General features: G+C 40.0%; 1 protein-coding gene across 1 annotated transcript; it reads right to left on the bottom strand.

Moving 5' to 3' along the window:
* Positions 1 to 41,249: 41,249 nt before the first annotated feature.
* On the bottom strand, positions 41,250 to 69,497 carry TBX18 (T-box transcription factor 18). The gene is made up of 8 exons (XM_056109926.1): positions 69,229 to 69,497; positions 67,871 to 68,072; positions 65,531 to 65,632; positions 62,168 to 62,339; positions 53,664 to 53,831; positions 50,982 to 51,046; positions 43,689 to 43,783; positions 41,250 to 41,984 (listed from the first exon to the last, which is right to left on the bottom strand). The coding sequence occupies exons 1-8, from the start codon at positions 69,491 to 69,493 to the stop codon at positions 41,260 to 41,262; spliced, it is 1,794 nt and encodes a 597-aa protein (XP_055965901.1). The 5' UTR covers positions 69,494 to 69,497; the 3' UTR covers positions 41,250 to 41,259.
* Between the last annotated feature and the right edge of the window lie 2,592 nt (positions 69,498 to 72,089).

The following is a 72,089-nucleotide window of genomic DNA, read 5'->3' as shown; positions in this document are numbered from 1 at the left end:
TTTGCTATTATTATCAGTGATCTCATTTTTAAAAAATAAGAAGCAACCATTACTTTTGAAATCAAAATTTACACTCCTAGTTTGTGTACTAATGACAAAACAATGCTGAAAAGGTAAAAATGACAGAACATTAAACTACAAATATACCTGGGAAGCAGTCACCAAATATTTTTAATGAATTGATTTTTCTATTTGCACAGATACTACAACAAATTCTAATGCAGTGTAGTGATGAGCAGAATGATAAGAGATGATAGAAATCTAATAAAATGTAATGGATATGTCACCTACCCAAGGATTCTCAACTGGAGTCAAAGGAAATAAGTGGGAGATAATGAGGGAGGAGCCTACTAAATTAATCTATGGGGAATCTTCATTTATTTCACAGTATTGCTGCTGGGCCCTAAGAAATATATGACCATGGGGAATGCAAGAAAAATTCATCGCAATGTGTACAACTCCACCTCCAGTGCATTAAAATGGCATGCTTTCTAAGCTATGTTTCATAACATATAACATATTTCAAAAGTCCAAATGAAAATTAATAAACAAATGAGTACCTATTTAGAATGAAGATACCAGTGGTCTCAAATGTAACAGTTTCCATATTGCTTAATGTATAGTTGGAATGATGGCACTATCTCCCTCAACTCTATTTAGTCAAAAGTAGCTTGAGGGTGCTGGAGAGGTAGGAAAGGGATTTGAAGCCATTATCATGCACATGTCCAACCCCAGTTTAATCTCCAAATTGCCTATGTTTTCTCTAGCACATCCAGGAATAATCCCTGAGCACAAAGCCAGGATTTAGCCCAGAGCACGACTGGGTGTGGTCTCTCCTTCCCTCCCTCCCAAAAGAGTATCTTAATAAAGCTAATAGCCATTCTAGAGGTGGCTATTGGCTCGTTTAAGAAATTGTTTATAGAAATTCCATTATTCTCTACATCGCATTACTAAAATCAGTGACACTGTGTTTACATAGTACTAATTCTAAATCAGGTACTATCCTAACAGCCTTACATTTATGAGATTATTTAATGATTTAACCTAATAACATGTCAGTGAGCAGGTACTATTACTATAATTTTATACTGATAAAAGGTCTCAGGCCCAGAGGAGTTATGGTACCTACCCAAGGTCTCAAAGCTAGAAAACTTTAAGAATCCAGACATACACCTGAAAATTTAGGGTAAAGTTCTTTTCAAAAGAATGTTATCTAGAAACCAAAAGTTTTTTTTGTAATTACAAAAAGCTATCTGAGACTATCAGATAAAAACCACTCTATCAAAGTCATTTTTTTTTTTTTGAGTCACAGGAGCGATAGCACAGCGGGTAGGGCGACTGCCTTGCACGCAGCCAACATGGCCGACCCGAGTTCGATTCTTCCGCCCCTCTCTGAGAGCCCGGCAAGCTATCGAGAGTATTCGATATGCCAGACACAGTAACAACAAAGTCTCCAATGGAGACGTTACTGGGCCCGCTCGAGCAAATCGATGATCAACGGGAGGGCCTTTACTTACTTACTTACTTACCCGGCAATGCACAGGGGTTCCTCCTGGCTCTGAGCTCAGGAATTACCCCTGGCGGTGCTTAGGGGACCATATGGAATGCTGGGAATCGAACCCAGATTGGCCGCGTGCAAGGCAAATGCCCTACACGCTGTGCTATTGCTCCAGCCCCTCAAAGTCATTTTTTAAAGGAAGATTAATGTCAAACTAAAGACTATCAAATTTCCTTGGTTTTCTTCCTTCACAGATTCTTCTCTTCTCTTTTCAAAAAAGGTGGGGAGAGCTAAAAGAATCTGTGCAAAGTTAAAAACAAAAAACAGGGTCTCCGTTGAAATTCAGAGTGAAATCAAATTATTATATAATTGCAGTTCTTCCCACAGAGCCTTTTCAGAATAAATTCTCAGTGATTGTATAGTGAAGAGCACATTGTCTTCCATGGTGGTTTATGAGTTGAACAACCAGTCGTAACACACAATGCCCAAGATCTTTCTCAGCACAAGACATGTGCTGGGCATGTCCAGTTTGGGTTTGCCTGGGACTTATCTAGATTCTAGGGCAGCTAATCTCACTAGCTTCCTGATCTTAGCATTTTTATTGCAAAAATGACAGTATTATTGTACTAAGCTTAAGAACTATTGACATCACTTAATCACTTAATCACTTAACTTCCCCTTAGTCCTCGATTTTCTCGAGCGGGCGCCAGTAACGTCTCCATTTGTCCCTGTCGCGTGCAAGTGTAGCCCAATGGCATCTCTTCGCTCCAGGAACATGAAGGGCCTCAAACCGATCGTTCATGATCTTGATGAAGAAGTCTGACCATCTGGTAGGGGGGCTGCCACGGGGTCTTTTGACATCCCGTGGAATCCAGTCGGTAACAGCTCTTGTCCAGTGGTCCTCTTTAAATCTCATTACGTGACCAGCCCATCTGATTTTTGACGCCTTGGCAAATGAGACAGCGTCCCTGATCCTTGATCGTCGACGGATGTCAGAACTCCGGATTCGTTCTCTCATTTGAGTGAAACGTGATATTCCAAGCATAGCTCTTTCTATTCTTCTTTGGGAGACCTGAATGGCGTTCTCATCCTGTTTGCGTAGGGCCCAGGTCTCTGAGGCATATGTTAATGCAGGAAGAACAGTGGAATCAAAGAGATGTGCCCGGAGCCGGAGGTTCTTCGTACTCTTAGCTATTTCTTCGACATTCTTGAAGGCGTTCCAAGCTGCTCTCTTCCTCCTGCGCAGCTCGGGTGTCAGGTCATTTGTCATGTTGACCTCTCGACCTAGGTAGACATAGCTGTTGCATTCGGAGATGGTCTTTCCGTTGAGAGCGAATGAGGAACGAGGCTGTTTCTCATAAACATTGTCTTCGTAAGATTCAGCTGTAGTCCTACCTTTCCACACTCACGGTCAAAGTCGGCCAGCATTTGTGCCACTTGGCTGATGTTTGGTGTTATTAAAACAATGTCATCAGCAAAGCGGAGGTGGTGTAGTTTCGACCATCTATCCATCTATCTTCACTCCCATTCCTTCCCATTCCAGTCGTCGCATGATATTCTCGAGGGTGGCACTGAAGAGTTTCGGTGAAATGGTATCACCCTGCCGCACCCCTCTCTTGACATCAATGATCACTTCTTTGTAGAATGGTGAGATCCTGGTAGTGAATCCACAATACAGCTCACAGAGGATCCTGATGTATTGGGCTTGAATGCTCTGATTGGCTAGGGCTTCAATGACTGCTTCCGTCTCCACAGAATCAAAGGCCTTCTTTAAATCAATGAATGTTAAACAGAGCGGCATCTTGAACTCCTGAGAAACCTCAATGAGCTTGGTTATCATGTGGCTATGGTCGATGGTGCTGAATCCTTTGCGTAACCCGGCTTGCTCTCATGGTTGTCCTTCATCTAGTGTTCTGCCAATCCTATTTAGGATGACTCGAGTGAACAACTTGTAGATGACAGACAATAGGCAGATCGGGCGATAGTTGCCAATGTCATGGATGTCTCCCTTCTTGAACAGTAGTACATTCCTGCTGGTTTTCCATTGGGACGGAACCTTGCATTCAGACAGGTAGCGAGTGAAGAGCCGAGCCAGTGTATTGATGAGTACTGACGGCAGGTTTTTCAGGTGTTCAGGTCTGACCTTGTCTGGGCCGGGTGCTGTTTGTTTCTTTATCAATGAAATGGCGTGTCGGATTTCGGAAGGGAGAACTTTGGGAACGACATATCCATCCTGTGGAATTTGGTATGTCGGCAAGTGGACATGGCTATCAAAGAGATTTGAGTAGAAGTCATGGATAATCTTCTCCATTGCCGTTCTGGAGGATGTGATGGATCCCTCAGGACGTCGGAGGGCAGTCATCTTGGTCTTATAGTTGGCAAAGGACAGGCAGGCGTTATGAATACTTTTCCCGGCTTCTGCTGCATCTACCAGTACTTCTGCTCTTCTCTCTTTTCTTTGAAGTCTTCCTTGATCGCATCTCTGCACTGCTTTGCGAGCTCGGATGTTAGCTTGTGGTTGCCTGAGGCATGCACCAGACCACGCTGGCGAATTAGCTCAAGAGTTTTCGAAGATAGGCGATTTTTTGTGGCTATCTCTCTCTTGGCGTTCCTCACACATTCATGGAGGTGCTGAACCAGTCGATCGTATTCCTCGTCAATGTTGTCAACAATGGCATCTTCCCATGTTGCCGCAATAGTACCAAAGAGTTCCCCGTTGGTGGTCGTTCTGGGAGTTCTCTTTTTGAACTTTGCAGCCCTTTCTCCCCGCTCTGTGAAGTAGAATTTTGCACGAAGGAGACAGTGGTCCGATCCCGTTCGAAATTTTGGGACAACAGCGACATCGGTCAGGGAAAACCGGCGATTGAATATGATGTGATCTATTTTGTTGTGGAATCGTCCACTGGGAGACTCCCATGTCCATCGTTTAGATTCTGCCTTCTGGAACTGTGAGTTACCATGGATGGTCTTGGTCGACATGATGAACTCAGACAGTCTCTCACCCTGTTCGTTCCAATCTAGGCCATGGGTCCCGATGTGAAGTTTTTCAGCTGATCTTTTTGGTCCTATCTTGGTATTAAAGTCACCCACAATGATCTTGTAGAAGGTGTGGTCTTCTTTATAGAACTTCTCCAGCTCCATGTAGAACTTCTCGATTTCTCTTTCATCATAATGAGATGTTGGTGCCTAGACAACGAAGATAGAAACTGCAGGCAGTGAGCCACATCTATTCAAATGTAAACGTCCGATTCGGGTTGTTAGGCATTCGAATGAATCAATGCTCTTGGCCAAGTTTGTGTTGACAAGGACACCGACGCCTCCAACACCTCTTTTATCACATGTTCCGAGGAACAATTCTTCTCCAGTGTCGAAAACGGCATGGTGAGATTCGTGCCTTCTTGTCTTGGTCAGACCAATGATGTCATACTTGATCATTCGCGCTTGTACCATCAAGTCCTCGATGGATGCATCTGATGCTAGTGTACGTGCATTGAAAGTACAGACGAATATTTTTGTCTTCCTTCGTTGTGGCAGCCTAGGTCGGCTTTGAGATTTTGTCAGCCTCTCCTTTCTCATCCTTCTCAGTGCTGCCATGTCGGTGAAGCCTTCAGGGTCAGGTGAATGAGACCAGTTGTAGTTACTGGTTTTGGCATATCGAATACACAACGGATAGCTTGCCAGGCTCTTCCATGCGGGCAGAATACTCTCGGTAGCTTGCCAGTCTTTCCGAGAGGGATAGAGGCTTTTGGGGCGACCTCTAATTACCCTTGTAGGTGTTACCATATTTGAACCCTATCAAATATGGTGCGACAATTCCGGAAGATGGGTATTTAGTGTCTTATGATGTGTCCGGGTCCGGAAAATGTCCTGAAGTGTGGCGACGGCTGGGTAGTGGAAGTCGTGTCGAGAGTGGAAGTCTGCCAGTGGGGTATTTATCTGGGTAGGGTGGGTCTCCTGTGCACAATTCGATCCCTGGGTGGTTGATGGAAGCAGACAGGGCAGGGTAGGGTGGGGCTCCTGATTAGAATCCCTTTGTCACCTGTGGTTGGTGGGAGCAAGCAGAAAAGCTCTGTCCCTGGGTCTGCCGAGCCTGGAGTCCAAGGTCTCAGAGAGTTCCGCTTATCTTGTTCTGTGGGTCTTCAGTCGTGCGTGAGTCTCGGCCGGAGCTGCCACGCAGGTCCAGAAAGCGTCCTGAAATGTGGCGATGGCTGGGTAGTGGAAGTAGTGTCCTATTGACATAATTACATAAATGCTTTTAAGTTTTGTTGTTGTTGCTATGCTGTCTTGAAGCCATACCCAGCCGTGCTCAGGACTTACTTCTGAGTCTTTGCAAAGGAGCCACTCCTGGTGGTGCTCAAGGAACAGAAACCCAAGCAAAAAAGTTTGTTAGTCTACAACTGTACCTCAAGGTGTTTCTCTAATAAAAATTAAATTAAAGTTTTTAAAAAAAGAACCGGAGAGAGAGTAGGGTATGGAACTTGAGTTAGCTTCACACAAGACAAGAGTACGACCCACTGCACTATCTCCCTTGCCCCATTACTGCCTGAAGATTTTTAGAAATGAGCCATTTTAGTTCCATGAAATTGAGCCAATAGCCTTCACACACCAGATTGTGTCACACAATAATTCTGTGAAGGAACAAAGAGCAGGATGGGGATTGCTAGCAGTAAGTCCAGTATATTTGAACACCATCAAGATATGGCACAAACACAATACAAGCATTGTTGTTGCCTTTGGTAAGTAATCTTACCATTATCTGTACTCACCCATTATAAACATGAAATACATGGTTTCCAACAGGGAAAAGAAGGGGACACTGATGATGTAAAAGTCATTCACTTTTTAAAATTTGGACTTGCTATATTAAGCAATCAATATTAAAAGAGTAGATTGCAAATATCACTATAGATGAAACAATTCTAAGAAAAATAAACATGAACATTATGTTTATTGTTTAATTATTATAGCATTAATGTTTAGAACGATAAACATTCTAAAAGGCCAAATTTCTATCTCAAAATTTATATTCATGTAATGATGATGAACATGTAAAAGAAAATATACTCGTGAATCTCAGTCACATACACATAATATAAGGAGATCAAAAGCAACTGGTCTTTAGATAATACAAAAAAGTAATAGAAATATATTTCCAACTCAACAGTATTTTCAGAGAGTTTAGAAAACAATTCTGATAGACCAGCCATGAGGTCAGCCAAGCAATCAACAAGAGATAATCTAGGGAAGCCATTTCATTCTTCATTCCACTGGAGGCAAAACCGTGTTGATGAATAAATGTACTTCTTGGTTTCCAATTGTTTTTCTCACTCAGCAATGATGCATGAAGCCTGGGAAACCACAGATTTTTGGATCTAAGAAGGTATTTAATTTCTTCTTTCCAGGACTATACTGTGGAAAAAACATGGGGGTACTTTATCTTAGTCTTGTGAGTCCTCATAGGCTTGCAAACTTTTAAACATCGAGTTCATTAATTTGTTCAATATAAAATTTTGATTATCAAAAAGGGCTCCCTGGCACACATACCCGTGATCAGGAAGAAGATGGGTACATTTCTTTCTTCCTCTAAAGCCACAAACTATATCCTTCTAATTTTCCAACTGCCAGAAACACATAATCTTTACCAAAAAAAATAAAACAACTTCTGTATAATTGTTTGTTAAGTTATTTAGTCTCTATATGATATTTTTGAGTAAATTCTTGCTGAAAATAAGAACAACATTCTTCATGCCCCCCCCCCCCACACACACACGGCTCTTCCCACTTGAAATCATATCATCTTAATTCCTTCAGGACTGAGTCAATCCCAATCTCTTCTATGAGGAAAAAAAAAAAAGAACAATGAATTCTGAGCTTCCCAACACGGTTTTTGCTTTCTTAATCCTTAGAGACCTCCCTCCACAACTTTTTTCCCAGCTGTACTTGGAAGCTGTAACAGATCCAGAGACTGTTTTAGAACCTCATTTGTATTGTCCTGACACTCAGGAATCCAGTTTCTGTTACAGGGATGTCATCAAAGTTGGTGGGCTCAAAACATGACCTACTTTTTAAAACCCATCTGTTAGGAGCCTATAGATTTTCGTGGTTTGTTTGTTTCTGACTGTCTACAGAAAGGGCAACAGCAATGTTCTCACTTTCCAAATCCACCTCCCAAATAGCTATCAACTGCATGCTTCCTACGCAGGGACTGAATACCTTCCAATATTCAACAACCAAAACACAACTACAACACCAAAAAAGAAATAACTGAAGGGGGATCCATATATCTTAAAATGACATATTATTCTGTTCATCTACATATAGCACATGTACACTATTTTCCAAAAGGAGCTCCAGACAAAAGAGCAACATTCGGAAGTAAAACACAAGATATATTAATACGCTGAACTGTCTCATTCTGAGTTTGAGGCTGTGGTTTGCCTGTTCCCTTGCATTTTATTTTAGTGAAGTCCCTAATACCACTGGGAAATTTGGGGCTGCAAACTAAGTTAAGAAACTCTTTCACATAAGGCATTCTTGCTTATCCTTGGATGGTAATTCTTCAAGGGTTTTACACTCTTCCAATAACAGCTCAATGTCTAAATGTGTGTATATGCCTACACACACACACACACACACACACACACACACACACACACACGCAGAGTGAAAATTCTAATTTACCCAAAATTGATCATTCCAGATTGGAATGAAGATACACATAGGGAAAGTAAAAAGAAAAAGAGTTTTAGAGAGGAAGCAAGAAAGGAAAGATGATAAGACAGGAAGGCTAAAGATGAGAAAAGGGGGAATCAGGAAATAAAAAACAGAACATTCATATATACTGATTATTCAGCTTACCCAGTATTTACTAAAAAGTCAGATTCCAGACGCTATTCATTTAATTATTAATCCAGACCCAATTTTGCTTACTAATTTTGGTGAGGTATTTTTCACATTTAAGTACAATTTGGCTACCTGTGATGTATTTGACATGCCAAACACAGTAACAAGTCTCACAGTGTTACTGGGACCGCTCCAGCAAATCGATGAACAGGGGGACAGTGACAGTGACAGTGATGTACAATTTATTTTTTATTATTTTTAATTGAGGTTATATAGTTTACAATAGTGTCAATATTTATTCTTTAGTGGTACAATATTACTGTACTACACTATTCACCAAAGTGCCAATATCCCTCCATCATTGTCCCTAGATCTCTTCTAATTCACCTTTTCCCTCCCTACCTCCTAAATTACCACCCTTCTTGGTTACTTTAGTTCTATTGTCAAGAATCTAATAGTTTTCAGTAGACACTGCCTGTTCCCTTGCATTTTATTTTTATATATAATATGCAATGAAATCATCCTGTGTTTTTCTTCATTTCGGACTTATTTTGTTTCTCACCCCATCCATGTTATAGTAAAGTGCAAGATTTCATTTTTTTCTTATTCTCACTTAAAAATAGAGATTCTCACTTAAAATAGAGATAAAACACTACAGATAGAAGAGCAACTTTATGGTACTCAAAAATACAGTTTCTTTATCTACTCTTCGGATACTAAGGTTGTTTTCATAATTTGCTATTGTAAGTAGTGTTGCAGTAAGTATAGGTTTGCATATTTTTTTAATTAATGCTTTTTTGTTCTTGAGATAGATGTTAAAGAGTGGAATTGAGTCTCCACACTGTTTTACACAGAAGCTACATTCCTTACAACAGTGAACAAAAGCTCCATTTTTTCTCATATTACCACCAGCACAAGTGGTTTCCAGTCCCTTTAATATAAGCCATTTTCACTGGTGTGAGGTGGTATCTCATTTTTTGTTGTTGTTAATTATTATTTTTAGCTCATTGTGGCATGACTCAGGGTCTTTTTTTTACTTTATTTAAAAAATTTGTATCGATTGAGATTCTGTGGTTTATAATACTATTATTAATAGTTTCTAATGCACATAATCAGGATGCTACTTTACAGCTTTCCAATTAAAGTTTAGCCTCCTCCATTACTGTCTCCAATCTCTGATGAGAACTTTCCTTCCTTACAACTATGCTCCATTTTGTTCTTGTAATTTATGCTTAAAAGCAATCAGCATCTCAGCCAGGTCCCCAGAAAAAATGTTCATAGATTACAGATTTACATGAAAGTCCCTCTGCCTCTAATTAAGTCTTCAATTTTGAATATACCTTTACTATGATGTTTTTGATGACCACAAAGTTCCCCATTCTATCTGTAGTTTTTATCTTGGTTTTAAGTGAGAATAAGAAGAAAAGAGGAAAATAATAAAGTAATAAGAAAGAAAAAGTAGCGCCTACACCATGAAAGCAAACACTGTCCTCCCATTGTTCATCGATTTTTTCGAGCGGGCCCAGTAACATCTCCATGGTGAGATTTGTTGTTACTGTGCTTGGCATATCGAATACGTCACGGGGAGCTTGCCAGGCTTTGCTGTGCGGGCGAGATACTCTTGGTAGCTTGCCGGACTGTCCAAGAGGGGCGGAGGAATCAAACCCAGCTCCGCCAGACCGGCCGCTTGCAAGGCAAATGCCCTACCACTGTGCTAAATATTTCAAGAAATTCTAAACTACGTCGATTAATATCTTAAAAGTCAGTTTATATCAATGCATGGCTTAAAGTATTCATATAAATGATCAAAAACTTCAAGGGAGTTTGTGAAGGTAAATGATTTCCAAAGGAAATGAGTTTGTTACCGTTATAAAGAAAAAGAAAATAATTATCAGGCAAGCAACTTTTAGTGTCTCCCAAGGAGTCAAAGCAAATAAAGAAATGAGGTTGCAAAATATTTTGGTCAAAGAAATTAGACAAACATATCAATGGCATGGAACTATGTATAAGCAGTCTATGTAGTTGCATAAGATAGTGTCATAACAGCCTACTCTAGACAGATAGGATATAAAGTATCCAATGCTACTCTACCCTGATAGAAATATATTTTACAAACCTTTGCTCTGTTTAAAGTTTTAACATCAATGACCAAAGAGTCAGTGTACTAAGTAGGGTGCTTGCCTTGCACATATCCAACCCAGGCTTGATCCCTAGCAGCACAAAGCATCCCAAGCAGTACCAGGAGTGATCCCTGAACGCAGAGTTAAAGGGTAGTCCCAAAACTCTACCAGGTGTGACCTAAAAAATCAATGAACAAAAAATTTGTTAAACCAAATAATTGATTACCAAGATATCTGTAGCACTGCATTGTCCTCCCGTTGTTCATCAATTTGCTCAAGCAGGCACCAGTAACGTCTCCATTGTGAGACTTGTTGTTACTGTTTTTGGCATATCGAATATGCCATGGGGGGTTTGCCAGGTAGCTTGCTGGTCTCTCTGAGATGGACGGAGGAATCGAACCCGAGTTGGCCACGTGCGATGCAAACACCCTACCCGTTGTGCTATCACTCTAGAAGGTCTATAGCAAGACTTTTACTTTACCACAAACTTGACAACTTACATTAAAAGAATCTGAGTTTAGGGATAAAAACATTATTTTTAATTCAACATTTTATCGAACAGCTTGAATGCAGGCTCATTAAGGGGACAGATAGCTCTGTTCTAACTCAAGAAAGAAAATGCATAAATATTTACTCAGCATCAGACTGAAAGGAAAGAATCATGGCTAAAATAAATCAAATCTGACATAAGAATTTGCATTAAATTATAAAATAAATGCAACTCTAGTAGTTTTAAAAATTATTTTCAATCACTTTCAAGACAGGTTAACTCCAAGGATGAAAACTCTAAGGATAGGTTCAGTTGTATTTATGTCCATCCTATGAGCCGCTAATGAGTCACATTCTCTAAAACTGGTTAAAATACTGTTAAATTGTTGGCCAGAAAGAGAAATGGAGGATTTTTTCCTCCTTTCACAACTACAGTCAACTATATGGAAGGATTCCTTGAAGAAAGTGAGATGTTTCTCCCACCTTTGGCCCTGGCAGGGAAATTGTCTTTCTTGTGTTTGATCACTAGTGTCTACTGATTTGGCCTGATCTCCGTTAGGTATTCTTACCTTTGGCTTCTGTAGCATTTTTAGAAGATAATCTCCCTAGGACGTGATTTTGTTTTTTCAATTTTAGCATTTTCTAAGTAAACGCTGAAGATGCCATAATATGAAGAAACTCAGTGATAGCCAAAAACTGAAGCTTTCAAACTGTTCTTTGCAACTGACTTGCCTTGTGGGCTTCGAACAATTCATCTCTCTTCTTTTCATTTATCTCTGAATGGGGATAAGAGCAGCCGTCTTCACTTACTGCTTCCTTTGTCATTAAATATTTATTAAGCATTCACGTGCATGACACAAAGTTGGAAATGGAAAGGCTAAAACAGATTCTGTCTCTGCCTTTGGAGCACTTCCATGATGCAAAAGACCTGTGGAGTGCAGTCTCATTAGTACAGGAATAAGAGTATACAAATGTATGTGTCTATGCTGAAAAAAAGAAGTTAGAAGTACATTCGATTTTCCATCTTTCTAAATATAATATTTGCCTTGATTTTTGGTTTTTGCCTTAATTTTTGGTTATCTTTGGTCACTAGAAAGTGGAAATATTCAAACATCATTAGATTTCTCACTGGAGTATAGCCATATTCAGTCTCCTTTACTATTTGTACAAAGGACACTCACTACCACGTGCCAGAAGGTAGTCATAAAGCAGAAACAGAAGATGATCCCACAGATAATTAAGGAGAAATCAAAGATTAGCAGCACCAAGGAGGAGCTCTTAGGTGGTGTGATCTCTGTTAACTACCTAATATCACTATGGATTATTGTATTATCACTAGGGCAGTGCTCTGTGCAGTAAAGGTCAGCATAACACTGAATTATATGAGCACACTGTGCAAATGACTCATCAGAGTTGGTGACATTATTAACAACTCTTTGTAGGCCAAGGCACATAAAAAGTCAACAATCGTCCTTATAAACAACCCTTGTGGGCAAAGAAAGTATTAACAGCCTCCAAGGTCTCTCAGCCACTAGCAAAGCCTGCAGCCTCTCAAGGACTTAGCTTATGTAAAATATGCCCAGAGCTACATAGCAAACCAATGAAATATCAGACAATCCTCTCCAAATCCTATCTGGAGATGTCAGAGTACCCTAAAAAAAATACTGGATTATAACAGCTCTTAATGCTAGGAAAACTTTTCCTCCTGAGCAGAAGAGGTCAGAGCAGAGAAGTGGCAATCCAAGATGTCAGAGGTCAGAGCAGAGAAGTAGCAATCCAACAGGTCAGAGCAGAGAAGTAGCAATCCAAGATGGGGAGAACAGAATTGTTTTGTACTAAAATGTCTCTAGGATTGAAGCACCACCCTTTCCCATGAACCCTTACGCTCATCCATATTAGGAAGAGACAGTCAATTGTATGAGGTAAACTATTAGTTCCTTCAGCAAGCAGTCATGGGAAGTTTTCATCTGGTCCCTAGCTCTGCTTCCCTTGTTTGCTTAATCTAGGTTGTCGGTCTTCCTGGAAGATGAAAGCCTGCCATTATAGTCTCAATGCCTCTTATTCTGCGTGTTAAACTCACCACTGCCTCATTATTTATTAATGTCAAGTTATTATAGTTAGTGTGGGAGGGGGCTGAAGTCACAACAGTGACAGATGGTCCAACAGATCAGCTTATATAATAAGAAGTTGGGCCAAATCTGCCGAAAGGAGTGTTTTTTCAAAAAACACTCTGACTTCAAAGAAATGAGTTGTGGCATGTGCAACATCTATAGCGCAGTGCCAGTGGAGGCAAACGGGCCTGCAGCTAAGCTGTGCGAGTCCTGCGATGATTGGACTTTGCAGTGCAGTGACTGGAACAACATCTGGGCTGCAGCAAGCCGGCCAGGACATTTTAAAAGAGCTCCTGCAGTGCCTCAAACTTTGATTTTACAGAGCTGTAGGGAAAGAAACAGGCTGCATTCAAAAGCTCGTGTGTTTTGGCTCACATTCTTTGTTCTCGGGTGACTATGGAGGGCCCCGCTCAGCTGGGAGCACGAGAGGTGCTCTCGGACACTGACTCTCTGTCCTCCCTCTGTGGGTCTGTGCTGGGGTCTGGACAGGTGATCTCTGAAAAAAGGTATTCAATCAGAAATGACCTCTCACCAATCCATGAACATTACCCTTCTTCTTCCTTGGCAAGAAACTCTCAAGGGATACATTTATATAAGAACTTATCACCTATCAGTTGGTTTTGGGTTGTATGCTAGTTGGAAACTAAATGGTGTATACATGTGGTCAGAGATAATAGACACATAGTGTGAGGAGACTATATTTCATAAGGAAATTAAGAATTATCTCAGTATCCCAATATCCATTCCCAGCATAGCCAATGCTCAAAAGTCTTTCGTTCCTGTCCTCTTGCTAGAATATTTAATAAATGGTGTTATGAAGCTGTCAACTTGGTGACAAATAGTAGAAAGAAGATATAAAAGGCCTAGGTCTGGATACCAGCCTTGCAGTGGCCAGTTCCATGAGCCTCACTTAATGCTCACATCCTTGGAGACCATTTATAAAGTTCTCTGGAAATCCCGAAGTTCTACAAAATATCGGGTTGCAGAACCACAGTAGAATGAAGGGCATAATTTCTGAAGCCAGAAATGTTGGGTACAAATCCTGACTTGGCCACTTCACAACCGTATGATCTTGAACAAATTACTTTACCTCTTTTTGACACTCTGTCTACATTTATAGAAGTAAGTAATAATTGTAATTTATAGAACAAAGTAATATCTATTTCAAAGATACTACTGTTGGTATGAGCAAAGTATTATTACATAAGATGAATTTATAATTTCATTTGCTGTATCGAAAGCATTACATATGAATTGTCTGCTTTCAAAGACATATGAGCACACACAAACACATACACATAAAAGGTGTTACTTCAGAACTGGCACCATCAGATATAAAAACTAAAATGTTTCTCTCTTGTTTCTGCAACACTTCTCTTTTTAGCCCTCACTTGGTCAAATTGTTCTGGACTTCCTTATCTCCTTATTTTCTGTCTCTCTCTCTTCCCCTCAATACCCCCCCCGTGTGTGTGTGTGTGTGTGTGTGTGTGTGTGTGTGTGTGTGTGTGCATTTCTTTTAATCAGTTTCAGCTTCCTAAGTTTTTATGTATTACATATTTTGGAATCTTTCCACTACCAAAACACAAGCAGGAGCAGAACCCAGAGGGTATTTTGTTCATATAAATTAGAAAAGGAAGCATGAAAATAAGCACTAGGATGAAGAAGGAGCTGGCATTGAGGAAACTCAAACTTTAATTCACTCACTACTGGTACCTGTTAAAATTTAAGAACCCTGATAGGTACGAGTAAGATAGATTATTAAAATGGATTGCATGCCTGACATGTTCTATGCTCTGCATTCCATCCCTCTTGCATTCATATTCTCACTAAGTGTGGCCATAGAGGCCCCCTCACTGTTTGGCAAGAAACACCATGTCACTAGACTTAGCACACAACAGTCGAGTCTTCTTCCCAGCAGAGTACTGCCAGGAGTGATTTGAGGCTCTTGAGCTCAGATAAGGAACCTCCAATTCTCCCAAGAGAACATTTGATCAAAAGCAGTTTAGCCTGAGACAAATCCTGGCTTGAGTATTTGCTTAAATATTTTACTTTGGAAATTATATAATCTTGCTTGGCTGTAATTTCTTTATATACATGTATAATATTACCCCCCTCCTAGCATAGCTACACAGATTGCATGTTAAAACTAGGTGATGAGCTTTATAATACATCTGAAACACAGCAAGATCAAAATAAAATGCAGTTGTGATTCTTATTGTTAACTGTTCAATGACACCATCATCCGTCTATGCTCCTCTTCCTTCTTTCTTCCCATCATCTTCCTTTCCCCTCTCACATTCTCCCCAGTGGCCACAGTGGCACACTACATGTGACAGCCTTTAATCCACTCACAACTTGAGATCACAGAACAGAATGTGAACAAGTAATGACCTGCACTAAGAAAAAGAATGAAAAAGGGAACATTCTCCGCTCTCTGCTGTACCTCATCTCAGGACATGGTGCTTCAGTCTTAAGAAACCTGTTCCTTACTGTGTGATACAAAAAAGAAAGTCTTCTATGAAAAAATGAGACTTTCTTACTTAGTAAAGAAGAGACTTACAATGGAATGAGCATGAAGACCAAATTTTATCTCTGATGAGAATATATCTCTCTAAAATATCTATGACTGAGGTACTTTGTGCTGGGAGGAAAATGCCAACAGAGCAAGAGGGATTAAAAACTAATTTTAGATGATCATAATCTCCATAAATAACTTAATTTGTTCTAATCCCTGAAAGTAACACTTATTCTGGTAAAGCAGTTCAACTTTTCGTACTTGAAGAATTAATAGATTTTTCCCAATTCTGGAGGCCTAAGAATGAGTCATTTTCAGCATATTTTTCTTTTATCTTATAAATTCAGTGACAAAAGAAACAGATAAATCAGTTGCAGTTTCTAGAAAGCATTCTGATTACCATCCTAATTTAACCTGTTTTCACTTCAAGAGGAAGGATGATGTTGGAAACGGCAGATTCTTGAAGTTTATGGTGGGTCAGCTAAATAGACAGAAACCCAGCTTCCTCTTTTTTTATTTTTTTTATTTATGTTTTAATGAATCACTGTGAGGTACAGTTACGGCCAGCTTCCTCTTGATAACTCCCTTTTCCCCTCATCTGATGCCAACCCAGCTCAAGTCTACTTTTTATTGGATTTCCACTACTTCAGTATTCTGTGTGGAGACCCAGTTCCTTTAACTGTTACAGATGATAGTAGTTTGGTACTTTGAACATCACTAATTAACATCCCGCATCACACAGGCTCCATTCCATCAAAATTTGCTATCTTATCCTTCATCTTGGAAAACTTGGCTCAATCTCATCTAAAAGGGCTGGATTAAATCTAAAACCATGTGGGAGAGAGAAAAGCCTAAGATAGGCCATCCTACCAAGACACAGACTGGAAAAAAGCTCTACTTGTGTGAGTAATAGCAACCACACTTGGAACTGACTATCCACAAATACCCACAGTTCTCTCAGAAATTTTACTGGCTTCCCTACCACTTTCCCTACCTTGACCCCATCTACTTCTATTATAATTAGAATTGAATCTAAAATCCAATTTTAACTAAGTCATCTTTCCAATACAAAGACAAAACTTTATTATACCAAATTTACCAAGCACTAATAAAAAATGATGATTTTATATGGCATATGAAAGATATTATTTTTTTTTCTAGCCATCATCTAGGGATTGTCTACATGAGAACCATTTTAGTCACAACTACTAGCAGAATGTACAGATAACTTAATCTTTTTATCCTTTTACTTACTAAGAACTAGATAGGTACTACAAAGGTTCTAAGAAAGGGGAGTAATGATATAAACATGTCCTTTATACATGATTCCTTTTATGTGTGAGAACTCAAGAAACATGTTTATTTCACAAATATAAGGCTGACAAACTTAAAATAATTCCTTGAAGCACTTACAGTTATTCTACAATCTATGACTTTTTCTGAAGGGAAGATGCCTGTTTAGGCACCAAGGCACAAAAACTTCTTCCTAGGAGAAATACAATTAGTCATTCTTCTAATTTTTCTAATAGTTCAGGAATAAGACTGCATATATGTAAGTGATTAGAAGGATAAAGTTACATTTCTGGGTCACAGAGCTCTTATTCCTAGTGATGCCTGACTATTTTGTTTACTGATATGCTAGAGGGTTTGTCTTGCATGACGACAGACCCAAGTTCACTGTCTAGCACTCCATGGCCTCCTGAGAACCACCAGATATGTCTCTGGACATCAGTGAGTATTTCTGAGCCTGAATAGTGCTGCATCACAGGGTCCCAGCATTGAAATATTAGGCCTGTTTGGGAATAACTGGGAGTGACCACTGACTTCTTGAGCTCTACGAGGAAGGGTGCTTCCCTACTAAAATCAATATTAAATATGTTACCCTCTACTACACTAAACTATACTAAAATGTAGCAACCAAATTAAACATGCTGCTTAGATAAAATAGACTCAGATTTAATAACTTAAATCCCTCTCAAGTGTAAAACATACCATAATCGTTTTATATTAATTGTATGTTGAAAATTATAATGTTTATAATCTACTCATTAAATAGAATACGTTACTCAACTATTCTTATCAGCTTCTTTACTGATGTGGTCACTAAATATCTACATATATGAATAATTTCATATTTTTATTAGGTAGCAATACTTTCGGAAATATAACAGAGGACAAAACTAGTGTCTAAGAAGGATTATTTGCAACGAAGTTTCATAACAGCATTGTCACAAGAGCTGAAATATGGAGTCAGAAATAAGTGCAAATTGAGAAATGACAGGACAAATAAGTTGCATATATAGTCAATGCCATTACAAAAATTTAAATTGCGTTTTGGAAGACAAAACGATAATGACACTAAGTGAAATAAGAAAGATGGAAAGTGACCATGGAGACAGCTCATCAGCTGAAGCACATGTTTTGTGTGCATATTGGTTCCTCATGTTCTAGCACTGGTACTGCATGGTCCCCTGGGCACCATTTTGAATGACACCTGAACACTAAACTGGGCATAGCATCTAAAGGTTGCAGTGTGGCCCCAAACCAAAACCAAAGACGTCAATATCAATTCCTTGATAGTTTCATTCTATGTGGAATATGAACAACTAAAGGAAACAAACTGTCAATGATAAATTAATTGCAAGACTTGACAAAACTATGGGAGAAGCATGCTGAAAGTAGACTCTAGACCAAACATGATTGTCACCCATTGCCTCTTTTGCAAACCACAACACCCAAAAGGAGAGAGAACAGAGGGGAATGCCCTGCCACAGAGGCAGGGTGGGGTGGGGGGGACTGGGGGCTGGTAGGGATACCGGGATCTGTGGTGGTGGGAAATGGGCACCGGTGGAGGGATGGGTATTTGATCATTGTATAACTGAAACCCAAGCACAAAATTTGTAAGTCTACAATTGTACCTAATGGTGTCTCGCTAATAAAAATTTTTTTAAAAAATTAGAAAGCAAAAAAAAAAAACTATGGTGATTAACAGAGGGAAAGAGGGAGATAGGTGAGTGAAGTGAGCAGAGGAATACTTAGGGTTTGAGACAGGTATGAAGCTAAACCCCTGGAATTGCATAATATTTTAAAACCCGTGCTAAATCAATGAAAAAATAATTTAAAATACTTTTAAAATAATGTCGGGGTGGGGATGTGGATCAGTGGGAAAGCACATGCCTGGCATGTGTGAGGCCCAGTGTTTGACCCTGGAAAATGTAAAAAGAAAAGAAAAATAGATCATAAAACAATTGACAGATGAAACAAAAAGAGTATTTTTCTAGGGAGACAGATAATAACAGAGGAAATCAAGAGAAAAAATAATAATTGAGCTCACATAATTATAATAGAATAAAATAATTTCATTTAAAACAAAATCACTGGTTCATAATTTCCTGTCGAGTTCCTTATCTTTTCTGTATTTCTAATTAAACTTCTAGGCTGGCTACTTTGGCTGATAAAATTACCCTCTGACACTGACTACCCAATGCCTGGATATAACAGACCCTCCTCTTGCCCTTATCAAAGTTCTTAAAATGGTATAATGAACGTGCAGCTCTCAGCATTAGCCTTAAACATCCCCCTGCATGGTTTGGGGAACTTAATTAGATGGAAGAGTTACAGGAAAAGTTTGTGTCACAATGATGCTTTAAAGTGAAACCATAGATCAAAGTTTACCACTGCCAAATATACAACTTGAGAACAAACTCAAGTGCTGCTATTAATCATGGTTTCTGGGGATTTGATGACACAGATTAAACTGCTGTAAAGAATACTGCTGTGCATCATGTTCTTGCAACTGTCATCAGTGTTTCTGCCAAGTGTTCACAGAGCAGGAAGAAAAGCTGTTCAGCATTTACTCGTAGGTTCCTCTCCCACGGAGCCCAGTTGAAAATCTGGACAACAGGTTTAAGTTCATGACAACACCTCAAAGGTATCTGCAAAGCCTCTGCTTTCTGAGGAGAGCAGAGTCTTAGAGAAACTGAGAAGCAAAGTGGAGGTGGAGAGTGAGAGGGGCAAGTCAATTGAGATCACACGCCACATTTCATTTCATTCCCATTGAACTTTCAATCACGTGCAAGACTTTCTATAAATATTCCGTAAAATATTTTAAGAAATGTATTATATGCCGTATTTCGAACATCAGAGGCTACGTAACTTTTCTGCTGCATGTTGAACATCTTGCCAAGAGTGTGCATCTTAGAGTTGATACGGCATCTTGCCATGACTCTTACCATCACTGTTGTACAAGCAGCAGTCACAATAAGACTGTGGTTGTCTGCACATTGTGAGAACTTTCAGTCAAGCTAATGCCATTTTCATCTCTTTGAGTTCTTCGCAGGGTTGCTACAATGAGGATAGAGTTTAACTGCTGACTTAAATGTATTCAGGAAGATCACATAAGCAATGAAGCAAAGGGCTAATGTGCACATAAAAAGGTGTAACAGAAGGTAGGCCGTAAACTTGACATTAGTAAAATCACAGCAGGGCTGACATCAAACCCACCTTTCCTTGCACAGCAATTACCAAGTGCTTTACAGAACCAAAGAGAAGTTGTCTTAGACTTTGTTGTAGACAAGTGCAAAAGGATAGACTGTTGCTTGCCAAACAAGACAATGGAAGCCAAAAGAACCGAGAAACTGGTGTAACTGATTCATAGACTGTGGACAAGACCTGCATCATTTAACATTATGTTTTATATTTGAGTGATCAAAAAATGACAACAGGGGCTGGAGTGATAGCCCAGCGTGTAGGGTGTTTGCCTTGCACGCGGCCAACCCAGGTTCAATTCCCAGCATCCACATGGTCCCCTCAGCACTGCCAGGAGTGATTCCTGAATGCAAAGCCAGTAGTAACCCCTGAGCATCACCAGGTGTGACCCAAAAAGCAAAAAAAAAAAAAAAAGACAACATATCTTAGATTTCCCAAAAGTCAATATGTAAATTAATGTATAAAAGGGGAGTATTTAAAAGAATTCTTTCTAAATTTTAGTCATTACGGCTCACAATTTTATAATATTAGAGCTGACGATAGAGTTTCATGCTTTCAATATTCCAGAACTACACCCCACACCAGCATGTCCGATTCCCCCTACTGTTGTTTTAAGTTACTTCCCTCATATCACCTCTCCTTCATCTTCTTCAACTTCCCTTTCTCCTTCCCCCTTCTCACGATCATGGTAAGCTCTTTTTCTTGCAGACCAGTTGTTAGACTGTTATTTTAGGCAGTTTGTTACACCCTCAATACGATCTTTTATATCTTGTCTATGAGAGAATTTATTCTCTGTCTCTTTCGTCTCAGTGTGGTACTTTCCAGTCTAGCCATAGAGCAGCAAATTACATGATCTCATTTTTTCTTGTGTATTATTGCAGTAATATTCCTTTCGTTTCTTCTTTAAATTGATTTTACTATGACACTGTGATTTACAAAGTTGTTCATAATAGTCTTTTCAGGCAACAATGTGACTGCACCAGTCCAGTGTGTCCCTCCCTCTACCAATGTCCCTCAGTTCCTTCCAATCCCCCATCCTGACACCTTGGCAGGTATATTACAGTTTTTCTCATATTGCTTTTTCCAACAAAATTTAAGTGAATGGCAAATGGAATTATTAGAAAATAAATCAGTAAAAGCCAATTTTTAGGTTGATTGCTATATGATTTTAACCCATGTAAGTAAAGAAATTTAAGTAATTTAATGCAATATAAGGCCTATTCTAATTTATATAAATAAGTTTTCAACTAGAGTATCAAAGTATATTGCATTAAATTTCATTTTATATTTGGATATTAGTGTAGTTACCATCATGTCTTCCTTGACATAAACAAAACTTTAAAAAAAAATTTTTGTTCCGTGGCTGGAGCAATATTACAGTTGGGTAGGACACTTTTCTTGCACACTTCCAACCAGGGTTCTATCCCTGGGGCCCTATATGGTCTTTCCTGCCAGAAGGAAGTGATCAGGAGTGATGCCTGAGTTAGGAGTAAGTCTGAACACCACTGGCAGTGGCCCAAAATAAAAAAAAAAAATTTACATATTGATTTTTGGGAAATCTAAGATATGTTGTCCTTTTTAATCACTCAAATATAAAACATCCATGTTAAAGAGAACTAAAAAAATTTAAAATCAAACGCACATTCCATAGCCATTGCCATATAAACGCATCAGTTCAGTCACAACTAATCTCCATTGAGATGCAAGACAAGCTGCGAAAATTCACAGGTACACCAGTCTTCCAGCTAAAAACCCTGGATCATCCTGGAGAGACTAGGTGGCCAAGTGGCAACCTGCTGAAATTCTGGCAGCTAGACCCACACCCCGCAGCTGCCACTAGGCCAATGACCCAACTCCATTGCTTCATCTTTGACTAAGCTTAGCAGATACACCAAACCAAGGAAAATTTCAGGTACACCAATTTTCAGACTGAAAACTCTGAGGTCTTCTTGGAGTGGGGGCGGGCAGCCTCCCCAACCCCATTCTTCTGGAAGTCCCCGCAGCCACACCTACATCCCATAACTGCAACCATCTAAACTTGTAGGTTCAGTTTTACAGATCCTGGTGTTCTTTCAGATTTCACAACACAGACAGCCCAGTAAGAGCACAGCAAATTAGATGGGAAAGTAACAGAGAAACTAAGCTCTATAAACAAAAACAGTAACAGGAGGCTCAACTAGCAACAAACAGCTCCTTGAACTGTCAGATAAGGACTTAATGACCCCATGGTGAGATATAATGATCACGATCACGACCATCCTGTTGTTCGTCTATTGCCTCCAGCAGGCCCCAGTAACGTCTCCTTCATCCTAGCCCTGAGATTTTTTTTAAAAAGTGACATATTCAAGGCTCTTTCGGGCTTAGGAGAATGAGACCCATCATTGTTACTGGTATTTGGCATGTTGGGTACGCCACGGGGAGTTTGCCAGACTCTGCCGTGTGGGCAGGTGACATTCGGTAGCCTGCCAGGTTGTCCAAAGTAAGAATGAGATAATAAGATGTCGCTTCCAGGAGCTGGGTTTTATAGTCTCTGAGTCTTGGCGGTTGATGGGATTACACGGCGCCAGGGGGCCAGTTGGTGGGTGTGAACCCCGCCTACTGGAATTTGGAGGATCTGGGTGGAGGATGCTCAGCCCCGATCTGAACAGGCTTGGAAATCTCAGCCCCAGGACCCGCATGCCTTTGTTCCTCTGCCGGTACCTTCATGCATGTGGAGAGTGGTCTCAGCATGGTTGTGGCTGGTTCTGGACATCTTCAGCTGCCGGACTTCTGGTCGGGGCGGGGAGGGAAACTCAACCTGCCCCCCTCCAAGGGGCCCCAGTTGAGATATAACAATTTTCACAAACTTTGTTTTACTAAAGTATTTTTTATAATCCCAGTAACCATTTAGTTATAACAAGCAATATAAACTAAATAATTTTGTGCATGCTAAGGGGGGGTAAGTTTGAGGGATGGGTGAAAAACTGGGGATAATGGGATAATGGTGGAGGGAAGGTCACACTGTTGGTGGGATTCGAGTTGAAATACCGAGTTCCTTTAATCCTGTATTATAAACAACTTTGTATTCCATGGTGTTTAAATAAAGTAAAATAATTAAAGAAAATTTAATATCAGAAAATATGAGGTCTATAAAAGTACACTGGGCTGGAGCGATAGCACAGAGTGTAAGGCATTCGCCTCACAAGCGGCCAAAATGGCTGACCCGAGTTTGATTCCTCCGCCCCTCCCGGAGAGCCTGGCAAGCTACCGAGAGTATTCAATATGCCAGACACAGTAACAACAAAGTCTCCAATGGAGACGTTACTGGGCCCGCTCGAGCAAATCGACGATCAATGGGAGGGCCTTTACCTTTACCTTTACCTTATAAAAGTACAAAGTTTTAAAGTTTTATTCTACAAATAAATAGTTTTATCTCAAAAAACTGTATTATATATGTTTCTTAAGTGTCTGCATTAATTATTGCAATAACAATTTCTATGGATGTAAAAATAATTGATCAAACATAGAACAGTCAATATGTAACAATAAATAAGATATTGATTCATTATTAAAAATGTATAAAATCTCTTAGCAAGCTAAGAGTAAGTATTATTTCTTAATCTAATAGAGGGCATTCATAAGCACCATGATAGAAGGCCTTACTCAACATCACATCCTGTACTTTAAAAAAGTGGGTGGTTACATTCGCCCTCTCTTCTCTGGAAAGAAGGATGGCGGCCGCATGGGAGCCTTGTGGACAGCAGGTATGAGCCGGGGGTGTGGGGGCGACTAAAACCTCATGGGAAGGGGGGCGTTCCGGTCCGTCCTTCACGCCCTACCGAGGTCACCAGTTACCCCCCACGAGCGGCTCTCCAGCACGGCCACAGCCCCAGAAGCACAAGGACTTCATGCAGAACCCAGCATCTTGGAGCAGAAAAGTGAAAGGACTATGCGTTAATGCAGGCCATCATGTCTGCCCAGAGGGGAAAGGGTGTTGGTCCCTTCCGCCCTCCTCCCTCTGGAAAGAAAGATGGCGGCCACATGGGAGCCTTGTGGACAGCAGGCATGAGCCGGGGGAGTGGGGGCGACTAAAACCTCATGGGAAGGGGGACGTTCCGGTCCGTCCTTCACGCCCTACCGAGGTCACCAGTCGCCCCCCGCGAGCGGCTCTCCAGCACAGCCACGGCCCCAGAAGCACAAGGACTTAATGCAGAACCCAGCATCTTGGAGCAGAAAAGTGAAAGGACTATGCGTTAATCCAGGCCATCAAGTCTGCCAGAGGGATAAGGGTGTTGCCCCATTCGCCCTCTCTTCTCTGGAAAGAAGGATGGCGGCCGCATGGGAGCCTTGTGGACAGCAGGTATGAGCCGGGGGTGTGGGGGCGACTAAAACCTCATGGGAAGGGGGGCGTTCCGGTCCGTCCTTCACGCCCTACCGAGGTCACCAGTTGCCCCCCACTAGCGGCTCTCCAGCACGGCCACATCTCCAGAGCACAGAAACCAATTTCTTAACTATCTGACTTTCAGTAGAAATACTTCCAGGGTCAATAAGTAAAATAGCAGAAATCCAAAACCAACATATAATTCTTGAACCCAGCTGTAGAAAGCAAATCACTTCACAATGCTTTTTCAGCATGTCTGATTTGGGGGGGGGGGGTAAACTCTAAATAATAGTGGTGAATCTTTTATTGAAACAATGAATCTAATCAAAGCAGATAGAGTGTTAACTAGAATTCATCTGCCCCACAGGGACTGGGAGGGGTGGAGGGTGGGGTTTTATTGGGGTTCTTCATGGTAAAAAATAAGTTTTGGTAAAGGGAAATGTGTTTGATATTTGCATGACTGAGACCTAAGCCTGAAAGCTTTGTAACCTTTCCCACGGTGATTCAATAAATAAAAAAAATAATAATAAAAAAATAAAGAAGTGGGTGGTTTAACTTTTAATGACAAATAGAGCTTTGCATCATTAGTCATGTTAAAGGAATATTATGTAACTACATCAGCCATCAGAAGATACAAATTTTAAATAAGCAAATTTTTTTGACCCAAAATCAATAGACTTTGACACGAGGTAAATTTTTACTTTACCTCTATTCTTTTCTTGATCCTCACTATCTCAACAAACTGTCTTCTCTTTTAATAGTTGTGGAATATTTTTCTCAGCTGGAGACCTCATTATTCGAATGTATTTTTCATAGCTATTTTATGTTTACATACCTATCTCCAGGGTAAGCATAAGAGAAAAAGCTTAGAGTTTCATTTCGTAAACTCTATTAAATTAAAAGAGGGGGCAATTCAAGTGAGGTGGCTCTAACGCTGTGGCTACCCTATATAAGGAAACCAAACATTTCAGTCTATAATTCCCTCAAGATACAAGGTCAAAGAACATCCAAACAATACCAGTTAATAGGAGGGATTGAGACAGTCCATAATCTGTTTACCTTGTCCACTTTCTCCATGAAAGTCTCTCCTAATGCTTCTAACCATTTCTGACTTGGTGCTTCTTAATATGAAAAATTTTTCGTTCAAGTAAACTATTGAATATCTTTTCAATTATTTTACAAACATTGAATATAACCAAGGCATTTCCACTGGTGGGCTATAACTCCAAATCCAATTTGTTACAGTGCTGTGCACTGGAAGTAGGTGGCAAGAGGGAAGTTACTGGAAAATATGGTGACTGTTTCTGCCAACTGACTGCTATTTCAGACAGCAATGAGGATCTTCTTTTCCTATTCTCTTTCATTACCTTATCTCTTCTTTCTCTTCACCCAGTTAGGACTCTTTCCCCAACAACTAGGATTGTCCCAATCTCCTTCCTTCTGTGCTCCTGGACCCAATCAGGCATCAGAAGACAGACTGATCTTCACCTTGTCTTTTGATGGCTATTAATTACAGGCAAGTCCTTAACCTTTTGGGTCCCATTTAGTCACCTATGAGGAAAAAGTCATTTCACATTAGTGAAATAAAGTGACAGTGAAATAAAGACAGTGAAATAAAGTTCTATGAACTACATGTGAACTCTGCAGGTAGGTTAGGTTTAGCTCTGCCTCATATGAAGAAAGGAGCACCATTTTCTCCCATCTTTCTTTGTTTCTGTCTTACTATGTTTAATATTATTTAACCGTGGTAAGGCAAGAGAAAATAATCACAGTTACCATGGTATCTGGGATTTAGTCTGGTATGATAAGAAATGAAAAAATTAAGTGTCATCAGACAAAAAAAAACTTTGGTGTTTGGGCCACATCCAAGGATGCTCAGTACTCACTCATAGCTTTGTGCTCAGGGTTCAGTCCTGGTGGTGCTGAGGGGCCATATGAGGTACCAGGGGCAAACTGGAGTTGGCCACATGCAAGGAAAGTGTCCTGTCTGGTGTATTATCTCGCTGAGCCCCAGACAACCTTTTATCCAGTAAGTCAACAGCAGGTACTACACAGAATGAATGAGAAGTAAGACAAGGAGATGGGAGACAGAGCAGATCAAAGACAGAGTTTCTTCAGCTAGGAGGGTACTCACTGGTACCACAAACATTCTTTCCTATTTTGGAATAGGAACTATTCTTCTCAAAACAACCTTGTCAGAGGGAATTACAGTGTGTAAATGTCCCTTAAAATGTGTTTGAGCCTCTAAGCACAGGAAAATTAAATTAAGGCCTGGGGCATCTCTAGATGGTTGTATAAGAAGAAAAACTGATGGAAGAGTGTGTAATTGCTAAATAAACTTATATATCCTGTATCACCTGGAAGAGTTATATAGCACTCATCAAATTTCAGTGACCACCAGTTCACTTATAATTATAATCCAAACAATGTGTAGGTTACCAGGTAAGAAAGCTATTCTCATGGCTTTTGTTATTCACAACTCTCTCAGTAGAGTCATTGTTTTAGCTTTACAAAAATTTCAAGAGCTTCACTGTCAAACATGGTAGTCACTAGCATACATGGGTATTAAATTTTAAATAACTGACACAATTAAATAGAATTTATAATTCAGTCCTTTGACTACATGTGTCCCATATGAAGAGTTCAATAGCCACATGTAGCCTCTATTGGATAGCAAAGACAGCGAATACTTATGTGGATGTAGAGGTTTTATCAGTTGCTGGAGAACTTGGTTCAAGTACAGGTCCTGCTCCTGCCTTTACCACCACCACCCCCATAATTGATTTCTTATCTTCATAACTTTCTTCCTCCAATATAATGTTCCCATCGCTCTTGGTACTATCTCTATTTTAACATTTATTACATTGGGCAATGACTATGTGTTTACACAGATGACCCTCTAATGTGCTTCTGAAAGCTGCTTTAAAAATCATCTCTACCTTCTCAGTAACAATCTATCATGTGGTTAGAGCTCAAAAAATGTTAAATGCAGAAATGACTGAATCATCGACTTTGTGTAAACAAGCAAACACACGCAATATCCGCTCTGATTATTATTAATACCATGGCTCTGGAGTTCTGACAAATGCTATCAAACACATATGGGAAATTATAAGAAATGAAGTAAATACCACTGAATTAATTGAAGCAGATACTTGGTACTGCTAAAGTAAAGTTATTGCAAAAGGTATACTTTGTACCATAATGCCCTGAACGGTTGGTGGGTGGGGAAGTGAGAGAGAGAGAGAGAGAGAGAGAGAAAGAAAGAAAGAGAAGCAGACAGACAGACAGAGAGACAGAGACAGAGACAGAGATAGAAGGAAGGAAAGGGCATAGAGACAAACTTGGAGGGTGGCAGGAAGGAAAATGGGACATTGATTTGGGAAATGTACACTGGTGAACAAAGAGGTGCTGGAAAACTATATGACTAAAATCTAGCCATGATCATCTTTGTAACTCTGTATCTCATGGTGATTCAAAATATTAATAATATTAATATTAAATATTAATAATAATAAATAAAATTATAAAATACACATATACTTTGTAAACTTGGTGGTTTCTTGCTTTCAATATATACTCTTTTATCCAGTCTGTCTCTATTTTAACCCAACCTGTGGAGTGGATTTTATCATTAGATTCCAAAGAAAATGTAGTCAAAGGACTCCCCCATATTCTATAAAAGAATGGATAGATACAAAATGGATCATATGTGCCAAATATGCATGCAAGCTTTATTCATATAAACTGCTCATCACTAACACGGCACCAACTTCATGGTCAATAACCAATGGTACATTTTTTCTTTCAAATAAGAATTATTGTAAATACTTTTGTCTCCACCAGAGAGAAAACAATTTGTTTTGGTAGAGAAATAATCATTCATGGAATTTAAAGAGATCTCTCAGTCCCCTTCTGAGAAGCAGTAACCTCATGCATCAATGCCATAAACTTTAACAGTTTTATAACAATATTATCTAAACTTTAAAGAACATTAAATTTTTAAAAATAAAATGAGAAGAATTAATGAAAAGACATTTAATGTAATATCAGTTCACAGAGTTATAACTGATAACCTAGAAGTAGTCCTCTAAGTAACCAATATACAAAGATCCCTTTGTTATGACCACTGGACTCCAACCAAAGAATATAATATGCCTGCCTCTTACAAAGCTTAAACTTCTTTATCATCCTCATGATATCACTGCAATGATAATACATGTGTGGTACTCTGGATGTGGACTGTCCTGGGATGAGAAATTCTCAGCTTCCTCCTGTTATTGCTAGACTCTAGGGGGTTCCTGCAACAGAACGTCAATTCCTGAAATTACAGCTGAATTGGCTAAAACTCTCTAAGATTAGAAGAGCTTCAAATTGCATATAGTATTCTCTTCTCTTAGATACATTTCCCCCTCTAGATTTAGATCACATTCTGAGAACTTTGGAGGAACATTAATGCTAAAATCGTTATAACGTTGGAAGGAACATCTTAGTTATTGGCCGCAACTGTATGTTCTTAAGACTCAATTTCACAGGGATGTAGGGGGAGGGAAAAAGATGAGTCAGAGAAAGATATCCTGTAGGGAAGCAACAGTCTTTGTTTCTCTGCTGTTAATTGCAAATTGGCAACTCAGCTAGCAAATCCACCAGATCTTTGCTGGAGCGATAGCACAGCGGGTAGGGCATTTGCCTTGTACTCAGCCGAACCGGGTTTGATACCCTGAGCACTGTCAGAAGTAATTCCTGAGTGCAGAGCCAGGGGTAACCCCTGTGCATCACCGGTGTGACCCAAAGAGAAAGAAAAATAAATTTAAAAAAAACCTCCAGATCTCCTCCTCCTCACCCCTTTTATGTATCTGTTGGTGATGCTCAGGGCTATTTCTGGCTCTGAGTCAGGAATAACTCTTGGCAATGCTCAGGGGACCCAATGCACAACTGAGGATTAAATAGTGGCTGTGGAATCTGGGTGTCAACAGGATGAAAGGTAGGTTCCATTACCCCTGTACTATTTCTTCTACCCATGGTCTAGTAATTTTTTTTTGGTTTATGCAAAATCTCTTTCTTTATTATTATTTGTATGTTTTTGACAGCTTTATTCGATATCAAAACCACAAAGCTTTATCATGATAAACTTACAACAGTTTATTGTGGTACAGTGAAAAAAGTTCAGAACAGTAAAAATTAGCTCTAGATTGATGATGAACATAAAGTTGAAAGAAAAATTAAAATTAATTTTGAGCCAAGGAGGTGTCTCACTTCTCCTCTCCAGGGTACCCCAAGTGAAATAACCAGCCATAAAATACTTCATACAACACACCTTACCCTTACTCCAAGAGTACTGCATCACATTTGATGGGGTTCAAAGGAGGAAACCAATCTTAGAGGGAAACATTTTTTTTCTACAAATATATGCACACAAGACTCAACCTTTAACAACATGTTAGTCATCTCTTATAGAAGGGCTTATTGGTATCTGGGTTGAAGGTCTAGTAATTTTAAGATTTCATTTCAGGTCTAGAAAAATTCTGTCACGGTCACGGTCCTCCCGTTGTTCATCGATTTGCTCGAGCGGACCCAGTAACATCGTAAGACTTGTTACTGTGTTTGGCATATGGAATACGTCACGGGTAGCTTGCCAGGCCTTGCCGTGCGGGCGATATACTCTCGGGAGCTTGCCGGGCTCTCCGAGAGGGGCGGAGGAATCGAACTCGGGTCGGCCATGTTGGCTGTGCTAAAGCTTATAGATGGGTCAACTTATGGCTTCTGAAGGTGACTTGCTAAGCTGCAAGTTCTCTTACTAGATATCTGCCAACAGCATAGCTCTAAATTTTTATATTTCAGTACCCTCACCTTCTCTATATTCTCAAGGTAAAGCTGATTAAGCAGCAGACTTTAAACAGAGATACTCGTTAGTTCCTTTCTTTTCTACATACCAAAGTCATAAAATTTAAAAAATAAAATTATCAGAAGCTACAAGAAACATGCTATTATGTTCATTTACTCTGCGCCAAACCTTCCTAAGGCAAGGGATTTCTGGAATTTTATGACATTCCTTACTATAAGAGTCCTTAAGAAATCTCATTATTGCTATTAAGTGAGAGAGCTTCTACTTTCTTGAAATATATGGTTCAATTAATTTTCCCTTGAAATTTATGGAGACAAATTAAGAAAAAGGAATCTACAAATCTCTTACAATCTATTTTACCAAATACCTTTAAGGAAAATGTTCAAGAGCTTTCCAAAGCCCCTAAACATGTAATATTTTCCCTTCCTGCTATTAATAGAGATATATCTTATTGCAATTCTGTAAAAAGAGCCAAACTGAAAAAAACTGCATTTAAGTAATGTTAAAGTTTCCAAAGAAAACCACAAAACAAACTCAAAGTTTAAGGCGATAATGCATCACTGTTGTACGTTGGCACAGGAGCAAGTATTTTGCATGACCATCTGGGATATGTAACATCTAATAAGCATGAGGGCACTAATTCATAGAGAAGTCAAGAGGCAACACTATTTCTCCTGCCAACATTGATATATTGCAGTATCAAGATTTGCCCCGCCCCAACTCGGGAAACCAACATTTCAGCTTTTACAAGGAATGAGAAGACACCAAGAACTTTCCTTTTTGCTCTTTCCCAAGTGTCTAAGTAGTATATTCTCAGCAAGCATTTATCAAGTTTATTAATATTTAATGTAGAAACCTTTTCCTACATCAATAAAAAATTCATTCTTTGATATCTCTTTATCATGTCGTTAAGACACTAAAGGATGTATAGTTATTTCCCCAGTAATTACATTTCAGGTCTGTTGGGAGAAAGGTAATTTATCAAGTATTGTTAAACTTACATATCCAAAAACACCTTTCAAATGCACTTCTGTTATGGATGCTTCTACTAAGAAAGTGAAAAAAAACAGATTAAAGAAGTTTACCAAAAATTTTGCCTATATGCTCAAAAACAAAAAACACACACACGAGAAAAAAAAATGGACCTCAAGAAATTGCAAATTTTGTGATGCAAAAATGGCAATGTCAATAGTTAAATAACTGTAAATATCACTTATCACTTATCACTTAATCCCCGTTATTCATCGATTTATTCGAGCGGGTGCCAGTAACGTCTCCATTCATCCCAGTTGCGTGCTAGCGTAGCCCAATGGTATCTGTTCGTTTTAGGAACATGTAGAGCCTCAAACCGATCATTTAGGGTCTTGACGAAGAAGTCTGACCATCTTATAGGTGGCCGTCCACGTGATCTTTTGATGTCTCGTGGAATCCAATCAGTAATGGCTCTAGTCCAGCGGTTGTCTGTAAACCTCATTACGTGTCCAGCCCATCTGATTTTGATGTCTTGGCAAATGAGACAGCGTCCCTGATTCTTGAGCGTTGACGAAGATCAGAACTCCGGATTCTATCTCTCATTTGAGTGAATCGTGATACTCCAAGCATAGTTCTTTCGATTCCTCTTTGAGAGACCCGAATAGTGTTCTCATCCTGTTTTCGTAGGGTCCAGGTCTCTGAGGCATATGTTAATGCAGGAAGAATAGTGGAATCAAAGAGATGTGCTCGTAGCTGGAGGTTCTTTGTCCTTTTAGTTATTTCTTCAATGCTCTTGAAGGCATTCCAAGCCGCTCTCTTCCTCCTGCGCAACTCAGGTGCCAGGTCATTCATCATGTTGATTTCTCGACCTAGGTATATATAACTGTTGCATTCGGAGATGGTGGTTCTGTTGAGAGCGAATGGAGCGTCAGGAACAAGGCTGTTTCTCATAAACATTGTCTTCGCAAGATTCAGCTGTAGTCCGACCTTTCCACATTCACGGTCAAAGTCGTTCAGCATTTGTGCCGCTTGGTTGATGTTTGGTGTTATTAGAACGATGTCATCAGCAAAGCGGAGGTGGTGTAGTTGCCGACCATCTATCTTCACTCCCATGTTTTCCCATTCCAGCTGTCGCATGATGTTCTCGAGGGTGGCACTGAAGAGTTTTGGTGAAATGGTATCACCCTGCCGAACCCCTCTCTTGATATGGATGATTACTTCTTTGTAGAATGGTGAATCTTGGTAGTGAATCCGCAATAGAGCTCATGAAGGATCCTGATGTATTGAGTTTGTACGCCCTGATTGGCTAGGGCTTCTATGACCGCTTCCGTCTCAACAGAATCAAAGGCCTTCTTTAAATCAATGAACGTTAGACAGAGTGGCATCTTGAACTCCCGAGATACCTCAATGAGCTTGGTTACTGTGTGGATATGGTCGATGGTACTGAATCTTTTTCGGAATCCAGCTTGTTCACATGGTTGTCCTTCATCTAGTGTTCTGCTAATCCTATTCAGGATGACTCGAGTGAATAGTTTGTAGATGACAGACAATAGGCAGATTGGGCGATAGTTGCCAATGTCGTGGATGTCTCCTTTCTTGTATAGTAGTACAGTCCTGCTGGTTTTCCATTGGGATGGAACCTTGCATTCAGACAGGTAGCGTGTGAAGAGTCGAGCTAATGTATTGATGAGTACTGATGGTAAGTTCTTCAGGTGTTCAGGTCTGATCTTGTCTGGGCCAGGTGCTTTTTGTTTCTTTACCGACGAGATGGCATGTTGGATTTCGGAAGGGAGAACATTGGGAACGACATATCCATCATGTGGTATGTGGTATGTGGGCAAGTGGATGTGGCTATTAAAGAGATCTGAGTAGAAGTCATGAATAATCTTCTCCATTACCCTTCTGGAAGATGTGATAGATCCATCATGATGTCGGAGGGCAGTCATCTTGGTTTTGTAGTTGGTGAAGGACAGGCGGGCATTACGAATGTTTTTTCCAGCTTCTGCTGCATCTACCAGTACTGCTGCTCTCCTGTTTTTGAGGTCATCCTTGATGGCTTCTCTGCACTGTTTTGCCAGTTCGGACGTTTGCTTGTGGTTGCCTGAGGCACGTGCCAAGCCACGTTGGCGAATAAGTTCAAGAGTGTTCGAAGAAAGACGGTTTTTTGTGGTTATCTCTCTCTTGGCATATATGTAAATATATGCACACAAAATGAAAGAAAATTTTCATGTTACATGTCTAACACACTTATTGTATCTAGAATTTACAAATAACTATTAAGTCTGAACAATAAAAAAGATCTAATCAAAAATAGGTGGAAGATCCAAATCATCTTCTCTTTATGAGAATACATAAGAGGTTCAGGAAGCATGGGTAAGTAAGTTCAACATCCTCAGGAATCAAGAAAATGAAAATTCAAAAGCACATGAGATAATGCTCCCTTCACACCTACTGAAGCAGCTATCGTTATCAAATATCAACTGCTAGGATACGGGAAAATCAGAATCCTCACATGTGGTTGGTAAGGATGCAAAATGGGATACCTAGCTTGAAAAACAGTCTGGAAGTTCCTCAAAACATAACAGCAGAACCCAGAAGTTTCATTTTTGAGCTTATACCCACAAGAAATAAAAACATGGCCACACAAATACTTTTACACCAATGTTTTTAGCAGCATTAGTCCTACTAGCCCTGAAATGGAAACATCGCAAATGTCTGTCGATTAATTAATGATAAATACAATGTGGCAATGTCTGACAATTAATTAATGATAAATACAATATGGCAGTATTTTATACCTGCCATAAAATACTATGTTATTTAATGAAATGCTAATACTGCTACAACATGAATGAACCTTGAAAACATTATACTCTCTGAAAGAATCCGATTACAAAGTACCATGTTTTTATAATTCCATTTGTATGAAAGGCATGCGGTCCCGGGCCTGAGATCTCCAAGCCTGCTTGGATCGGGGCTGAGCATCCTCCACCAAGATCCTCCAAATTCCAGTAGGCAGGGGTCACACTCACCAATTGGCCCCCTGGCACTGTGTAATCCCATCAACGGCCAAAACCCAGAGACTATAAAACCCAGCTCCCGGAAGCGACATCTTATTATCTCATTCCTACTTTGGACAAACTGGCAGGTTACCAAATGTAACCTGCCCACACGGCAGAGTCTGGCAAACTCCCCGTGGCATACCCAATATGCCAAATACCAGTAACAAGGATGGGTCTCATTCTCCTAACCCTGAAAGAGCCTTGAATATGGCACTTTTTATAAAATCTCAGGGCTAGGATGAAGGAGACGTTACTGGAGCCTGCTCGAGGCAATCGACGAACAACAGGATGATCGTGATCGTATGAAATGTACAAATGTACAGCCAGAAGGGGCAAGCCTATAGACAAAAAAAAAAAAAAAAAAAAAAAAACCTTAGTGGCTGCCTGGGTTTGGAGTAAAGCAGTGAAAGAGAAATGGGTATGACTATTAATTGGCATGGAATATTTCTGCAGGATAATGAAAACATTCTAAAATTTATTGTGTTGACTTCTATTCAACCTGTAATATAACTATCCAGTTGCTTACATAGATGAAAAGTATGCTAATTGAATTATATCTCAATGAAGTTATTTTTAGAAAAAATGCTTGGTCTTAATGTTATTCTGGTAGGCTGATTAGTATCATTTAACACATGACCATATGATGTTTATATTGATCCGGACTCATATAGACTCATTGAACTCCATAGTAATCAGCTATTCTATTTATTGTTTCTGAGTCTCAAAATGAATAGCCCTTAAGAAATGTTGCAATGTTTTCATAATAAAATTTTACATATGTTCTGAATAGATTTTAATTTATGTATTGATATTTTCCTGAATTCAAACTTACTCCAAAGGGAAATAATTTGGTGTCATAGCTAAGAGTATTGTGGAAAGAAAATTTTATGAATATATTTCACCTTTGCTATAAAGTACAAACCTCATTTTAAGGAACTTCCTTAGAATATTTAAATACTAGTTCCATTTATAAGATAAGTTACATGGTACAGAGAGATAGTTCAGAGAGCTGGGCTTTATGTCTTGTATGCCTCAAATTCAAGGTTGCCAAGCAGCACAAATGCTGACCGACTTGGACCGTGAGTGTGGAAAGGTCGGACGACAGCTGAATCTTATGAAGACAATGTTTATGAGAAACAGCCTCATTCCGGACGCTCCATTCGCTCTCAATGGAACCACCATCTCTGAATGCAACAGTTATATATACCTAGGTCGAGAATCAACATGATGAATGACCTGGCACCTGAGTTGCGCAGGAGGAAGAGAGCGGCTTGGAATGCCTTCAAGAACGTTGAAGAAATAACTAAAAGGACAAAGAACCTCCAGCTACGAGCACATCTCTTTGATTCCACTGTTCTTCCTGCATTAACATACGCCTCAGAGACTTGGGCCCTACGAAAATAGGATGAGAACGCTATTCGGGTCTCTCAAAGAGGAATCAAAAGAGCTATGCTTGGAATATCACGATTCACTGAAATGAGAGGTAGAATCCGAAGCTCCGATCTCTGTCAACACTCAAGAATCAGGGACGCTGTCTCATTTACCAAGGCATCAAAAATCAGATGGGCTGGACACATAATGAGGTTTAGAGATGACCACGGGACTAGAGCCATTACTGACTGGATTCTACGGGACGTCAAAAGATTGCGTGGACGCCCACCTACAAGATGGTCAGACTTCTTCGTCAAGACCCTGAATGATCAGTTTGAGGCTCTGCACATTCCTAGAATGAGCAGATGCCATTGGGCTACGCTAGCACGCAACAGGAATGAATGGAGATGTTACTGGCACCCGCTCGAGTGAATCGATGAGTAACAGGGTATCAAGTGATCAAGTGATGCCTCAAATTCAATTCTGGCACAGCCAGGTGTAGCCCTGATACTTCCTGAGGAAAACTGCAGGACCATAGGGTCACTCCCAGGTCCCTGAGCTCCACAATAAAAGATAAGCTGTAAATAACCCAGTAAACTAACAGGAACGGTGGTAGTCTTATAGTCTTTATAAACATATAATCTTACATCTAAAAGTATAGCTGCATGCTCTCTGGATATGATAATTTTATCACTGTATCACTGTCATCCCATTGTTTGTCGATTTACTCGAGAGGGCGCCAGTAAGGTCTCTATTCCTCCAAGCGCTGAGATTTTAGCAGCCTCTTCTTTTTCCAACAATTTCCAAAATTTCCCATCTTTTCCCAACGGTTGATTTCTTTCAGGGTCAAGGAAATGAGACCTGTTGTCATTACCAGTTTTGGCATATTGAATACGCCACAGGGAGCTTGCCAGGCTCTGCCTGTGTTGGGGAGATACTCACGGTAGCTTGCCGGGTTCTCTGAGAGGCATATATTTATATATTTCTCTCTATGATTTGTTGCCTACTGTCTGAACCCCATCAAATATGGTATGGTAATTATTGAAAATGAGTAGAGAGTGTCTTATAATGTGTCTGGAAAGTGGCCTGGAGCGTGGCGGCAGTTGGGTAGTGGAGGTCAGCTGCCAGGGCTGGGTCCCTTGGGTCAGGGAGGGCTCTCAACCATCCCACTCTGGGGTGGACTGAGTGAAAAAGCCTGGCGCAGATTCCTGATGGACCAGCGCAAAAGCATTTGCCAAGAAAATAATGTTATACAAATATTTTTCTAAATTTGATATTACTGATATTTATACATGAGGATCATGTAAATTCAAAGCTGAAAGGGAGTCAAGATTCTCAGTCTAGCTACTCCTTTCTCACATAGAAAATATAACAACTAAACTGGGTTTATTTTTGCAGAAAATCATGATTAGTGCTTGCTGAAACCAAGTTTTACATTAAAACGATGCTACCACCACGCCAAAATTTTTTTAAATGAAAAAAATACGGGAATCAGGGAACAGTGGTTGGGTCTGATCCAGGCTGGATGCCCAGCACCACATGGTCCCTGACCAACACTGAGTCTGGCCCCAGAGACCCTGCAACTCAGTCAGGGCTGCCCAAGATCTGCAACACTGCCAGCCAGATCAGTACCACATCCTCAGTTCATGCACTGAACCATCAGTCAGCTGGGGCAAGATTTGCCGGCTGGACCCCTGGATCTCTTGAGCAATGTTTGGGGGCCCCCTTCCCCAAATAATAAAAAGAAAAGAAAAAATATTGGCTAGCAATATGTACAGGGATACCAAGTTTGTTGTAGTTGATGTTTCCATTCTAGAATAAGCACTGTTTTTCACTTGTCTCCCTGTTAATGTTGGTCACTTCGAGCTTCCAAAAGCTGAAATCATAAGCATCTACTATCTACTTACTGTTCACATAGGAAACCTGACGATCAACTACCTGAGTTCCTACTTTTAAGAACTGGGATCAATAAACTTGAAGCATAACGTAAGGGGAAGGTGCGGATAGAGGAATGAGTAGGGTGCTTGTCTTCACCCAGTTGACTCAGGTTTAATCTCAACATCCCATCTGGTCCCATGAGTTCCATCAGGAGTGATGCCTGAGCACAGAGCCGGGAGTAAATCCTGAGCATTGTCAGATATGGCCCAAATGCAAGCAAGAAAATTAAACAATGAAACACACCAAGCTAATAAATTCATTTAAAGAATGTGGTGGGGCTGAAGGGATAATACAGGGGTTAAGGAACTTTCCTTGTGCATGGCTGACCCAAGTTCAATCCTGTGAGCACCATCAGAAAAGATCACTGAGCACAGATCTGGGAGTAAGCCCTGGGCACAGTTGGGTGTGGTCAAAAAATAAAATAAAATAATTTTTTAAAATAAAATACAACATGGTCATAGCTTACTGAAGTTAATTTCCAGTGGAAGACTTAAGAAAACTTTCATGTAGATAGAGCAGCACATGATACCGTTTAAAATAAAGAGTACTTTGCAAATCTAGTTTGAGAAAACATCAGAAATAGCATCCACCAAAATGATACCATGATTCCTGAAAACTGCTCCTGAAATTATTTGCAATTGACTCTGTACTGGCTTTGATGAGGGATATTTCCTCTTACCATTCAAAGCTCCTTAAAGTCCCCACTCCAAAAGTCATTCTTTCCTTCTAGTCATATCCCCAGCTGTCTTCAACGATTCTGTCTCTTTCATAATGTGTAAATTTTCAATAGATTAAGATCTTGGGGCTGATGTCTTGAATCTTGTCACATTTTAAGAGAGGCTCCTTTTTGGCTCTGAAATTTACTTATTTATGGAGAGAGAGAGAGAGAGAGAGAGAGAGAGAGAGAGAGAGAGAGAGAGAGAGAAAGATCCTTTGCAATATCAGCAACACTGTGCTCCAACCTCATCTGAAGGCCACCAAGTCTCTTGACCCCCTACATTCCAGAAATCAGGGGTCAGCAACTGGGTGCCCCTCTTGTGAAAAGCTGTTGACCTCCAGGAGGGGGCTTGTATAGAAGCAAGTGTTAATTTTCAAAATGTGACTGGCTGTGTGATAGCAGCAACCTCATCCCATCACAATGTCCCTTGGAATGTTTTTGAGTCAAGGGGCTAGAAGTGATCTGTCATCACTGAGCAGTGGTATGAGCAGCTCATTCTTGTGTCCTTGCCCTTCTCTAGACTCAAAACAAACGATCCCATTCCATCCTTCTCTTCTCCCACTAGAATTTTCATGTGTTCAACATTTGTCAGGGTTTCACCTTCAATGGCATGGCTTGAGCCCATAGAAATTATATTCGACACATGAAAAATTAACCAGGGGCTCATTTCTCCTTGCTTAGTGATTGAATTTTCAGAATTTACATTTGGCGTATGTATGTGAGTGCTTATTCTTGAAATAACATTTACAGACACTTTAAATGATTACCCCTCAAAGCCATCAAAGGGTTTAGTTACACACTTTAATATATAATTTCTTAAGCCATTTTTAATAAAATACAGACATATAATTATCAATGCATGTATGTTATTTAATAAAACAATAAAAGGCTAGTCTTTGAAGTGACTTGGTGATTAATATTTACAGTAAAATCTAAGGGAAATAACATTTATATAATATTGCTAATTAAAGAATAAATGTTACTACTCATATTGTAGTGTCAATTCAAATCACCAACAGCAAAACAGAAAATGCACTCCTTATTAATACACATTGGTCTAAGTCTATTTCCCATGTTTTTCTCCAGATGAAAAACTCTCATTTCTCTTCAACAAAACAAGACTGAGACTGGGATGTACTCAAGAGGACTGGTCCCAAATCTTTGTCAAACTGTTAATTCCATAGTCAAATCTTATAAAGATCTAATTATTAGAAGTGTTTCATGTCCCTTTACACTAATCTTTAATTTTAAAATCTACTTTAATTTGGCAAACTGTTATATAAAGCATGAGAAAAATGTGTTAATATCTATAAAATTTCATTTCCTGTGCAAATAAAATTTAAATAGCAATCCTTCTAAATATCTAACAGCCATGCTGCTTTAAAGTAAAGAATAAAATTGGCAGTCACACCCTTTGCCATCCGGAGATTAAAGAAATGATGTTTACTGATTTAAATGATAATACTCTGATTTTAAAATACATGAAATATCGTCAATGGACAGACACATTATGTAGGGCCTCAAAGGACATACATCAATGTTCCTTAACCCTTCCTAATCATCTCACAATATACAATCAAAGTAACTGGTTTTGAAATCTCAAACCATGTATACACAGATTAGGGACTTAAAAATAACACTGTTTTCATTTCTCGAGTTTTGAGACTAGAAATACTACATTGAGGTTAAAAATTGTATAACTCCTTTATCATAATTAGTATCTTCCTCCTTAGGCTTTGCCCTTTGCTCTACAACCCCCAAAAGACAGATTGCTGGAGATAATCCCTTGAAATTCCTTACCGCATTATTTAACACCAGAAAGATGTAGAATCTATCAGTTGGGGAAAGACTTGGACAGAGGGACAAGGTTAAAGGGCAAGAGGTTTCAATTTGTAGGAGTCATGAGACATAAATAAGTAGAATCAATGCCCTCTTCCTTACTTTCAGGGCGGGGGTCTCAAAGCAAGACGGATAAAGTATATTGAATGAACCACACTGCAGACATAGAAGCGATGGCTAATAACATTATTCCTCTTAATTTAAATTGATGGATATTCTTCATGGAAAGAGAATTTGAGGTGGAGATGTTTTACCTTTGCCATTTCACTCCTATTGTATATTTCTTCATTGTGAGAACTAGAATTTAAAGTGTTGATTTATTGTTTGTTTGATAAACTAAATGAGTAAAAGTTCAGAATACTGAAAATTTGTTCTCTTGCCAATGTAAAACTATCTCTATTATAGAAGGAAAAAATAGGAAAATAAATCTTGAGCTCTCCTGTGCCTTTCTTTAGAGAAGAATCTTCATAAATTATGAATTTTTAGTCAAAGTCATCTAATAGATGAGAAAATAGGAATAAACAGGGACACAAAAGCCAATCTTTCATGACTAATACCTCAGAAATTATGTAAGATTTCAATAGGATTTTGCACTGGAGATCTTCACACGATGCCCAAGAAGAACAAAACTCAGAAGACTATATGCTGATGCTTGTTATTATTGGTCATCAGTACTTAATTATGAAATCATGTAGAGTTTTTCTGATAATTAAGGTATGTTTTAGTCTGGTTAGCATGACTGCCCAATTTCAATCTTATTATTTGGTTTTATAAAAAACCTGAGAACTTTGGCTAAGCATCGTGCATTTATGCCAATACTCTGTGCAATTAAATGCACTGGTAGGGAAAGCAGAGGGAGAATGAGGTTTTGCAAGCTGAAAAACTTCACATATCATAACAGCATCCGTATATACCATCGATAATCACAGTCCCACCATAATAAAGCCAAAACATTCCATGAGCCTTCATTTTCTCTGATATGTATATTTCACACGCTACTGATAGTTTCTTTTCATATTGCTTAAAAAAAAAGGAAACAGAGGAAAAATAGATCAGACTAATTCAAAGGTCGTTTCCCCTAAAGGCTTCATCAAACCATATGTGCAGACACTTGAGATGATGACAGCGTTAAGCTTCCTAGGGTCCTAGAGTCAAAGAAACTCTGCTGACCCCCACTGCTAAGCAGGTGCACTCCTTCCACAGGGGGCAACATCTGACGATCCGTCATGGTCCCGCTTGGTGAGGACCCCAAGAAACTTCCTTGAGAAGAAACGATTTTCTCAGGGCTGGCGGCGAGTTTGGGAGATGTGGAGAAGTTGTATCCGTACAAGGCACAGGGGCTGTGTAACCTGAAAGTGTTGTAGGAGCCCTGATGGGTCTGGTTGGTGGCAAAGGCATTGCTGGAGGGTGAAGGCATGATGTACTGGAGCTGGGGCGACATCCCCGAAATCTGCATGGACAAACTGGTCTGCGGGCAGCTGAAGGTGTCCCCCTCAGTGGCACCCATGGACATGTTCACTGAGGCACTGCTGCTCACGCCCACGTAGGAGGGAGTCCTGGGCTGGGCAAAGGTCTCGCTGGTCTGGCTGGTGAGTCTGTTGTAGGTCTCGGCCAAGGAGGTGCTGTACCGGTTGAGGGCCAGGCCCGAACGGGCGCAGGCCGAGTAGTCAGCTGGGGCCAGGCTGCACAGCTGGGTGGTATTGGGCCCCAGGTGGAAGGCCGGGGACGAGCACGGGGAGCCAGACAAGAGGTGAGAGTGGGTGGCAGGAACCCCATTCCCAGAGCCTTGGAGTAATGAAGAGGAGCTTGCATTTCCTATAAAAGAAGTGGAAATATAAAACGTACCGGCTCCGTGGTCACCTTCTCTCTTCAATTTTGTGGACATGAGCTAGACACGACACCTAGGACAGGCGGCGGAGAGGGGCTCCAAGGTGAAAAGAAATTGTCTGGGTTCTTGATTGATTAGGATTTAACAGAATTCAGACTGGAACCTTTTTAAACAATAAATATGTTTTCAATATTTTCAAAGCAAAACGTACACACCCCCTCCTCTCCCGCCCCCACCTGTCCCAGCCTCAGGGAAAATGGTTTCCTTTTTGGCAGAAGATGAGGATACTGGGGCCTGGGACTATAGTCCAGAGGGTAGAGCATTTGTCTCGCACACAGCTAACCCAGGTTTCACCCCATATGATGCCCCTGAGCTCGCCAGGGGTAATCCCTGAACAGAGAGCCAGAAGTCAGTCCTGAGCACCACTGGGTGTGACCCAAAACAAAGAAAGAATAAAAGGATACTGCCATATAGAATTTACGTGTTTTCTCCCTCCATCAGTGTCTCAACATTTTCTTATTCACTATAATAGTATTACAAATACTGACTTTACTGACAATTTTATAAAATAAAAATTTTATCTGGGGCTGTGTCTTGTTCCAAAAATATAACCTTCACCTTTTACCCTCCATTCCTTTTGGGTAAGCTGGTAAGCAAAGCTTATTCAGGTAAATACACTGAGTTGTATGAGGGTGGGGGAGTGGGGAAGCTGTTTATCAAAGTAACTAACCAAAGGAACAGCCTGCCTCAACCTATCTGCAGCTCCCCACTGAAGGCCTGTACGTATCAAGAAGGTGGGTCACACAGAGGCTTGGCTATGGCAATAAAGTGCCTGGAATCTTTTTTCCAATATGAAAACAAGTCAGCGGATTGCATGCTAATGCGGGAACAGAGGCCCCACAAACCAACAGTCCCACGGAGCGGAGCAGAGAGGGGAGTGGCTGACCCCCCTCTCTGGGTTTGATGGCAGATTGATGTTGGCAAACTTGACGGAACTTAAGGAAATTCCAAGGGGCTGCACAGGTTATAAAACCTTCATGACTCTAGCAACAGTGTTTTATATTGCTTCTCAAAATAATCTAAAAGCCCAATTCAACCAATGATAATTATCTAAAACGCAACAAGCTCTTTTCTTCTCTCTGGGGTGCTGGGCAGGATCAGGCATAAAAGTCTGTTGGTGGGCGTGGCTGAAAGTCCTACCGTCCTATCAACAGAAAAGGGAATCATCTCATCACAGGAGCTCACTTAGCAGGAAAAAATAGCCCTGGGCTCGTGGGAAGTAGAGGTAAACCCCGGGAAATCTTTCCAAATGTGCTAACCTTCTCATCCTAAACTCAATGGGAGAAAACGTTGTTGTAGACCAATTCTGTTAAAGAGGGAAAGAATGAAAAAAGGTGAGGAAGGGCAGATTGGGACTGGTATCAGCAATGTGTTGTGAATTTTACCAGTACCAGAGTCGATCGGTCCACTTCTACTTTTAGTGAGATTTCCAGTAGGAAAAAAGGTCATAAAATAAATAAGTAGTCCCAAGCATCCAAAAAATAACTTAGGACCACAACAGTCATTTTTTCATAGAAATGAAAGTCTGTCAGAAGAAGCTGATGGCGATGAAGTTGCCATTTAAATACTTGTCTGTACAATTTTTAGTTAGTCGGCAGAATGGATTCTATTAGATGACCCAGGAAACTTACCTTGCTTGGGGATTCCAGGGATATCTTCGAAGGTGAGGGTCCGTAGTGAAGGTCTCCAAAACGCATATGACTCCACAAGGGCTTCCAAGCCCATTCTAATGGGAGCATCAGATAAGAAGTGAACAGAAGAAGTCTCATTAGAAGAAGCTGGAGTAATAAGTAGTTCGGAAAAAAACTACTGTCATTTACAGGATGCCCCACAATTATGGGTTAAGATCATGGAACAGGTAAAAAGTGTTTCAGAAATGAACTGCCGTGCTGTTTCCGGGATCACAGGAGAGTATAAACCAACAAAGGTGTTCTGTTAACGTTCTCAGAGAACTTAACCAACCTTGCAGGATAAAAAGTAATTCCCTTAGGCTGAGGTACGTGAGCTGAAAAGCATCCCTTCTAGCTGATTAGCTCTGCTCTGACCTGAAACCTGCCTTCTCCCCTATAATTATTCTCCCTTTGGTGACTATAGCCTTCTCTATGATGAGAAAGCCCTACTGCAAAATATATGCTCCTATAAAGTCACCTCTTTCCTTTAAAGTCATTCTGTCCCTTCCTTTGGTGCGTCAATAGCTAGCTTAGAAGAACACTCACCCAAGAATTGACTTCTTTCTTAGGAACACAATGTCCTCCACACCCAGAGCACATAGGGGAGACTCTCCATCCAACAAAGGGTTTCTGGTAATGGGGGATGTCACTGACCTTTCAGTAAAATGTGTGGGAGCATTACACAAAAGTGATGTGGTAGCAACACAGGAAGGTCATGGGGCAGAGTAAAGTACATGGAGTTGGCATTAGTATCCAACAGTATTTTGAAGTCCTTAAATACCTATCTGCTCAATAAATGTATAGTTCAAGAGAGAGGATATAATGGTTATGGACTATTTACATAATATATATTAAATACATCATACATAATATATGTATTTTATGTTATGCATATTAATTATAATTTAATATAAGGGAAACCAATTTCTATAACTAAATTCTCTAGATTATGCAAATGAGACACTTCACTCAACTAAAGATTTTCTTAATAACTCACCACTCTTCTCTCAACTATGTTATAGCCTTAACCAATTTATTAATCTAGATATAATGCTTTTCATAAGATAGACAGCTCCATTGTAGGTATTATCCTGCTTCCTGAGTGTCAAATAATACTGGAAGATCTTGTGTGTTACTGAACATAGATCGTTTATATTTAACACATATTTTAAAGAGAAGGCCTTAGATTCAGTGGTGACCTCCTCCAGTTTTTCTGTACCTCCAAGTCATTAACTGTGACCTATAAATAGAGGACATCACCCCAAATAGTCAGTACCTACATGACACGATGAAAGCTCTCTAAATATGCACAGAAAATCATCTGTGCCAATAAATCACCTCACTTGCCCTTCTATTCTATAACATTTGCTTCCTTAGAGTGTTCAGATTACTGTTTCCATCAATTTGATGATTTCTGTCCTGATGCCATGAAGAGCTTGACTTCACCATCTTAATGATAGAAGAAGCAGCTGTGTGTGGATAAGCTTTCATGGATGAACCTTATTCACATGACAATGTGACTACCTCATCTTTTAAATCGGATGATGGTGAGCCCCTGTATGCTTCAAAGATAGTCATTTTTGAAGTTCAGGGGATTGTAAATCAATACAATGAGATATCATCTCATACCAGTGAGAATCGCATATAACAAAAAGTTTGGAAATAACCAGAGTTTGTGGGAATATGATGAGAAAGGAACCCTCATTCATTGTTAGTGGGAATGTTGTCTTGCTCAGCCTCTAAGGATAGAAATATGAAGAGTTTTCAAAAGAGTAAGAATATAACTCCCATATAACCCAGAGATACCATTTTGTGGCATCTATTCTAAATACAAAAACATTAATTCAAAAGGATATATGCACACTAATATTCATTGCAGTGCTTACAAAGCAAGGATATGAAAATAACTCAAGAACTCAAAAAGAGATGACTAGATAAACTACGGTATATATACATAATGAATCTATAATAAACGATGAAACCAAGCAATTTGCCACTACATGAATAGAACAAGAGGGTGAATAAAGTCATTCAGGGGGAAAGGAACAGATACAGAATGGTTTCTGTCATATGTAGGATATAAAAATACACAGTAAGGGAGTAACAAGCGCAGAAAGGCAACACAACTGAAGAATTGGTCCACATAACTGTTTTCTTTTTTGTGGTGACAGGGAGGGACTGGAAGGGAAGGGCCTTTTGGACATGGGTAGAGAGAAGCAGGCATTCTGGTGGTGGGTGTGGGGTTGGGATGCACTCATAAAACTCATTAACAATACTCTAAGTCACAGTACCTTAAAAAAAGATGGTGGCAGAAAGAGAGACTAAGGGACAGCTCTGTAACAAGATAGCCCCACACAGGTATTTATACTAGACTGCCAAGAGAAAAGCAGGGGACCAAGAGAACCTGCACATTCCTGAACTGAGTTTCACTTGAGAAAGAAGGGCAAAGTCTGGCTCATGGGTACTGTGACATGTGCCACATAGGAGACTACTAGCCAGGCCCTGAAGTGAGGGTCAAGGAAACTGGACAATAACCACTATTCGTTAAAACTCATTGTGTGACCTTCTGTAATTTTTTTTAACCTCCTTGAACTTCAGTCTCCCACAAAGCAGAGATTAGACTACTTTGAAGAGTCTAAAGTTCTGAATTACCTCCGAGTTTTATTCACTTGATAGTGATTTTTCCCAAGCCAGGCAGGGTGTCTGTGGATTACTATAAAGCAAATCCAAAATCACTCCTCTCAGTAGCATTTTATTTACATTAAAATATTGGGGCTGGAGCAATAGCACAGCGGGTAGGGCATTTGCCCTTGCACAGGCTGACCCAGGTTCGATTCCCAGCATCCCATATGGTCCCCTGAGCACCACTAGGAATGATTCCTGAGTTCAGAGCCAGGAGTGACCACTGAGCATTGCCAGGTGTGATCCAAAAAGCAAAAATAAAATAAAATAAAACCAAATATTGATTTTGGGGTATTAGACAATCTGAACTCAAATCTCATGTAGCCTACAAATAGCATATAATATTCAACTAATGAATGCTGAGTGTGGTTTGGTTGATGACCTTATATTTAATATTATTTTAATATTTTTGATATTAAAATATTTAGAAACAATTTTTAGGGGCTGGAGCAATAGCACAGCGGGTAGGGTGTTTGCCTTGCACGCAGCCTACCCAGGTTCGATTCCCAGCAACCCATATGGTCCCCCGAGCACCGCCAGGAGTAATTCCTGAGTGCATGAGCCAGGAGTAACCCCTGTGCATCGCTGGGTGTGACCCAAAAAGCAAAAAAACCAAAAACAAAAAAAAACAGTTTTTTAAATATTAAGCAATGTTAGGTCACAGTTTTATGCAAAAACCTTTTTATTAGCACATATATAAATTTTAGTCACTATAATTTAAAATATTAATGATATAAACGTGGTCATGCAGTGATCTAAAGGGTAATCTACTAAGAACTCACATCTAGTGAACACAGGACCATATTAGCTATTGAAATGAACAATAAGGCGTTATTGATTTCAGCAATGTAAACTTTAAACACAAATCCTTAAACAACTTCTTGGGGAGATATTACTCATGCCCTCCCAAATACAGAAACCTAAACTTTAAAGAGACGATGTGAAGGCGACCTGTACAAAGTGATCGGACTTAAGAGCTATTGATATTATTCTCGAGGCTGCAGTTTCACACTACAAGTTCCAGAAAGGATTTCAGATATTTTGCAGGAAACCGTTATAAAATATTTATTAGCTGAATCTGGACTTTTTTAAAAAGCCTTCATTTTCCTCAGTAATGGAGACTTTTCCTGTCTAGTTAGAGAAAAGATAAAAGGCACCTCCCGCAGGAGTGGAGTGGAGGCGATAATTTATACAAGATGCCTTTGAACAATTTACACACTTTATCACCACCCTAATTTATGCTATCGAATGGCCAAGTTTATTTAGGAAAATGGTTATGTTTTTCCTGAAGTATTTAAAGAGACGAAATTTTTGTACCTTCCTGAGTAAAAACTTTTATAGGGTCAAACCTAAGGCCTAACTGAAGAATGAAACTATTCTCAGCACATAAATTCTCTTTCACATAGCAAATGTCTTGCAGGAGAGCTTTTAAGGGTTGAAGCTACTGATTCCTATATAATAGGCTGTAGAACTATAAATATCTAGGAACGGATGGCTTTTAATTAAAGCAAATTATCTAATAAAGTTCTTTAAAAATCACAAGTTTACATGTTTTCTTATCCTACTCAATTTATTTACTTCCTACATAAGAAAACTTAAGATTTGTTTCTAAAAAGTAATTGTAAGTCAGTACAAGTATAAAAAGAACCGAGTAAAATAAATAAATACAATAATTTTTCACATGGACTTTCTTCTCTATTAATAATTTAAATCACATCACCCCTCCACCAAGACATATATATCTTGGGTTGCTTTTAAGAAAAAGAATATATAAGTCAAACATCTTTAAGGTTAACAAACTTCTCTCCTCCATTATAAGCACTTTTTGCACTTATCAATGGAAAATACTAGAATGGGACTTTTTAAACAGGGAATATTTATATAGATACATATCTGTATATAAATATATACACACATAACACACTGAAGAGAAAACTAAAGCATATATCCATAATACACACATGTAATTTTTAAGAGCCAAAAAATAAGACTAGTTATTTTACTAATAAAAGCTATGTACAGTTTCACCATATTTCACCCTTATAAAAATGTTTAAATATTTGGGGTAAATCAAAAGGTTAAACTTTAACAAAATTTTAAGTGCTAAAACACAATTATTTTCAGTTCAATAAAAAGTCAATCAAACCGAGAATTTTCACTGTACTCAACCAAACGGGAGATTTTGTAACTGATTTTCACCATCATCACTGAATTATTTCACTAATAAACTTTTTAAAACCCAAGGTCTTTTCTTTATGCAGAATACCTAAATGCCATACGTCTTATCATCAGGGAAAGTTTATTCAGTATTAAATCTACTCAAAATACATTTTCACAATATATTAATTGCTCCAAAATTGAATGGACAAGGTATGGGACGTGTGATACTCCAATATCAAGGGCTGGGGACCTCTGCTAGAACAGTCCTCCATGATGGCTTGCCCGCAATGCCTGGCTCTATGGCTCTAAGTCTTAGTGCTACTCTCTGCTTCAGAGATGTTTGGTACATGCCTTCCCTGCTTGGAAAAAAAAAGGAAAGAACTGAAAGAAATGTGAGGTGAATACTAGCCTGCAACAACCAAAACTGCAAAAATATTCCATCAAAGTATTTGCCAAAGTAGACAAGATGTCATTCCCAAAATTCTCCTTCACCCCCTTGATCAGGGATCATATCAGTTAATACATTATTTAATTTTCAGAAATCTCTCTAGAAAGCAATGTTAACCAGAAGCAAACACAATGAAGTTCAAACAATGCTTTTCTGTACACTGAAACAAACAACTAGAATGACACAGATTAGTTTCAGAACATCAGACAACAGAGATTCAGAATATCTTGAATTTCCCTACAGAGTGAGGGATATCAGAGAAAATTCAGGTTATTATTAGTAGCACAGATCACACATGTACTAAATTAAAGGCTATTCTGCTATCGCAACATATTAGTTGCACTGTATAGAATATAACAATGCTATACCAAGATAAAATCAATTGTTTTCAAGCACTTACTTGGGTACAACCTGATAAAGGTCTATGTCTACCTTGCCCAATTAGCTGAAAACACGAAATATCATCTGATTGTTTTCACTCTAAAAATTCTTAATAAATTGTTCCTGGGTTGGGAGCATATACTGTTGGTAAAGTGCTTGCCTTGCCTGCAGCTGACCTGGGTTTGATATGCAGCACCAAATGTTGCCCCCTGAGACATGAGCATAGAGCTAGGAGTAAGCCCTGAGTACACATCCAGGTGTGGCACGTAAACAACAAAATGACAATAATAAAATAGTTTCAAAAATAATTGGCAATTTTAATTTCATGTCAATACAGCCTATATCAAGTTTTCAAGAATCTTTGAAAAACATCTCAATAGCAATTGCTTAAATGCTTCTTTTGAAAAAAACAGACATGACCTTAATTTTTTTTTTTGATTTTTGGGTCAAACCCAGCAAATGCTCAGGGGTTTCTCCTGGCTCTGCACTCAGGAATTGCTCCTGGCGGTGCTTGGGGGACCATAATGGGATGCTGGGAATCGAACCTGTATCAGCCATGTTGGCCGCGTGCAAAGCAAACGCCCTACCCTCTGTGCTATCACTCCAGCTACCCCAAAACAGACATGACCTTAAAATATTTAAACTAGAAAGTCCTAAGAAGGCATTTCTGAAGCATTAAGTCTATGATAACTCTGTTACTACCAACAGTTATTTTAGAAAACATTACTCTTCTGGGTGGGATGGCACTGGAACTTGGGGCAGTGACAATTACACACACCACAGATGTAGAAAGCTAGACCTATGAAATTATATAACTATTGAAATGCCGATGATAACGTCAATGAAAAATAATATAAAAATAAAGAAAATGTTGTTCAAAACTGTTTTAAAATAAACATATTAATAACCTCAAAAACTCAGCCCACCAACCACTGCGTAATCTGTTTTTTGAAGGCAGATGGATAGTTCTCCCACTTATTGTAGCTCTCCCACTTAGAACAAATATCATAGAGCACAAAACAGAAAAATTAAACAAGTATGTGGCTTTCAGCAGACCTAAGACAAATTTGGAAACCAAGGAGCATTATCTCTCTTGGCAATGGGTCATAGTTTTATGTTCTGGCTAGAAGACTGAGAAAAAAAGATACCTTTCCTATTCCAAAGGCAGAATCAACAGACAGTTGTGTTCTCATAAAGCAAATTCAAACCCCAAAATAGGAAAGATAGAGACTAGGGATTTTGAAGCTTTTGGACTCTAAAGATAGGTTTCTTTAAGGTGTTTTCTGAAGGACTGTGAACTGCATTTCCTCATGACTTCCATTTCCCACACCCACAATGAAACTGCATCTTAGAAATAGGAAGGCCACATTGGGATATTCCAGCAAGTTACCTCCATAGCCCAAAAGTATTACCAAATTTATATAGCCATTTTTGTTTTCTTTAGTACTAACAAATTTAAATTCTTATCAGAAATTATTTCAACACCATGTCAGCAAATTTAACTGCTTAGATAGAACAAAATTCACAATTAAAAGAAATCAAGTATATTTAACACAGCAAGAATGTTCTCCCTGAAGACTTACCTGTTACGGCCAGAGTCTCGGAAGCCTTTGGCAAATGGATTCCTATCAATCTTCAGGCGAGTAATCTGGATAAAATCAAAATCTCACATCAAATCATGTGTAACTGCTAAATAAAGAGGGTTTTCAAAAATGTGAATTTGATTTTTTAGAGACTGAAGTAATCCCAGAACAGACAGCCAGGACACAACACCTGAGCTTTGCAACATGTGGCCCCAAGTCCCCCAAAATACTAATTTTAGAAAGTATACAGAATTAAATAACGGATCCTTCTTCAAAAATCAGTATTTCATAATTATTTATATCATCACTTTATTACTAATACCACCCCAAGACTTTGTTATGCTTTTATTCATATAACCTCGTTTAACCATCTTAACAATTTAAATGTCGCTATAAACTTATTTTATGTTTTTCTTTTAGGATAAGGCTTAAATTTCCTACAATCATGAAGCTATTAAGGGATGTAGCCAGGCTAGAACCTTAATCTTCAGAGCCAGTGCTTGCTAATTACAAGCTGCTTGCCAATTTTTCACAAGATACTGAAAATAGTGGTGGGAAAGTTAGAGACATGAGCAGAATTCGATTGTATCATTACCAGTTTCCCTTCCTCTGATATTCCATTGCCTAAACTGATAATATTTGCTCATTGATATTATTCACCATTAGAAGAGCAAAAACTCCCAATGCATTTCATTGCTGGGAGAAAATTCACATATATTTAACACAATTACGTAACATAGTTATTTGTGCAGGAGAAAAGAGGGGGCAAATGGGAGGGAGAGGAGAGGGAAAACGAGAGGAGTGGCAAAGGAGGAGAAGGGAGAGAAAGAAGAGACAGGAAGAAAGGGAAGCAGACAATGAAAGAGTGAGGTTCATTAAAAGAGGTAAATACCCCTACTCTTTTCCCTCGTGCATTACTTTTCACTGAATTAATTGCATGCACCTATATTTTTAAACACTTTCATTTCTCCAGTGCCTGTAAAGGTTTATTTCATGGTCCTTTCTAAAAGCTAGTAAGGCATGTGAGAGGACAGGGTGACTTCAGCTGCAGGGCTTGTGTCTCTGGGACGATAAAAAAGGAACCAGCCTGTCAGCACTCCAGAAAAAAGCACCCAAGCACAAAAGTGTGTAGGTCTACAACTGTACCTCATGGTCTCTCACTATTAAAAAATAAATTAATTAATTAATTACTAAAAAAAAGAAAAAAGCAGGGATCGTGATCCAAATCACCTATAAGCTCTAAAACAGAAACCACAACTGAAATTTTATAAAGTCTTAAACTTGAGGGCCAGAGCATGAGAACAGTGGCTAGGGCATCTGCCTTGTGCAACCCATCCAGGTTTGATCCCCGGCATCCATAGGGTTCCCTGGAGCCTGCCAGGAGGAATTCCTGAGTGCAGAGCCAGGAGTGATCCCTGAGCACCTCTGGGTGTGGCCCCCCAAACAAACAAAATAATAATAATAAAGTCATAAAATTTTAACTGAGATGTATACAAAATGTAAAGGGAACTAAAGACCTAAAATAATTCTGCTGACCAATAAAATAATTTTTTTTATCTAAGATAATGTTAGGTTACATAACTGCATCTGTTTTAGGATTATGATTTCACAGCTCCTCAGAGTGTATGTTACGATCAATATCACCAAAGGACAATTATGGCCACTGAAAGTACAAATTTTTTTATTTGAAATTAAATTTCTACTCTATAATTTAACTAAAAATTAAAAATCAGAGACGTATCAGTCATTTCAGCCTATTTCTTATGAAAATTAGCTGAAATCATAGAAATTAATTATTTGCTTCTGAATTAATTCTCTGCTTAATTGACAAAATCTCGTAGACTAAAATTGGGAGTAAATTAACAATAATAAATCTATTAAACAAAAATGAAAGACACAACTTTATCCATATAGAAGAGACATTTTTCACTTCTTATACTATTTCTATTCTTTTTTTTTACCAAAACAAAAAGAGTTTTCATTAAAAGAAAATTACTCAAAGATGTGGAAGAAGAGAAAGAGAGGAATCCATGTTCAAGAGAGAACATGGGCTTCTCCAAAGTGGGGAAAAAGCAGAGAAGAAAAATACCTGTTCAAGAGAGAATATAGGTTGGAAAAAGCAAGCAACCCCAATTTCTCCTTTTATGAAAGTATTACTCCAAAACTGCTGATCTCTCGTGGTATATCCATGTGCATCATAATATATCACAATTAAAGTATATCATCAAAGAAATGTTTCTTTTCAATGTAGAGCAAAATTATGGCATTCTGAAATATTTCTCATGATACCCCATCTGTAATTTAAAAACAAAGCCAGCTGCCAAATCCCATGCTCTGTGAAGCAATTCACTTTTCATATTCTAAATGTCCGAGGAAACAGACTTGATTTCTAATTTTGATCATAACTCAACTTTTTGGAATAGAAAATAAACCTATATTGTCAGCTGAGAGATAATTCTTGTGTAAATCCTTCCTAGAATAGCCCTATTGGCAACTCACTGATCAAGAATTGTTATTAATGTGTGTATATATCTCTATATACACATATACATATATACACACCCTAGAAATCATGTCTGGTTTTATGATAAATATTTAGGTACCATGTAAAGGTTATCGGGTTTTCTATTTTTGCCTGAGAACTCTAGAAAAATACCAATTCTGAAAACAGTTTCTGCCTACCTGTTGATTCTGATAAGCTGTAACAGTCGTGAACACAGTTTCTGGAAAGGAAAATGCTTTCACTCCCTCCCCAGAGGGAACAGGTTTAATAGGAGAAAGATCATCCCCACAGTCTTTGCGGATGACGTGAACTCGAGGTTGGTATTTGTGCATAGAATGAAGAATAATCTAGGTAAAGAGAAATAAAACAAAAATATCAGAAATATCTCCTCTGTCCAATCTCAACAATATAACTAAATATTTAATGTGTAGAAGAAGTTCTAATTTGGAAATGAACATTTCCAAGACTGTGTGTTAATTTAATAAAATATGTAAAGATTGGAGAAGAAAGGTTAGTCAGTTAATTTTCAAATATACTTGCAATACAAAAGAAAAATCATTACTTTGGTGAGATGCTATGTACAACCATAAAAACTTTTTTATACCCAGAGGGTATAGAGGCTAAGGTGTTTTCTTAGTACTCAGTGAACCCCAGTTCAATCCCCACCACCACATGGTCACTTATGCACCATCAGGGAACACCTCCAAGCACAGAACCGGGGATAGTCCTGGATATGGCCCCCAAATTATTAAAATTATAAAGATTTAATATCAAATGTTTGTGCTGAAAATGAAACAACAAATTCATGGGCATTTTATTTAAAATTTTTCATTTCATTTCATCATCCTGTTATTCGTCGATTGCCTCGAGCAGGCCCCAGTAACGTCTCTTTCATCCTGGCCCTGAGATTATATTCAAGGCTCTTTAGGAGAATGAGACCCATCATTGTTACTGGTATTTGGCATATTTGGTACGCCATGGGGAGTTTGCCAGACTCTGCCCTGTGGGCAGGCTATATTCAATAGCCTGCAAGTTTGTCCAAAGTAGGAATGAGATAATAAGATGTCATAAAAAGATGTCCTGATAAGATGCCGCGCGGTCGCAAATGCGGCCGCGCGGTTCCCAGAACTGGATTTTATAGTCTCTGAGTCTTGGCCATTGATGGGATTACATGGCGCCAGGGGGTCAGGTGGTGGGTGTGACCCCCGTCTACTGGAGTTTGGAGGATCTGGGTGGAGGATCTGAGTTAAATAGAGCCAGTAAAATTAAGAATGAAATTGAAATTAATAAAGTCCACCAAATTCCATCATCAAAAAGCATTTCTTCACCAAGTTTTTTTTTTTGTCTACACAGCTTTTTCCTATTGGTAACTGCTGCAAGTCTACTGGAGGGCAAAAGGAATTTACAGGGTTGCCTAGCCATAGTTTCTCAAAATCTAGTTTGTTGGGAGAGCCCCATGTCCATGCCTTCATCCTGCGTTTCTATAACACAGATTCCCAGAAAAAAGAAAGCTGACACTCTCATACTTTACAACTGGCATCTGAAAATATGGTTCAACTATCTCCTACCCACTTCTAAGACTTTATCCTCAGGAAATATTCCAATTCCAGAAAAGTGTTTCATGTACAAAGATGTGCCTCGCACAATTTATAAGAGTGGAAAATCTATAAATCATTTAAATGAGTTGACTGGTTAAGTAAGTGAAAATTCACACAATGGAATACAGTATTATGCAGCCATTACTAATGCTGTTTAGGACATGTCTAACGACATAATGAAATGCTGCTTTTTAAATATTCAACCATAAAAATGATGTTTATAAACTTGTCACAACTACATAAAAATAGATGTAAAAAGAATCTATGCAAAGAGATATAGAGAGGACCAATAAAAAGGCTCATCCCTGGATGATGATTGGTCAAAGAATTGAACATATTTAATATATTTTTATTACTTTAATATATTTTTAACGTTCTATGTCTTCACATCTGAGGGAGTAAAGAGCTAGATTTTAAACTGGGATTTTCTATGTCTTGCCGGGATTCACATTCACATTTTATTAGCGAGTTAACAAACCTATATCTTACCTCAGCTTCAAGATTTGAATTCTGATTTGGAGATATTGGAAGTTTGGAAAGAAAAATTTTTATGTAAAAGTAACAGGAAAACACAAAGATGGCGATCTTCCTGATTTTCAAAGGACTATGTTCAGTATAGAAACTCAAATAATTATAGAAGATTTACAGAATAAATCTCTCTCTCTCTGCTAATATATCTTTTCTCTTTTATATCTCCAATTAATACAGGTATTTCCATGGGACAGTTCCATAGTCCCATTCTATACACAAAATGGTTTTCTCATGTTCAGATAAATACATATTTTCCAATACTAAAGGCACTAAATTTGCACCAAAAGAAGCATAGTTTTATTTTTGCTTTTGATGGGTCCAAAATGTCTGCAGTTCAACATGCATTGCTCCTGCTATATCTACTCTTACAATGTAAGTTCAACAGGGAAACTGCTTTCTAAATTTGGAAATTTTCTAGATCAGTAGTTTTGTTTTTTTGTTTTGTTTTTGCTTTTTTGGGTCACACCCGGCGATGCTCAGGGGTTACTCCTGGCTCATGCACTCAGGAGTTACTGCTGGCGATGCTCGGGGGACCATATGGGATGCTGGGAATCGAACCTGGGTTGGCCATGTTGTCTGTGTGCAAGGCAAACGCCCTACTCGCTATGCAATCACTCTAGCCCCCTAGATCAGTAGTTTTTGACCCTTAGACATCTGAAGACCAGAACAAATCTAAGCACCTGTGGTGAAAACTAGTGTTTAGACAGCTTACATGCTTGAGTTGGAACAATAGAGCACAGGACAAAGAAAAACAGATTTTAAAAAAACAAAACAAAACAAAAACCTGATTCCCTGCATTTTCTGTGATAACATATAACGACTAAACAGGAGGCCATTGAAGTAACATCAGTTTGATCAGTTTGTAACCTCCATAGTAAGGTGACCTTGATTTTGTTTAAGGTGACACAGTGTAAACAATCCTTACAGGTGCCGGTGTCTACTCACATACACAGAAACACATTAGTTCATCTGATGACTCACAATTCTCTGATTTCAATATTTCCCATAAGAAAGTCAAGCCTCGGGAGCTGAGTAGATTTGCCCGTGATTATTAACAAGATCATATACCTCTAAGCTCTTGTATGTTCCTTCTCTCACAGATATCAGCCATCTCCCTCGGATAATTTGATTTCCTATCTGATTCACAAGAATAAAATGGGGGATCACTAAGCTCTCAGGAGCTGAGAGAACATACCTTCCCACCTGGGTTTTGGTTGTGACTGCCTTTCTTCCAAAGTATCCTAGCGCTATGAGTCAGAGTCTACCAAGGTTTTACACACCCCCTGCACGGCAGAGCCTGGCAAGCTCCCCGTGGCGTATTCGATATGCCACACACAGTAACAACAAATTCTCCAATGGAGACGTTACTGGGCCCGCTCGAGCAAATCGATGATCAACGGGAGGGCCTTTACTTTACTTTTTAAAAATGTTTCTAATTCTTTAGATCAATGCTGATCAAAATCTTTGCCTTTAGCAGAAAACTCTGGATAACAAGGGAACATGTACTTTGAAGGAAATGTCCTACTCAAGTATAGTACATGACTGCGTTGTACAAAACCCAAACCAAATCTGGCCACAGATTCCCCAAGGAGCACTGGAGCACTGGAGCACTGTCCTCCCTTCACTGATTTGCTTGAGCGGGCACAAGTAACATCTCACAACAAATTGTGAGACTTGTTGTTACTGTTTTTTGGCATATTGAATACGTCACGGGGAACTTGCCAGGCTTTGCCGTGTGGGCAAGATACTCTCGGTTGGAAGAATTATTATTGGAGAGAGGTGGAGGAATTGAATCCAGGTCGGCCACGTCGGCAAGGCGCAAGGCAAATGTCTTACTCACTGTGCTATCGCTCCAGCCCACCCCAAGGAGCGGGGGGGAAAACCCACAATTCCTTTCGATATCTTTACCAATATTGTTTCCTAGTATCACTGGTATTTGAAAAACTGAAAGTCGTTTTGGAGAAAATATATGGCACAAGTATTTATGTAGCATGCTGTGCTGTGTTGTGATCATAGCCTCTTGAATATCTGACTTCCACAATCATTCTGTGTTAATAACAGTCTTCAGCATGGGTCTGGAGAGTAAGTACAGCAGGGAAGACACTTGCCTTGCTTGCCGCCAATCCCAGTTCTGTCTCAGGCACTGCATATGGTCCTTAAGGACCCCACTGAGACTGACTCTTGGGCCCAGAGGTAGGAGTAAGCTCTGAACACAGCTGGATATGACTTCAGAACCAAAGCCAAAACAACAAAAGTTCCGGTTCCACCAAGAATTTTCACATTTTTTTGAACATTTATTAGCTTTAGCATAATAAATTGAAAACTTAGAGTACAAAAAAGATTACAGAACAATTTAGAATACAACCACTCTGATTTGACATCTTGCTAAGTTGGAGACCAGTACTACATCCTTTAGAACTGAGAGGACCCTCAATCAACCAAATGAGGGCATAGAGTGAGCTTCTTCTGCATTAAAAATGAACTGTTGGGTCACAAAGTCTTTCCATAATGGTACTACTCTCTTTTTAGACCCAGAGTCACAAGAGAAATGCAGCTTCACCACTGATCCAGGCTAATTTGGCTAATTTGGGGACACTGAATATAAATAAACACAATATACATTTTCATGAAGTTTTCTTCCTCTTTCCTACTGGAACACTAGGCATCTATATGTCTCTGAGTTGATACCACACTTATCTGGTTTTTTTTTTCTCTCCATCTAGGCAAAAATAGCATCAAAGGCTTTTTACCAATGCTTTTTATCTTTTACTACAGTCTACAAAGTTTTCAAAAACATGCCTTTTTAATAATGAAAAAAAAAAACATTTGGGGACTGGAGTGATAGCACAGCAGATAGGGCGTTTGCCTTGCACATGGCCGACCCGGGTTCAATTCCCAGAATCCTATATGGTCCCCTGAGCACCACCAGGAGTGATTCCTGAGTGCATGAGCCAGGAGTAACCCCTGTGCACCGCCAGATGTGACCTCCCCCCAAAAAGAAAAAGAACATTTTCCTTCAACAGTCTCCCCTAGTATTAAATTCTATATGTATCTACATTTACCATTTTCAAAGATAATTTCCTTGCTTCCAAAATATACAAATACATCTTCCTCTCCTATCTTCCCCTATGCATTAATTACCTTCCTTTACTTAAGTCGTGCGATAGCACAGCGGGTAGGGCGTTCGCCTTACAAGCGGCCAACATGGCCAACCGAGTTCAATTCCTCCGCCCCTCTCGGAGAGCCCAGCAAGCTACCGAGAGTATCCGATATGCCAGACACAGTAACAACAAAGTCTCCAATGGAGACGTTACTGGGCCCGCTCGAGCAAATCGATGATCAACGGGAGGGCCTTTACTTTGGCTGGAGCGATAGCACAGCGGGTAGGGCGTTCGCCTTACAAGCGGCCAACATGGCCGACCCGAGTTCGATTCCTCCGCCCCTCTCGGAGAGCCCGGCAAGCTACCGAGAGTATTCGATATGCCAGACACAGTAACAACAAAGTCTCCAATGGAGACGTTACTGGGCCCGCTCGAGCAAATCGACGATCAACGGGAGGGCCTTTACCTTTACCTTTTACCTGCTATAACTCTAAAAGAAGTATTTTAATAGTAGATGGCATACTTCCCTATATTTTATCAGCTTTCTTTTAATGTTTCTATTTTCCGAATAGTGAAATAATTAATGAGATTTAAGAAAAAAATATTTAATTTGATATCTCTTTTTTTGTGGCCTAGTTTGTTGTTGCTTTTAGATCCCAGGGCTTAACTGTACTCAGTTAAGCTCTGTACTCAGGGATCACTCTTAGCTGTGTTAGGAGATTACATGTGGTGCCTGAGATCAACCTTGAATCAGTTTGCAAGTATACTAACCCCTGTTCTATATCTCTGGGTCCTCCTTTGAGTTTTAACCAAATGGCAAATTGCTAATTAATTGTATGTGTCAAATAGGCTTCACCTAGACGTTTGGTAAAATTTTATTTGTGTAGATGTTGTTGTGGTATTTTTCAGATAGTATTAACATTAAAAGTAGACTCTGAGATTCTGAGACTATGGCCATAGTTCAGAAATAGCATGTTCCACAAGTTTGAGGGCCTAAGTTCTATCATTGGCACAATACGCAGATATGCAGATGGACAGATAAAGCAGTGGACCCTGAACAAAGCAGATTCTCTCCATAATTTTGATCGACCTTATCCAATCAGCAGAAAGCCTCATAAGAAAGACGTAGGACCCATGAGGAATTGAATACAGCCTCTACTATAGAGCCTCCAGGCTTGAACTGCCAACATCTGCCCCAGACTAGATCTTTAATCTCACCCTGCCTGGATTTCAAAGCTGCCAGGCCCACAATTATCGGAGACAATTCCTTACAAACAAATTTCCCCCTCTCCATTGATTTATACACATTCTATTATTTGTTCCTCTGTAAAACACGGATTAAATTTTAGAGAAATTACGTTATAATAACACAAACTACTAGATGTCTAAAATTGAATATGCCAATATTTTATATATAAAACCCACAATCTGAATTAGATTAGAATTATAAAATGATCAGACTCATTTAAGTATTAAAAAGTGTTTGGACTTCATTACAGGACAGTGTAGTTTCAGACACAATTATCTACGTTTATTTGGAGGTTCGGGGTTTGGGGCTACATCAGGTAGAGCTCAGTATTTCCTCCTACTCAGTGTTCAGGGACCACTCCTTTCAATGCTCTGAGGACCATTTGCAGTCCCAGGGATTGAATGAGTATTGCACGCAAGGCAAACACCTTACCCACTGTAATATCTTTCTTGCTCCATATCATCAAAGGATATTATATCTAACTTTAGAACTCATAAAGATGGAATATAGTTAAGGCTATGAAGAAATTTAATATCTATTGGAATTAGTCTAAAATTTTCAACTAAAAGAAAAAAAAAAGAAACAACCCATAATGTACAAGGTGAGGATAACTCAGTCAACTCACTCAACAAAGCAGAACCAAAAGTATTTCACTGCAGTCAAATGAAAACTACCAGTTACAACTTGATTGTAAATGGGAAATTTCAAAAAAGGAAAGTAATATATTAACATATGGAGCATGAAGTTGGTTTCAGAAATCATATCTATTAGCTACTTTTCTGATATTGTTTTAAGTAATAAAGGACAACAAGAAAACAAAAGTGTTAGCAGTATGAGTGAGATCTTTCTTGATATTTCTTAAAAATCTAGATACTGGATCTGTACCACAACAAAATATGTACTTGAATAATTATACAGTCAATTGCTTAAGATATTGTGTAGCAACTTGGCTGATCATATTATCACAATCATGATTTTATAACAGTTTGCATTAAATTTTTTTTTTTTTTTGCTTTTTGGGCCACAACCAGCAATGCACAGGGATTACTCCTGGCTCTGTGCTCAGGAATCACCCCTGGCAGTGCTCAGGGGACCATATGGGATGCTGGGAATCGAACCCTAGTCGGCCGTGTGTAAGGCAAACACCCTACCCGCTGTGCTATTGCTCCAGCCCCATTGCATTAAAATTTTTCCACAATATTCTCTAAGTCTATCACCCCTTTCAGAAATGAAGTAGTTGGTATTCCTTCAATCTGTGATACACTCTTCAAAAGGCATTTCAAGTGCCAGAACAATAATACAGCAGATAAGGAGTTTGCCTGTAGGGATTTTCCTTGCATGAGGCCCACCCAGTTCTATTTCCAAGCACCACATATGGTCCCTCAAGCCTCACCAGGAGTGATTCCTGAGCACTGAACCAGAAGTAAGACCTGAGCACTGTGGGTATGCCCTAAAAAACAAAAACAAATGAACAAAAGTAATTTCTATCCTGTCCTCAAATAAAACTATCTCAAGCAAGAGAAACCTAGCAAGATATTATAGCTTCGAACGGAAATCAGCATGTGTCCATATTCTTTCTCTATTAAAATAATAATATAAAAATCTGGTCTAGGAATAATACTGCATAAAATGAGTAGATGTTAAAAATGACTATATTACTAGAATGACTTACTTGGACTTGTATATCGTATTTCAGCATTTTAAGACTAAAGGAATTATTACTGTAACAGATTTGGCACATTAAATGTCATTACTAAACAATTAGGAACTTTCAGATGAAAAATACAAACAGCTTAGTCACGACCATTACTGAGAACCAGTGAACCTCAGTGGGAAAAGAGCTGGATGCAGGCAAGACACAATAAACCACAATTAGTTAACCCAATGCCCAAGAATTCATAGTCAAAAAAAGCAATAGCTATGCTTCATGGGATTTCAAACAAATGTCTTGGCGAAAAATGACTGTCTTAGGTTCCTTTATTTAAGAACAATTGTAGTTATCTCGTTTCAACCTTCTAAAAGCTTCACAGGAGAGTGGGGCCACTGGCATCACCTCGAATGCAAAGAGAACCTTGGTTTCACGTTTATGCACATGTTCATCAGTCAGTAAAGACATATTATGACCTTAAAAAAAGATCTTCAGCCAGGCACAGATGACCCTGCTGTGCTATTCAAGCAGTGCCTTGGGTTGACCGTCTACTCACATGGCCTTGATCATCCAGTTCGTTGTTGGTGAGCTTCAGTTTGTCAAAGCTGATCACTTGTCTCATCCAAGTCTCTCCGGAGGCAGGTGAGTCTGGATGAATGTACACCCGGGGGGGTACCGGGGAATCAGCATTTCCTGCCACCATCCATTTAGAACTATGGTACACGTACCTAGTAGACAAGAATAAGGCTCAGTGTGTTGACTATTGCGTAATCTTGAAGCAGAGCAAAAATCAGATAAAATCTTTATTCCCTGTTTCGATTCTAAAAACAATTTTTTTCTTTACCTCTAGTGCATATTAAATAAAGTTTCACAAACTTTTCAAAAACTCTGAGACAACAATGACCTGTGACACAAAATAAGCAATAAGTAGAGGGCTTAGCAAAACATACGTACACTATCACTACCACAAACACCAGTATTCCCGTTCTCACAAATTTCTTTTGTTCATGCTATACATCTGCATGACTTCGGATATTTTCCTTCTTTCGTCTGGATATTCAACTGATATGAAGAAACTATTAAGTTGTCAACCTCACCTTTAAGTAATTCTCAATTATGGATATTTGAGAAGAAAATTATACAGTATCCCAATTCCTCTAAGATTGCCCCCCAGTTTTGCCTTATGCGCAATAGAGGTTTCAGAAGTTCCAGCTTTTATTTTTATACAAGAAAAGGCTTTTATCACTAATCACTTAGGATTATTTTTCTATTACATTCTAAATTGAGGCAAATTTAGTTTAACTCGATAATTTTGTGTAATTATAAAACAGTGCTCTTTAGTCACAATATTGCTCATTTGCATTTGTAAGAAAATTATTACATTTTAAAATACTACAAAATTTAAATATTTATTTTATCGCTAATTAAAAAATTTCAAACTTTGCGGGCTGGAGAGATAGCACAGAGAGTAGGGCATTTGCCTTGCACGCGGCCGACCGGGGTTTGATTCCCAGCATCCCATGTGGTCCCCTGAGCACCGCCAGGAGTAACTCCTGAGTGCAGAGCCAGGAGTAACCCCTGTGCATCTCCAGGTATGACCCAAAAGGCAAAAAAATAAGAAAATTTCAAACTTTGAAAATGGTTGTATATTTAACATTATTTTCCTGGTATTTTTTTTTTACAACAACCTATTACTGGGCCCGCTCGAGCAAATCGACGATCAACGGGAGGGCAAATAAAAAAAAAAATTCTTTTTCTTTATAAATGTCCAACATACTCCATAAAAAATACTTTTTAATAAAATGTTTCAAGTAATACACAGTCATCACATTTAATCCCATATACAGATTATATCTTATTAATTTAAATTATGATTCAACTTTTAAAACCAGACTATATAAATCACTTAGAAAATATGATAAGACAAAATTATCTTAGCATTTTTCAACCATTTATACTTTTCTACCCCTGTTAACACAAATGTCACACAATTAAAGCAACACTTTGCTACAGTTTCAGTGAATTCTCCCTGAGTGTTATGCAAATTTCTTATAAAAAGACATGAAACATTTTTATTGGACCTTTCTATTTCAATTAAGTCTTGATATTTTATTCTCTTTTGAACTCAATATGGCATCTATTCCTTAATTTCTTTCTTTGTGGGAATACATAATCACAAAATGAGCAATTTTTTATAAACTTCCCTTAATATAGAATATACAATTTAAAAAGATAAGGTCTTAGTTGTCTAAACATTTGTGAATATTAATTTAATAACTTATTATTTTAATTATACTAGCACTCTCTAGTGAGAGAATAAACAAAATACTTTCCAATACTGTCTGAAAAGTTGAAAATATATGCAAATTTTAGAAATGCAGAATAAAAATACATTCTTTATACAGATATAGTTATTACTAAATTATAAGATCAGTAAACTCCACCATAAAATCTTGAAAACATATTCATATTGAAGGGTCTGAATAGCTGAAGAATTTACAAGCACAGAGAGAAAAAATACTATATGTTCTCCATGAAGCACTTAAATATGGACGCTAAAAACAACTTCTGCTTAGGTAGCAATATAAGTGAAAGCAAAGTTATGGTTTATAATTTGGTTTTATAAAATGTGGCATTTAACACTAATACTTGAAATTGCTTTTGTTTTATGTGAGGGTAATAAAATTCCACCAAGTAAAATAATCCTCAAAACATGTAGGAATAGATTGGGGACTGAAATAGATAAACGTAGAAAGGATTAATTTCTAAATTCATTAAGAATTATATTATCTTCCTCAGAACAAGACCCAAATCTAGAAGATGAATTTTAAATCAAGTATAGTTTAAAAATGAATTTCAATGCTATGTATAGCTAATTCATACAGTAGATGTTAGCAAAAGTTCGAGCTAATTAAAATAAGTAATACAACTTATACACAAAAAACTGTCCTTTTGTTACCCATTTTTTAATGTGTACTTGTACTAAAATCTCTATACTGTTGACACCCTAAAAATGCAAATCAAAATACTGCTTAAATTTTTAAAAGTCACAAGTTTATTTCATTCAAAAATTTACTGAATTTTAAGCTGTTTATGAAAATTTTAAAAAGGAAACTTAAACATCAAGGTTCAGCACTTGATTTTTTTCCTTTTAAAACTCTTCAGGAAACTAAAGAGCACTGTCATTAAAAATTGCAGATTTTCTTCTGTGTAGAAGGAAATGAGTAAATATTGCTTTGAAGCTGAAGAATATATATTTTTCTAAATTTACTGGATATCCAGAAGAATATATTATCTTTCAAAATCCAAACACTTATGTGTGCTTATCTTTTAAATTTGTATTAACTACCACCAAAGAACAATAAGGGAACAAATTCACTACCTGTTTAAAGGTATCTACATATCATTTGAATCATGAGATTTTAATTATTTTCTAATTATAAAAATTTAATTTCTCCAATTAAAGGGAATAGCTTGCAAGCAGTTGTTTTTTTAGTTCTAATATAGCAAGATAAAGGACATTTATTTAAAGATCAAAGTATCACAAAGAAAGTGAAACACTTTGTTTCCCATCAAATTTACCTACAAATTTAGCATTTCCTCTCAGAACTCTATAATCAAAATGCAAATCAATATAAAGGACACACTACCTATTGCAACACTCAACTGGACCAAATTTAAAGTCCTTAATACTTAGAGACATTTATGTATCTCTTAAAAGCAAAAATAAATGAAATCCCACATTAATTGTAGATGAGGGCACAAAGTTTGGAGAACTAGAAGGATAAGAAGGGTTGGGTTATGCGCCTGGAAATTCTGTAGGCTTCTGGAAACAAGCACCGTAATCTTTAGAGATCAAACAGATACTATCCTTAAAATCTTATCATTTTCTTTTTCTGTACCCATCTGTTCACTCTACCTGTATCTTTTATTGTCCACTGGCACAATATCCATAGCAACGTAATACTGCTGATGAGGATCTAAGCCTGAGATCTTGACTCTCATTGCTGGAAACATTCGCCTAAGAATAAAGGATGGGAGGAAGAAGGGGGGGGGGGGGGGAGGAAAAAAGGAAGGAAAAAAATTGTTTGTCTCTGCTTGTGCATAAAGGACAAATACCCAAATAAAGCCCCTCTGGAATCTCAATTTTTCATATGAATAAGTTCACAGCACTTGCTTTGGTGGAAGAATCAAAGCACAGCCCATCATATTTTTTTTCTTTTAATGTAATTCGTTCTACCCTGTGGATACATTCTCTGTTTACTAAAATGTCAGTAAAGTTAAAAAAAAAAAAGTGCATTAACAAAGTAATGACACGAAAAAAAAATCCCTTATTTTTAAAGCAGAAATCAATAAATGCATCTATAAGAATACAAATGACAAAATGTTCCAAATGGGAGAAATATAAAATTTGAATTTCTGAAAGTGATAAAATATAATGTGAAATTTTAAAAGGGCTATTAAAAAAACCACAAGGAGCCAATGTGCCATGCCATAACCAAACAATATGTTCTTTATTGAGACAGGACTTCCTGTCTGCAGTGTGGTAAGGTGAAGTGCAAAAGTTTCTCTAAATTTGAAAGGTATAGTAAAACTTCTTTATTAAAAGCAGAAACTAAACACAACGTATATTTACCAATCCACTCTTACTCCATTGTGCCCTGAAAATACGTTCTTGTTCAGCCATGAGTATTTAAAATTTTGCTACCTTTTAAAAAATAAAAGATTATTTTTTTATTTTCTCCTGGCTTCTCAGACATGCTGATGAAAGGAGAAGCTCAAGCAAAGGCACCCATCATTTTAAAAGGGAGCAGTAGCAAAGAACACAACAGCAAATTAATACTTTTGAAACACAACTAAAGCCATTCTTTCACTTTTTAAAAGCACTTCTCTTGAAGATTTATATGAAGAACTCTTCCAGTTATTTTTTTTGCTAACTTGTTCTTATAAATAAGTTTCAGTATTGTTATTCAACAAAAACAGTTTTCTACACCAGTAATATCATAAAAAGCTGTTTCCAAAGAAAGTCCATTATTTCTAACCAGGCATGAAAACAGTTTAATATGTTGCCTGTTTTAGTGTTATTTCAGTGCACCTGTAAGATAAAGAGTAAAGGTCTTTAACTACATCCTTTATAAGACAACTATTGCTTTGTGTTTTTGAAGACTGAATTTGGATCATTAATAAAAGCTCTGTGAAAATGTAGAAGGTAGCATATGGGTTCAATAAAATATGTTTTTGTTATTTCTAATAAGTTTGGATACCTTTTATGCTATCCAGGTTTTTGCCATGTGTACTCCCTGAAAGGGTTGTGTGTGCTTTGTAGAGTTTCTTTTAAGGGGAATATTATTTTAGATTTCACTGCTTTACATAAAATGAACATTTTAACTTGCAAATACTCCGATGCCTATCCCAAGTTAATATGACGTGGATAACAAATCCATGTATTCTACTAACATAGATGTACAAATTTCACACATTCCAAAGCACAAATTTAATTTAACATCTTACACGATTTTAGATTCTTCAGCAAATCTAGGTAAATGTGCTGAATTTTCTTTAGAAATAATTTTCAACCAGAGAACGGTTGATCCACAAACGGGTGGGTTTTTTTGTTGTTGTTGTTGATGTTGTTGTTTTTAAATCAGAGTAACTGATTTTGCAAGGATGAACACTCTAATCAGCAATTCTAGAAAATTTCCATACCTAGTCTAATATCAAAATAGTATAATACATCGCGTTCTCATCTTCCATAAGATCTTCTGACAAAGAACCAACCTGGAAGTTCCAATCAGAAGAAGCAATGCAGTTTCCTGAACTACTTTTGAAAGGGGACAATAGTAGAGCGAGGGGATCGACTCTCCCAGCTATCCATCCAGAAGTAGTAACCAAATAGAGCCAAAATAAATGACTTTAGGACTTTGGTGCCTGGGCAGCCGTCAGTAGTCAGTAGGACCACGAATCTATGAAGTACCCTGAGCGAAGGAAGAATAAGCGAATGCTACCGGTCCGATCCGAGGCGCCAGACGTTCTCCCTCCAGCATCCAAGCAGAGGATGGGCGATGAGGCCGTGGCCTGCAAGGACCGCACTGAGGACTGAGAAGCAAAGCCAGCCTCAATGTTGGCCACGATCGAAGGCCCATCACCGACCGTGGACACACATCCACTGCAGAACCTCCTCCTAACCCACTCCGGGAAAGCGAGGCCAGCACCTGGGGCCACGGGAGAAGGTCTGGGTAGGGGTGCTCTCGCAGGTTACCTGCCCGCCTTGGTGATGATCATCTCCGTGCCAATCTCGTGGAATCGCTTCCAGAGCTCCGCTCCTTGCAGATCCACCCGAGGGGCCGGCGGCGAGGGCAGCGGACTTCCCGGCCGAGCTAGGGCAGGAGCCGGAGACCCCTTCGGGGAGCTTCCAGGGCTCGCCAGTGGGGATGCGCCCTGCGGGAACCCGTCCTCGCAGCCTGCTGGGCAGCAAAGAGCAAAGAGAGGTAACCAGAGCGCGCTCCGAGAGAGGAGTTGGTAGGACTTCGCGGTCCCCGGAGTGCTGCTGGAGAAAGATGGACTTCGCTGGGTAAAGGGTGCAGCTGCTTAACCTGGGTCCTCAAGCTAACCAAAGGCACAGATAAATCCTCTTTCAGGCCGACGAGGTCCGGCCGACTGACTGGGCCACCCAGTGCCGAGCCCGTAGATGAGAACGAGCGCGCCCACGCCACAATCCCGGGCCTCCGCTAAGGCCCCCAGATAAGTTTTACTCCGCTTCTGAGGTCTGGGACAAGTGTACCCAAGGAGCCCAGGACCCGTCCCTAGTACCTATCCCCAGGGACCACCCAGGTGCACCCCACGAGCCCCTAGGGTCATACGCAGAACCCCCTTTACCCCCCAAAAAGTCCTGCTCCGGGACCCGGAGCGCTCTAGCCTCTTAACGGGATCTGAATCCGAGATGCCTGGCTTTGGGTGCAAGCTAGTGTTATCTTCTGGAAAGCATTTCAATTTCTGCTCCCGCCAGACTGCCAGTTGCCTTGGGTCTTGAGCCAAACCACCCAAGGACGAGACGGACGCGACAGACAAGCCTCTCGGTGGCCACGGGCGTTGAAGCCGGCTGGACGACGGGGACAGCTGGGCGAGCCCCGGGAAAACTACGTGTGCAACGACGCGGCCCTCTTTCCTGCTCTTTCTCGGGAGTTTAGATTTCCGGGGTTTAACACGAATACTCAGGGCTTTGGAAAGTTTGGAAAGAAAAAAAAAAGTGCACCCATTGGCTGGAACCCGGCGGGAGGCCGCTGCGGCACGCGCCTTCGCCCAGACCCGCGCGGCCAACTGCGCTTTGGGGCGCGGCTCGGGGGATGGGGCCACCGCAGAGCGCAGGGCCCGGGTGGCGACCGAGTCTGCAAAGGGCCTCCGGGGCGGGGGGCGAGCCGGGCGCGCGGACGCCCAGGATCGCCGCGCGGGGGGGTGGGGGCGGCTGCGGGGCCCGGGGCGCCGGGGGTTTGGGCGCGCGCGGGCGCGCCGAGCGCTTCTGGGGGTTCCGGCGCTCGGAGGCCGGGCGGGCCCGCGAGGGGACGTGGCGCGCGGGGGAAGCACCGGGCCAGGCAGGGGCCGACTCACCCGAGGTCTCGCCCGACCCGCGGCTCGGTTCCAAGTCGGCGGCGCCGCGGGCGGGCCCGGGTGCGGCGGCCGCGTCTCCCTTCCCGGAGCCGCGCTCGCCCGGGCCGCCGCCGCCGCCTCCGTCCTCCGGGGCCGCTCCCGCCTCCGCCGCCCCCAGCCTTCGCCGCTTCTTCTGCAGCTGCTGCTGCTTCTCGGCGCCGATGAGCGCCTCCACCGAGAAGGCGTGCGCCCGGAGGCTCAGCACGCTGCACGGGGAGCCCCTCCGCTTCTCGGCCATCCCCGCCGCCCCGCGCCCGCGCCCCCCAGGCTCATAGACGCCCCGGCCGGCCCCGCGCGCACACGCGCTCGCCGTGCCCAGCCGCGCCGCGCGCCGAGCCGGAGCCGGGACGCGGGCCCGCTCGGGGCCGAGACCTGCTCCCCCGGCCCGCCGCGGGCTCCCGGGGCAGCTCGGGGCTCCCCCGCGCTCGGGCGCGCGTCTGCGGGGCCGGGAACTTCGCTGCGCGCCCGCCAAGTTCCCTCCTCTGGGTCTCCGGCGCGCGCTCCTCTCTGGCTCCTGCGCGCCTTCGCTCCCACCCGCTCCACCTCCTCCTGCCGCTCCGAGATCGGCCTCGACTGATGCGCCAGGGAGGACTAACAGGGGGAAAAGAACACTCTGCGGACACAAATTAGGGATTGTAATTGAAATTTGTTGCCTTGATCTGTCAGCACTTCCAGGCAGGAGAGCGCTGGGAAGAACTTGCTCATTAGTGTCAATAAAGTGGCCGGGGCGGAGTCTGCGGCCTTGTCCATCAGGAGGACGGCCGGCCAATGAAGGAGCGGCCACCCCGCGCCGCCCGCGCCCACTTCCTTACAAGGTTGGGGCGGGAGGGGGTAGGGAAAAAAAAAAAAAACCCAAAGAGTGGAAGGCGCCGCCGTCTGGCTTGCAAGTGCCAGGCCCGGGCGCTGAACTCGGTCAGCCTAGCTGCCTCCCAGACCCCACGGCAATCTCAGGAGTCCCCATCAGGACTTAGGAAGACCCCAGACTACTGGCTTTAAACCAAGGCGGTGGCGAATTTCGAAGAGAAGCAAGAGTCTTTGGAGAAACTCTAAGATCCCTCCCACTCCCTTATCATTGACTCTCAGTGGGACCCGGAACGTTTCGGGAATTGGAAATACTCACAACACAGACCAACTCTTACCATTCAAGTGATGTTTTCGTATTTAGGAACACCCAACCCACTCTTGTGCCGGGTTAGCACTGGGCTCATTCGTTGTTTAACTTGGGAGAACGAGAAATACTCGATATACTTATGTTCTTTCTATTTAGAAAAGCACTTTTTTTACATTTTCGCTTAGTCTCTCACAGTCAGAAACAGCGCGCTCCTTCCAGAGCCTTTCTCTTCTTTCAAAGCAGAAGAATTAATTTAAAACGTAGGTCATGAGATCTTAATTCGGCCTGTCTTTAATGTTCAGGGCTTAGCTTTAAAACCTCTTAAAACTGTGCAAAGTAAAATAAGTTTAAAGATGTCATAAAATTCCCCCTGCTGTTAAAAAAAAAGGTCTGTTATTCTTATAATAACTTTTTTTTGCTCTTTTAAAGACATGACTATTTTTAAGGAACTTTTTAATTTTGAAAAATTTAAATTGAAAGAATTTTTGTCATACAAAGAGTGTAGTTTGTTTCATACTTTCCACTCTACTTCTTGTCAGTTTTAATCCCCAATTGGGCATGGTGTAAACAGAGGAAAAATACCTCCTACACAATGAAACTCATCATTCATATTTTATCCTTCAAGTTTTGGTACAAAGTACACTGCAATTTTTTTTTTCTCTCCCCTGTTCAACTCAACTCACACAACTGCTGACGATCCTACTGACTGACTTCTCTCTCGATTTCAGTAGAACAGTTCGTTCGAAAAGCAGCTTCACCACTGCGATCCTTGAGCATTAGAAGCGCCACGCGCGGGACCCCCAAGGCCACCAGGCCAGCCAGAACCTAATCAAACTGTGCCCTGAGGCACCCGAGCGTTGCCTGCAAGGTCTGACCGGTCAGTTCAGGATCAAAGCCGAACTGGTAACCGCCTGGAGCAGGAGGCCTCTTTCAAATTCTTGAAAGACTTATCCCATCTGAAAGGGTTGCGTTGCTTTTGTGAAAGAACGGGCGCTGGCAAAAGTCTGGAGCTGTCCACGGCCGGGAGGGTCGCTCAAAACCGCTCAAAGCCCAGGCGGGAAACACTGCCCGCAAAATCAGCGCAAACCCGGCTTCGGAAGCCTGGCGGCGCGCAGAAGCAGGCCTGGAATTGCAAGCCGGCCACCCACCTCAAGGACTTGGACCAGAACGGGGGAGGACGAAGTTAGGGGAGCAAGATCAGGACGTGGCTGGAGCTTAGAGCTCCGCACCGTTAGGGTTTAGGAATCCCGTGGTAAGAACGTGCAAGGACCGGGCTCCAGGCCCAAACTCCCGGTGGCCTAGAGGGGCAGAGCCCCGGCGCCTTTGAGGTAGCCGCAGAGACTTGGGGACGCAGAGACCCAGGAGTCAGAAGGCCGGAACCCTCCGCACTCCTGGACCCCGCAGCTGGGAAAGGAGGACCTGCTTGTCCCAAGGAACTGGGGCCTCCGGGGGACCAGAACGGTTTCCAGACAGATGCCTGCTTGGAAGTTCTGGTTCTTTACAAAAATCCCGAGCCTAAACTGATTTGGAGAAGACTACCAAGTCCCAAGGCTCCCTTTATCCCACCCACGGTTCTCCAGACTTCATCCAGTTCCGCAAGAGCCACGGACCCCAGGAGCCAGGTGCTACCCGCTGGCTTGTGTTCACACTGAAGACGGGCTAAAAAGTCGGGTCTCACAGGAACCACGAGGCCAAATAGTACGTGGTCCCTAGAAATCATTCG

Source organism: Sorex fumeus, unplaced genomic scaffold, assembly GCF_029834395.1.
Source record: "Sorex fumeus unplaced genomic scaffold, SorFum_2.1 ptg000008l, whole genome shotgun sequence".
NCBI classification, from domain to species: Eukaryota; Metazoa; Chordata; class Mammalia; order Eulipotyphla; family Soricidae; genus Sorex; species Sorex fumeus.
Note: the sequence above shows the minus strand (reverse complement) of the source record. Positions and strands in the feature narration are given on the sequence as shown.

Bases quoted from the DNA above. Each gene is read 5' to 3' on its own strand.
- TBX18 (XM_056109926.1), bottom strand. From the start codon at position 69,493: ATGGCCGAGAAGCGGAGGGGCTCCCCGTGCAGCGTGCTGAGCCTCCGG. The intron at 68,073-69,228 runs GCGAGACCTCGG...GCTGCCCAGCAG, and splicing joins GGAACCGAGCCGCGGGTCGG to GCTGCGAGGACGGGTTCCCG. The intron at 51,047-53,663 runs GTAGGCAGAAAC...GATTTTATCCAG, and splicing joins CAGCTTATCAGAATCAACAG to ATTACTCGCCTGAAGATTGA.